The 72,089-nt window shown below is 41.4% G+C and overlaps 2 protein-coding genes across 5 annotated transcripts in view; both read right to left on the reverse strand.

The window, feature by feature from the left end:
* Nucleotides 1-3,095: 3,095 nt before the first annotated feature.
* On the reverse strand, nucleotides 3,096-28,178 carry LOC139175988 (ADP-ribosylhydrolase ARH1-like). Its single transcript, XM_070767460.1, has 8 exons — nucleotides 27,949-28,178; nucleotides 25,593-25,822; nucleotides 21,280-21,378; nucleotides 15,991-16,096; nucleotides 15,810-15,889; nucleotides 13,693-13,876; nucleotides 6,609-6,823; nucleotides 3,096-3,363 (listed from the first exon to the last, which is right to left on the reverse strand). Exons 1-8 carry the CDS (start codon nucleotides 27,957-27,959, stop codon nucleotides 3,200-3,202), a joined length of 1,089 nt encoding a protein of 362 aa, XP_070623561.1. The 5' UTR covers nucleotides 27,960-28,178; the 3' UTR covers nucleotides 3,096-3,199.
* Nucleotides 28,179-43,577: 15,399 nt separating this feature from the next.
* LAT (linker for activation of T cells) overlaps nucleotides 43,578-72,089 on the reverse strand; it is a 33,928-nt gene continuing 5,416 nt past the window's right edge. Inside the window, exons 1-13 of one of the 4 annotated variants that reach the window (XM_070728093.1) lie at nucleotides 67,647-67,855; nucleotides 67,476-67,503; nucleotides 64,263-64,315; nucleotides 61,525-61,567; nucleotides 57,981-58,033; nucleotides 57,398-57,424; nucleotides 57,097-57,145; nucleotides 53,949-53,975; nucleotides 53,715-53,773; nucleotides 51,661-51,714; nucleotides 47,867-47,920; nucleotides 44,847-44,961; nucleotides 43,578-43,838 (exon numbers count right to left, since the gene is read on the reverse strand). In XM_070728093.1, the coding sequence (XP_070584194.1) occupies nucleotides 44,873-44,961; nucleotides 47,867-47,920; nucleotides 51,661-51,714; nucleotides 53,715-53,773; nucleotides 53,949-53,975; nucleotides 57,097-57,145; nucleotides 57,398-57,424; nucleotides 57,981-58,033; nucleotides 61,525-61,567; nucleotides 64,263-64,315; nucleotides 67,476-67,503; nucleotides 67,647-67,755 (645 nt within the window). In that variant the 5' untranslated portion in view covers nucleotides 67,756-67,855 and the 3' untranslated portion in view covers nucleotides 43,578-43,838; nucleotides 44,847-44,872. Of the gene's footprint in view, nucleotides 43,839-44,846; nucleotides 44,965-47,866; nucleotides 47,921-51,660; nucleotides 51,715-53,714; nucleotides 53,774-53,948; nucleotides 53,976-57,096; nucleotides 57,146-57,397; nucleotides 57,425-57,980; nucleotides 58,034-61,524; nucleotides 61,568-64,262; nucleotides 64,316-67,475; nucleotides 67,504-67,646; nucleotides 67,856-72,089 lie in introns of those variants that run through there. The other 3 variants (XM_070728092.1, XM_070728095.1, XM_070728094.1) reach the window with 3 other exon arrangements.

Below are 72,089 nucleotides of genomic sequence, written 5' to 3' on the forward strand. Positions count from 1 at the left end.
GAATGAATGAATGAATGAATGATGCTGTGATCCAGAGTGCCACACCGGTAGGAACCCACAAATGCTTTTTTCAGCGATTATTTTCCTGTGCCTCGGGGTCAGAAGAAGCCCTCTAGCCCTCCCTCTTCTTAATGTCTTCCTCCAAAGCCCAGCTGAGAAGCTCCTTCTCAGGATACACCGGAAAAAAAGGCCAAAAATTGCATCAGTGGGTTCCTACCGGTGCGGCACTCTGGACCACGCCCATATGAACCCACCACTGCTGGCATGTGAAAATTGATGGAATAATTGATTTCCATTCCATATGGCAATAACCCACATTCCAGAAAACCTTCTTAGTTTCAATAGCAGTAAATGCTTAGTTTTATGCAGTAAATGCTAAGCAGAATTATGGCCCTTTATTTAGCACCTCTTCAAAATTAGAATGACTGCTGAATCCATTAGAATGACTGCCCAATCCATCCATTGCATCTTTGGCTACAGATCTAGATTGCAAAAGAGCTAACAGGGAGCACAGTTCATACAATAGAAGGGAGAGGACGAGAATATTTGGCATCTGTTGGTGTACTTTTTATGGTGCAAGTATTTGGCAACTTATAGCCATGTTCACTATGCCACTTCGTTCTCAGTTGAGTTGTATAGCAAAATGGCTTGGCAAGTAGGTTGAACAAAGGTGTATGGTGGGGGAGGGTTGGATATATTAAAAAGGATTTCAGTGGTCCAATTAAAACATAATTCTGGAGAAAACCACAACAGGCAAAATGAACAAGAGAGTCCCCAAACACAGCAGAGATAAACAATGGAATTGAAAAGGAGGCTGTATAAACACCAGGTTTAGAGTTCACTATTTCTTAACTGAGGCAGAGATTGAATATTTTAAAACTCTTGCATTTTATAGCTTTGTTTTATTTAAAAAATATAGGATGACCCAGTGAAACTGCTCTTATTTAGATTCAGGAACATAAAGCATTCTGGTTTTAAAGAGGAGAGGTGAACAATTTATTCCTTATAGATCTTCCATACTGCAGTCTTCCTGTTTCCTCTTTCAAGCAGCATTTTTGCAGCAACTGCCTTATCTCCTTTTTGTCGCATTTACTGCTACTTCAGCATTTTTCATGCCAGCCAATGCCCTGACTATTCCAGAGTCCAAGCAAAGTCAAAGTCCAGGGATAAGCTTTGACAAGTGAAATCTTGCCAATAAACATTGTTATGCAAGTTTACCCAATACAGGCTGGGTCAGGTGTCCTGTAGCCTGGGCTCAGTTTTGTAAGATTGGTCCTGCCACCTCTTTGGTTTAGCGAACAGCCTAGGGCAGCGATGGCAAACCTTTTTTTTCCTTAGGTACCACAAGTCTATACGGACGTGTGAAAGTGTGAATGCGCGTGCTCACGAATCCCAGCGACCAGTTAGGTCCCACAGAATGGGTCTTTTCCGGGTCCCGTCAACTAAACAATGTCGCTTGGCAGGACCCAGGGGAGTTGAAGTCCAAATATCTTCTAGTTGCCAAGATTGGGAAACACTGCAACAGAGTACAAATGCAGGAAGAATTGTGAGCCTTAACATGGGGCTACCTTTGAAAAGTGTTCGGAAACTTCAGATCGTGCAGAATGCAGCCGCGAGAGCCATCGTGGGGCTTCCCAGATTCGCCCACGTTTCTACAACACTCCATGGCCTGCATTGGCTGCCGATCAGTTTCCGGTCACAATTCAAAGTGTTGGTTATGACCTTTAAAGCCCTACGTGGCATTGGACCAGAGTACCTCCGGAACCGCCTGCTACCGCACGAATCCCAGTGATTGATAAGGTCCCAGAGAATTGGCCTTCTCCGGGTCCCATCGACTAAACAATGTCCTTTGGCGGGCCCCAGGGGAAGAGCCTTCTCTGTGGCGGCCCCGGCTCCCTGGAATCAACTTCCCCCGGAGATTAGAACTGCCCCCACCCTCCGTGTCTTTCATAAACTACTCAAGACCCACCTATACCGCCAGGCATGGGGGAGTTGAGACACCTTTCCTCCAGGCTCTTTATATTTTATGTTTGGTATGTATGTGTTGGTTGGTTTTTAAATATGATAGGGTTTTATATGCTTCTTTTTTAATATTAGATTTGTTTTGCTATAATATTGTTTTTTATTATTGTTGTGAGCCGGCCCGAGTCTTCGGAGAGGGGCAGCATACAAATCTAATAAATTATTATTATTATTATTATTATTATTATTATTATTATTATTATTATTATTATTATTAAAGTTATTTTTGACCTTCCCTGCTGACTTTTCCATTACTTTGCTTGTGGGAAGCTGAAGGGTTCTTATCTAGAAAAGTTAGTAAGTAGAGACATTTATAAGTAGAGGTGCCACTATATTTTTACCACAGTGGCTCAGATTAGCTATAAAACGTGTACAATAATAAAAAAGCTGCTATCAGAAATTCCATATATAATGCACAATCCTCTGTGAAATCACTATGCTCTGACTTGTTAAATGGATGATCGTTCAAGTCAAAGGAAATAGTTCACCTACAAAACAGGTCAAAGGAGTCAAAATGGACACCACAAACATATGGTTGGAACTCCACCCTCAAAGAGTGGGACTTCGATCACATGGTTCTGGTTCCATATTGAAGTAAGTTTAATCACTTCCTTGTGGACGCATCTATTTATTTATTTATTAGATTTGTATGCCGCCCCTCTCCGCAGACTCGGGGCGGCTAACAACAGTAAAAAGACAATATAAACAAATCTAATATTAAAAGTAATTTTAAAAACCCCAATTTAAAGAACCAATCATACATACAGACATACCATGCATAAATTTTATAAGCCTAGGGGGAAGGGAATATCTCAATTCCCCCATGCCTGACGACAGAGGTGGAGCTTACCAAAGGCAAGGAGGATGGGGGCAACTCTGATATCCGGGGGGAGTTGGTTCCAGAGGGTTGGGGCCGCCACAGAGAAGGCTCTTCCCCTGGGTCCCGCCAAATGGCATTGTTTAGTCGACAGGTCCTGATCTATACAGGAACTTATATTTTAAAGGACTCCTCTATATGGAATCTTAAGAATCTGGCATGGATCCCTCCTCTACCCCACAAAAGTGAGTCAGAATACAGCTATTCGATTTATTTTCAAAGCAGCAGGTTTCAATCTATTGAAAGTTTTCAGCTTATGTCCTCCCGGGAATTGAGAATATTAGTTATAGGAACGGCTTCTCAAACAGACCCCCGCTGCCAAGCCAGGCGATAGAGAGAGTCGGCTGCGGATACCATCCTGCCTCGATATTCCAGTTCCATGTGATTTCCAGGTGGGATGTCTTGGAGACCATATGTAAGTCCCCAGCAGCAAGCGGCGATCACCCCTGTGGAATCACTGTCCCCTGTAGGACAAAAGAAACATACAAAAAAAAAATTAAGATAGAAACATAGAAGATTGACAGCAGAAAAAGACCTCCTGGTCCATCTAGTCTGCCCTTATACTATTCCCTGTATTTTATTTTAGGATGAATCTATGTTTATTCCAGGCATGTTTAAATTCAGTGACTATGGATTTACCAACCACATGGATAATAATTAATAATAAGAATAATAATAATTTATTAGATTTGTATGCCGCCTCTCTCCGAGGACTTGTTCCAAGCATCTACTACTCTTTCAGTAAAACAATATTTTCTCACGTTGCTTCTGATCTTTCCCCCAACTAACCTCAGATTGTGCCCCCTTGTTCTTGTGTTCACTTTCCTATTAAAAACACTTCCCTCCTGGACCTTATTTAACCCTTTAACTTATTTAAATGTTTCGATCATGTCCCCCCCTTTCCCTTCTGTCCTCCAGACTATACAGATTGAGTTCATTAAGTCTTTCCTGATACATTTTATGCCTAAGACCTTTCACCATTTTATAGCCTTTTATAGTCTTTGGACCCATTCAATTTTATCAATATCTTTTTGTAGGTGAGGTCTCCAGAACTGAACACAGTGTTCCAAGTGTGGTCTCACCAGCACTCTATACAGCAGGATTTAAGTATTTAATTTAAGAAGTCGCCGTGAGCTTAAATGGACTCCAGGGGATGGTAGAGGATAGGAAGTCCATGGGGTCTTGTTAACCCTTTAACATATTTAAATGTTTCGATCATGTCCCCCCTTTTCCTTCTGTCCTCCAGACTATACAGATTGAGTTCATTAGGTCTTTCCTGATAAGTTTTATGCCTAAGACCTTCCACCATTCTTGTAGCCCGTCTTTGGACCTGTTCAGTTTTATTAATATCTTTTTGTAGGTGAGGTCTCCAGAACTGAACACAGTATTCCAAATGTGGTCTCACCAGCGCTCTATATAGCGGGATCACAATCTCCCTTAGATTAAGTGGCTGTGAGGGCTCCCCTGGATGCTTCCCCAGGAGCTTCTCAGATGCCATTTCAGAGAAAGATGTGCCAGCACCAGAGAGCTATGAGTCGAGTGAAACGGCTGAGCACAGGGAAACAACCTGATGAGCTGCCAGCTGAGTTAGAGACAGGAGAGGCACAGCTGCAGATGGGAAACCCAGAGGCTTTGGGTAGAGAGGGCACCCATCTGGTTGGTGGAGATGAAGAAGAACTACCTCCTCCTCTAGATCAGAAAATACATAGGACTGAGAGGAGGCAGGCACAAAGATGGTCAGCCAGATTACTCATGAAGAGGCAGCCTCACCTCTCTTGACAAACTGCACCAAGAAGCAGTTATTTAGCTCAGTCAGAGAAGTGTTCTTGCCTTGCTTTGTCTGCCTTAGGAATTTGCTTTTGCCTAGTGCAGGGGTAGGCAAAGTTAGCTCTTCTATGACTTGAGGACTTCAACTCCCAGAATTCCTGAGGTAATCACGCTAGCTCAGGAATTCTGGGAGTTGAAGTCCACATGTTATCGAAGAACCAACTCTGCCTACCCCTGGCCTAGTGCACTGGACATGTCTTTGTTGGTTATGACCTATAAAGCCCTTCATGGCATCGGACCAGAATATCTCCGGGACCGCCTTCTGCCGCACGAATCCCAGCGACCGGTTAGGTCCCACAGAGTTGGCCTTCTCCGGGTCCCGTCGACTAAACAATGTCATTTGCCGGGACCCAGGAGAAGAGCCTTCTCTGTGGCGGCCCCGACCCTCTGGAACCAGCTCCCCCCAGATATCAGAGTTGCCCCCACGCTCCTTGCCTTTCGCAAGCTCCTTAAAACCCACCTCTGTCGTCAGGCATGGGGGAATTGAAATTTTTTTCTCCCTTCCCCCTAGGCTTATAGAATTTATACATGGTATGCTTGTTGGTATGCTTGGTCTCTTAAATTGGGGTTTTTTAGATTACTTTTTAATATTAGATTTGTTACATTGTTTTCTTCATTGTTGTTAGCCGCCCCGAGTCTTCGGAGAGGGGCGGCATACAAATCTAAATAAACTAAACTAAACTAAACTAAACTTTGCCTTGAGGTCTAGTGTTGGCTTTTTGTGAATAGCCTGTGGAACGATTTAGAACTGAGCTGGTGCTGGCACAAGAGAATACTAATTCAGGCTTGGAACCTTTAATAAAGACTCCTAACCAGTAGTGGGCTGCTGCGTGGACGGTCCGAAATGCAGTCCTGGTTGGAAAAATGGAGATGTGTATGAATCTCTGCATCCCTGCACAGGTATGCCAGCGTGAGATTTGGCTTCTGCGCATGCACAGGAAGCAAAATCTCATGTGCAAAAGCTCACACGTGCAAAATTTTGCCGATTTTCTGCGCGCGTGGAAACAAAAAACCGCTGAAAATCAGTGAAATCTCTCGCGCCCAAGCGTCTTCCCATGAGATTTTGCTTCCTGCCCATCGTAGAAGCCAAATCTCGTGCCAACCTGCACGCACATTGATGTGTATACTCCCTTGCAGCTTGAGCAATATTCAGACTCAGGTGAGGAGGATGTTTTAGAGATAGTAAATTTGCCAGATTTAGCCACAGACAGCACGGTTAGTGGAGACCACAGAGGTAGTGATGTACAAATAGATTCAGGAAATCAAATGGGGGAGATAAAAGATGGAGAAATGTCCATTTCAGAAGGTTTCACAAATGCTTAGAGGAGAAGGGGAGGAGATATTAGAGGGATTAATTAATTACCTCACATCCGGGTGTGAAACGGAAGAGAAGCTGATTTCATCAATCTTGCCGTTCCAAGATGGGGGCGTCCACAGCAAGCTCCAGAGCGTAAGATAATCTTTGTGTGATTTATTTGCCTGCTTTTATGATTTCTGGCTAGCCCTGATTAGCCCATAAATTTTAGAATGACTTGTGGAATGCGTTGATAGTACTACCAAGCTAATCTACTTAATTGCTAAGGATAGAGAGGAGGAAGAAAAACACTGTGTGCAATGTTGGTGTATTTCAGAAGAGAACAAAGAAAAATAAAGAAGTTTTGTTTTATTATGAGATGCATTGAGCAATCATTTATTTCAATTATTATCTGCATGAGCCTGAAATCAGAACACACGTGGGACACCCGCGTGCCTGCGCCAGTCACCAGGAGTGCACTGTAGCGCTAGCGATAGGGAGCCCTTCACGGCTCCTAACATCTGTGGTGTGTGGTGTGTGTGTTAGCTAGCTCTAGGACCAAACATTTTAGAGGAGGTTGTCACTCACCACCATGGAACATGGACCGTCCACAGAGCTTCTCCCAGCTGCTTCCAGCGCCAAGGAGGGCGTCATAGGCAATCATGGGGGCATCGTGGCCACTCCGCCCAGCCCAGCCATCCAGGCTAAAGGTTTTGTAGATGACGTCCCGCTCAGCAGGACCGTAGGCAGGAGGAAATCGAACTGGGCCCCGACCATCGATGAGACCCCGTTCTTTGAGGTACCTAAATGTGAGATAATTAAGTTACGTTTATTTATTCAAATTATATGGCTGTCGAGCTCGCAAATAGGGATTATGGGAGGGTGGCCTAGGGACAAAAAACAAAGTAAACAAAAGGACAATAAAGCATGAACAGTAAATATAATCTGATCCAGGGGTTCTGGGGCGTGGCATGATGGGTATGGCAGGGGAAGGATACTGCAAAATCCCCATTCCTTCCCTACTCCTGGGACCAACCAGAGGTGGTATTTGCCAGTTCTCCAAACTACTTCTCCAGAACCTGTCAGAACCTGCTGAATTTCACCCCTAATCAAAAGTGTTTTTTTCTTTAAAAAATATTTTTTCCACCTTAAAATAAACATATATGACAATACATATACCTTCAACGAATAAGAATATTCATAGTCACTGCTCACAGTCACTCATGCCCTCATTACCTCGAGGCTCGACTACTGTAACGCTCTCTACATGGGGCTACCTTTGAAAAGTGTTCGGAAACTTCAGATCATGCAGAATGCAGCTGCGAGAGCAATCATGGGCTTCCCTAAGTATGCCCATGTTACTCCAACACTCCGCAGTCTGCATTGGTTGCCGATCAGTTTCTGGTCACAATTCAAAGTGTTGGTTATGACCTATAAAGCCCTTCATGGCATCGGACCAGAATATCTCCGGGACCGCCTTCTGCTGCACTAATCCCAGCAACCAGTTAGGTCCCACAGAGTTGGCCTTCTCTGGGTCCCGTCAACTAAACAATGTCGTTTGGCGGGACCCAGGGGAAGAGCCTTCTCTGTGGCGGCCCCAACCCTTAGGAACCATCTCCCCCCAGATATCAGAGTTGCCCCCACCCTCCTTGCCTTTCGTAAGCTTCTTAAAACCCACCTCTGTCGTCAGGCATGGGGGGATTGAGACTTTCCCTTCCCCCTAGGCTTATAAAATTTATGCATGGTATGTCTGCATGAATGATTGGTTTCTTAAATTGGGGTTTTTAAATTAACTTAAATATTAGATTTGTTTATATTGTCTTATTATTGCTGTTAGCCGCCCCGTGTCTATGGAGAGGGATACAAATCTGATAAATAAATAAATATGTTTGTAAAATCTTTTATATAAAAAAATTAAGTATCCCAAATCACATTTCACAAATCATTCAGTCTGTCAAAGAGAAAGAAAGAAAAAAGTGAAATATAATTTCAATAGCTAATTTTAATTTAATAAATGACAGACTAAGCAATTTTTCTTCACTTTTCAATTCTAATAATCATATTCTTAAATCTTAAATTCAATTTCCAACCTATTCTAGTTTAATTTTAGGTTACATATTTATCTAATCCTGCCTCCTTTTCTGGCTTTTTGTCAACTGGATTCTCTCAATCACATTTCTCATTTCTTTATCTCTTTCACATTAAATTTACATTATTTTATATATATTTTGTTTTCAATTCAAAAGTTATCTGGACTTTTTTTCCCTGGCGGAAGTCGCACCTCGACTGTAGAAAATTCCCTGACCTCTGCTACAGATTCTCCACACTTGTAGAAACTTCCCTGAGAAAGGAGAGACTTTGGAAATCAGCCCTTTTGCTCCCCTGAGTAGCCAGATGCTCTCGGACTGCTTCTTGAAGTAATCGGGTAAACCCCTGGCTGGGGTGAGGAAACCATGCAAGTTCGCTGTGGAAGAACCAGCCATTCAAAATGGACAATAAAGGGTGCCACTATATTTTACACACTAGTTTACCTTTCATGCTAAGGGACGTGCATAAGTGCGCCATTTATTTTATTATTTTATTTTATTTATTCAATTTTTATGCCGCCCTTCTCCTTAGACTGAAGGCGGCTTACAACATGTTAGCAATAGCACTTTTGAACAGAGCCAGCATATTGCCTCCAACATTCCAGGTCCTCATTTTACCCACCTCGGAAGGATGGAAGGCTGTCAAATTTGAGCCGGTGATGAGATTTGAACCACTGACCTACAGGTCTACAGTCAGCTTTAGTGGCCTGCAGTACTGAACTCTATCTGCTGCGCCACCTCGGCTATTTATTGAGCTCACCGTCCCTGTCCTACTATCCTATTGTCTTCTTTTATCATTATTTACTGTTTATGTTATGCGTATACAAACTACAATCCTGTACTTGTTCAAATAGATAGATAGATAGATAGATAGATAGATAGATAGATAGATAGATAGATAGATAGATAGATAGATAGATAGATATGATAGATAGATAGATAGATAGATAGATAGATAGATAGATAGATAGATAGATATGATAGATAGATAGATAGATAGATAGATAGGTATGATAGATAGATAGATAGATAGATAGATAGATAGATAGATAGATAGATAGATAGATAGATAGATAGATAGATAGGTATGATAGATAGATAGATAGATAGATAGATAGATAGATAGATAGATAGATAGATATGAGAGACAGACAGACAGACAGACAGACAGACAGACAGACAGACAGACAGACAGACAGACAAGTAAGTAAGGCTTCCTCTGGCTCACTTGCCTTTTGAAAAAGCACTTTTGGACAACCATGACCTGGACAACTGAGAATATCCATAGACATAATCTGATCCTCAAATCATTGTCAGGTGGACTCTTTTAACCTCTGGCCCAATATTTGGTGTGTGTGTATATGGGGGGAGAGAAAACAAGTGGAAGGTTAACAGGTTCAGAGACCTATGAAATTTGGGGGAGGAATATACCAGGCATTGTTTGGACAGAGAAGGCACAGTTCCTGGGTCCCACTTAATGACTTTGTTTCCTAGAAGGACACATACCACCCTGCTGGATCTCATGGGGCACACAGAGATAACTGCAGACGGGGTTTAGAAGGGATTTGTACTTGGTAACCATCACCTTGAATTGTTCCTGAAAGCTTATAGGAAGCCAGTGAAGCTTGTGATGTTAACTGGACTTACTTTGATGCATTAGTAATTTCCCTGCCACCACACTCTGGCCTAATAGCCATTCCTAGATGATCTTTATATCCTACCTTTATTATTTTTATAAATAACTCAAAGCAGTGAACACACAGTATTTTCCCTGTTTGGCTCAGGATAAAGATTAATGTGTCACTATTAGCACACTGGTGAACTTTGATCCTTTGCTGGTACAAGCATAGGAGTAGAAGGAACAAAAAAGTCCTGAGAAACTTTGCAAACTAGGATGCAATTTCTTCCTTTCTCCGTATCAGTTGGAATAGAAACATAGAAACATAGAAACATAGAAGGCTGACGGCAGAAAAAGACCTCATGGTCCATCTAGTCTGCCCTTATACTATTTCCTGTATTTTATCTTACAATGGATATATGTTTATCCCAGGCATGTTTAAATTCAGTTACTGTGGATTTACCAACCACGTCTGCTGGAAGTTTGTTCCAAGGATCTACTACTCTTTCAGTAAAATAATTTTTTCTCATGTTGCCTTTGATCTTTCCCCCAACTAACTTCAGATTGTGTCCCCTTGTTCTTGTGTTCACTTTCCTGTTAAAAACACTTCCCTCCTGAACCCTATTTAACCCTTTAACATATTTAAATGTTTCGATCATGTCCCCCCTTTTCCTTCTGTCTTCCAGACTATACAGATTGAGTTCATTAAGTCTTTCCTGATACGTTTTATACTTAAGACCTTCCACCATTCTTGTAGCCCGTCTTTGGACCCGTTCAATTTTGTCAATATCTTTTTGTAGGTGAGGTCTCCAGAACTGAACACAGTACTCCAAATGTGGTCTCACCAGCGCTCTATATAAGGGGATCACAATCTCCCTCTTCCTGGTTGTTATACCTCTAGCTATGCAGCCAAGCATCCTACTTGCCTTTCCTACCGCCCGACCACACTGCTCACCCATTTTGAGACTGTCAGAAATCACTACCCCTAAATCCTTCTCTTCTGAAGTTTTTGCTAACACAGAACTGCCAATGCAATACTCAGATTAAGGATTCCTTTTCCCCAAGTGCATTATTTTACATTTGGAAACATTAAACTGCAGTTTCTATTGCTTTGACCATTTATCTAATAACGCTAAATCATTTACCATATTACAGACCCCTCCAGGAATATCAACCCTATTGCACACTTTAGAGTCATCGGCAAATAGGCAAACCTTCCCTACCAAACCTTCCCCTATGTCACTCACAAACATATTAAAAAGAATAGGACCCAGAACAGACCCTTGTGGCACACCGCTTGTAACCTGACTCTGCTCAGAAAACTCGCCATTAACAATAACTCTCTGATGTCTATGCTTCAGCCAGCTTGAAATCCACTGAACTATCCAGGGATTAAGTCCAATCTTCACTAATTTATCTATCAGCTCTTTATGTGGAACCGTATCAAAGGCTTTGCTGAAGTCCAGATAGGCAATATCCACGGCACCACCTTGATCCAACACCTTTGTGACATAGTCAAAGAACTCAATGAGATTAGTCTGACACGATTTGCCTTCAGTAAAGCCATGCTGATTTGGGTCCAATAAGTTATTGTTTTTTAGATGCTGATTTATCCTCTTTTTGAGTAGAGTCTCCATCATTTTAACTACAACTGATGTCAAGCTAACTGGCCTGTAGTTACCAGCTTCTTCTCTACTGCCCTTCTTGTGGATAGGCACAACACTGGCCATTCTCCAATCCTCAGGAACATCTCCTGTTAACAGGGATTGGTTAAACAAATCAGTCAGGGGGGTAGCAATGACAGATCTGAGTTCTTTAAGAACTCTGGGGTGGATGCCATCTGGACCCATTGCCTTATTTATCTTTAATCTTTCAAGTTCTTCTAAGACATCGGCTTCTAAGATCACTGGAGCTGAATCCGTACAGCTGGAAGCAATGCTATATCCCTCTATAGTATTATTTTGTAAGGTGTCTTTTGAGAAAACTGAACAGAAGTAGCTATTGAAATGGTCAGCGATCTCCTTATTCCCATCAATGCATGTATTATTCCCGGTACTAAGCTTTGTGATGTTGCAGTTTTTCTTCTTCCTATCACTAATATATCTGAAGAAGGTTTTATCCCCCTTCTTTACAGATTTTGCTATTTCTTCCTCTTTTGAGGCTTTAGCAGCATATATTATCTGTTTCGCCTCCTTCTGTCTCATTTTATACACCTCTCTATCAGCTATACTTCCAGACTCTTTATACCTCCTATCGGCTGCCTTTTTTTCATTGACTATAGCCCTTACATCATTGCTAAACCAAAGCGGTTTCTTCTTCCTTTTACCTTTAGTTACTTGCTTTACATAAAGTCTTGTGGCTTTTAAGATGGCCTTTTTTAATACAGTCCACTGGGTGCTCGCTCCTGCCATATTATCCCTCCCCTTTAATTCATTATTTAAATATTCCCCCATTGCATTAAAATTTGTTTTTCTGAAATCCAATACTTTGGTTGCAGTATAGGATTGCTCACAATCAGTTTTTACATCAAACCACAAACATAGATGGTCACTGCAACCTAAATTTTCTCCCACCTTGACCTCTGAAACCCAATTCCCATTTGTAAAAACTAAATCTAGAATATTCTCCCCTCTAGTTGGTGTCTTAACTAGCTGTGCCAGAGCTGCTCCTGTAAAGGCCTCTACTATATTCTTACTTTTGCATGTAAGGGCACTGGGGATATTCCAGTCAACATCAGGCATGTTGAAATCACCCATAACCACAATATCTCCCTTTACTGCCATTTGGGTAATTTCATCCACCATCTTGTTGTCATATTCCTCAGATTGCCCTGGAGGCCTATAGATCACCCCAATTCTAATGACAGAACCGTCTTTATTTTGCATGCAAATCCAGAGGGTCTCCAGATCTTTACATGTATTTTGAATTAGTATTGTTTTTAGACTTTCTTTAACATAAATGGCTACTCCACCTCCCCTTCTCTCTATTCTATCCTTCCTATACAGTGTATATCCTGGTATGGATATTTCCCTAAGAGTTTCCGCAAACTGGGAAAGTGGATCCTCAAAAAATTGTTCTTCAAATTATATCTGTTGGTCAGTCTGTCCTGTCCTGCCATCCATCTCTCTCTCTCTCTCTCTCTCTCTCTCTCTCTCTCTATCTATCTATCTATCTATCTATCTATCTATCTATCTATCTAGTCTGCCGGGGTGTTTCAACAGCCCGTAATTACAGGGTAATTAGTCCAGGAAGACGCACACCACACAATAAAAGGAAAAACCAAAAGTTTTTATAAACAGAAAAACAGAAACAGATCCCTTTTTAAATGTCAAAGGGATTTTCTGATACACAAAAGGCACAGGTTAAATGCAATAGAATTGCTCACCCAATAATTGGGAAATTGAGTCCAATTCTAAAGTCCAGAGAGTCCACACACAATCTCAAACAGCACAAAAACTACGATCTTGATGAAACAATGAATCAGATAAACTGCCATGAGGTTAAAACACCAGGCTGCACTTTTATCTGTAGCACTAATTACAGCAGCCCCACCCAACCACAGGTGGCCTCATTTTCTCTTGTAGTAATCCTTCAGTTGTTGTCTCCTAAGCATCACTCTACGCATGCGTGGATGTGTCATTAATTCTTGTTCAGAATCCAGGGATGATACAGATGATTGATCTCCTCCTGGGCTGTCTGCCAAACTCCCCTCCTCCCTGTCACTCACGCCTCCTTGGTCAGAGGAGACTTCGTTGGCAGATTCCACTGGGAGCAAAACAGGCCTGCGGTATGTGGATGTCTCCCCCCACATCTATCTATCTATCTATCTATCTATCTATCTATCTATCTATCTATCTATCTATCTATCTATCTATCTATCACATTTTTGAATCACATGTCTCCTCTACTATGGCTTCCAGCTATAATCAAAAACCCTGCATTCCTTGTTCCCTCCCCAACTACTTACCATTCCCACTTCTCTTGGAAATAGGACCAAGCTGCTACATTGGCTTCAGTCTCAACCCCAGCAGCCTGGATGTATTCCAGGGCAAGGGGCAGAGTCTTCAGCAACCCAGATCCCCAGAGCTCAAGGGGCAGTCCCTGGACAGCATACGCAGTGAAGAGGGCTGAGGCCAGAGATCCCAAATAGCCTACACAGGGGAAGTAGAGAAAGGACGTGTTTTTTCTTTTGGATTGAATTACTGAAATTTACTCCAAGCTACCAAAATGTATAGTGTTGAAAAAGGAGCATGTTGAAGCCATCAGAATCTGCAAAGGTAAGTAGAACAGCAAGGGGGAGGTCAGCTGGGGTGCATAGTTTAGATTAGCTAGAAATCTTGCTTTCCAGCTAATCTGTATCACACAGCACAGCTGATCATCACACAGCTGATCGTCAGATATACAGGTTCGCCTGAACTGGTAGCAATTTTTACTACTGGTTTGGGGGAACTGATCCGAACTGGTAGCATTTCACCTCCAGATAAAAGCATGTGAATGAGATCCCTCTTGTTGGCTTTGACAATGGGTGTGTTGTGATGTTTCACAAACATTTCTAGCACTAAAAGAGTGAAGATAGAAAAGGAAACAATATAGCTAAGCTCATACCCAAAGGATTTTCATAGGACAAGAAATTTCATAGAAACTATACTATGTTTCTCTGCTGGTATGTTAATTAACAGCGAAAGTATAAACAGGGCATCTAAAATACAGTGATACCTCATCTTACAAACGCCTCGTCATACAAACTTTTCAAGATACAAACCCGGGGTTTAAGATTTTTTTGCCTCTTCTTACAAACTATTTTCACCTTACAAACCCACCGCCGCCGCTGGGATGACCTGCCTCTGGACTTCCGTTGCCAGCGAAGCACCCTTTTTTGCGCTGCTGGGATTCCCCTGAGGCGCCACTCCATGGGAAACCCCACCTCCGGACTTCCGTTGTCAGCGAAGCACTTGTTTTTGCGATGCTGGGATTCCCCTGGTGGGATTCCCCTGCAGCATCACAAAAACACAGAAGTCCAGAGGTGGGGTTTCCTATGGAGGGGAGCCTCAGGGGAATCCCAGCAGCGCAAAAACAGGCACTTTGGCTGGCAAAAGGGGTGAATTTTGGGCTTGCACGCATTAATCGCTTTTCCATTGATTCCTATGGGAAACATTGTTTCGTCTTACAAACTTTTCACCTTGCGAACCTTGTCCCGGAACCAATTAAGTTTGTAAGACAATGTATCACTGTATTACAATCTATGGAGTAAAATGCATATTGCCTAAAACAAAAAGACACATAATAAAACTGACTTTATAATTCTGGCCTGTGACTTAATAAAAACCAAATGATTGAAAGCTGAATTGATGTATAAAACTGAAGCATTTATTCCTGAGACCAAGTTTGCCTTGTTTTTATTGTGGCAAAACAGAGTTTCATTACTGCACAAGTGAAGAAGGATTTTTAATCTGTAAACGATGATTCACGTTGAAATTGTCTGGTTTTCCCAGGATTTTACATATTAGGAACAGGCTAAAATCATGTTTTTCCAATAATAATTTGGGGAAGAGTGGCATGGCCCTATTTATTTAAAAAATCCAATTCAGATTACATCAAGGAAGATAGATAGGAAAAGTACGGTATGTATTATACAGAATTTGTGACATAATCAACACAATACCAATCATTCATGTTTAGCATCTCCAAATCTCGGAAAAGAGAGGAGTAGAGGGTCGACTGAAGGGAAGCCTCCCCTGCGGTTTGCGCTCATTCCTCAGCCAGCCCGGATTTCCAAAAAGAAGAAAGAGAGAGAGAGAGAGACATAGATACAGAGAGAAGGGGGAGAGAAAATAGGATTTTGTGGTTCCTGGTTGTCTTCCCTAATTACTGGCTGGTGAGGTGTGACTGCCGGGAGGGGGGATCATGTCATTGGGAGTGAGTGATGTTGAGTTGGCCATGCCCAACCAAATTTTGTGGCTCCCAGTGTTTTTTTCTCTGTGGGAAATAGTTCCAGATGGTTCTTTGAATGTTTAAGGTTACAGATCTCTGTTTAAGCCTTGAGATCTGTCAGTCATGTAACAATGGCTCCATATATCCCCTTACCTGTGGGGTGGTGATGCGTCATTCTTCCACTTTCTATGCTGACTTGGATCAAGGCGTTGAGGTCAGAAGGCTGAGGATACCTGGAAGAAATATTGGTTGAGAATCAGGATGAACTTGCGTTGACCTTCGATCATTCTGCTATTGATACTTTACATGTATTTTTTCTTCCAACATGTATTACCTTAGCCCAATGCACATGGATCTCATAGCTGCACCACAACCGGTTGCGTTAGAGTTGAAAGGAATGTGATATCCACCTGGCTCTCCTGGACATAACTGAGATGTTCCTAGAAGCAGGTGGGGGAAAATAGCACACTTAGACTTTCTTTGTCCTGAGCATTGTATTCATTTAAAAAAATAATAATAAAGGGTTTGATCTAAAGTGGAAGATTTGTGTATGTAGAGATGGGATTCAAAAATTTTAGCAACCAATTATTTGCCTGGTTGCTGGCTGGGTGTGGCCATGGGGGCGTGGCCTACTCAGACACCTGCCCCATGGGGGGGGGTATTTTCACCCTCCCCAGGGTGTAGAGGCTTTCCTCAAGCTTCCAGCAGGGCAAAAACAGTCTCCCCCAGACTCTAGAGGCCAAAAACAGGCCTGTTTCCAGATACTTCTGTTAGGCCTGTTTTTTGCCCTCCCAAAGCCTCTACACAGCCCCTGCATTTACCTGGTATCCAAGATGTTCGCTCTGACCTCTAGGAGTGAACCTACCGACTCAACAGTCCCTTATTGCATGGTAAAATCACACTCTGTATTGATAAAAGCAACACCCGGCAAAAAGCATATTGAAGGGCAAGGAAATAGACTCAACTCCCCCCGGAGATTAGAACTGCCCCCACCCTTCTTGTCTTTCGTAAGCTACTCAAGACCACCTATACCGCCAGGCACGGGGAACTGAGACACCTTCCCCAGGCTTTTATACTGTATGTGTTGTTTGGTTTTAAATGATAAGGTTTATATGTCTTTTTCTCTTTTAATATTAGATTTGTTCCACTGTAACATTGTTTTTATTATTGTTGTGAGCCACCCTGAGTCTTCGGAGAGGGGCGGCATACAAATCTAATAAATAATAATAATAATAATAATAATAATAATAATAATTATTATTATTATTATTATTATTATTATTATTAAAAGGGAGTTATTCCTCTCTCTGGGGTGACGCATCAACAAAGTCTGGGGCAAGCGCTAGCTTGGCCTAATGGCATTCCTTAAATAACAGAGTCTATTTATCATTCAACAGAAGAAACCAGCTCACCAGAAATTCGGACAAACTTCATCCAGCAAAGAATGTCATTAGTGAAGCAGGAATCACATTTTTGAAGCCTTATTCAAGCACACACACAGTCTAAAACTGTGAAATACGAAATCCAGCATAGTGATCTCATTTGCTGTGTTGTATTGACATAATAATAATAATAATAATAATAATAATAATAATAATAATATCCCGCAGAGACCGCCACCCGATCCTCGGTGTTCTGCCCACTGACCCTCCCACATCTCCATCTCTAGAGCAAAATCAGCTTGCCCAAACTGGCTGAATACCATCTCTGACTGTCACCCATAACATGGCTGTTATAAATTGTGGCTCTGACTAAGCAGGGATAAAAGAAGTCTATTGTTCAGTTATAGTTTCTATTGTACATTTGCTGTATAACCTTAGGCTATCCCTCTCTATGCAAAGAAATTTAGAGCTAACGTTGTGGAAGAGGAAGGAGTAGGCTAGCTATTAAGGAAAGAAAGGAGGGATGGATTTTTAAGGCAGAAAAGAAGAGGAAAGTGTGAAAAATTCAAAATAAACCCACAAGTTCATGTTTAGGTTTAGGCTTAGGTTTATTGGATTTATATGCCGCCCCTCTCCGCAAACTCGGGGCGGCTCACAACAATAATAAAAAACAGTACAGTACATAATACCAAATCCAATGCCCACCCATCTAGTTACAATTTAAAATTAATAATCTCATAAAAACAGTACAGTGATCCCCCGATTATCGCGAGGGTTCCGTTCCAAGACCCCTCGCAATAATCGATAACTCGCGATGTAGCAGCATGGAAGTAAAAACACCATCTGCGCATGCGCGCCCCTTTTTCCATGGCCGCACATGCGCAGATGGTGAAGTTTGCGTGTGGGCGGCGGGGAAGACCCCTTCGGCCGCCCAACAGCTGATCTGCTCCGCAGCGCGGCAGCAGCGAGGAGCCGAAGATGGGGTTTCCCCGTTGCCCAGGCTGGTGGGTGGACCGAAGGAACCTTCCCTGGGTGCCGCCCGCCGCTCGAGAGCAAGAGGGGGAGAGATAGAGAAAGAGAGAGAAGGAAAGAAAGAGATGAGAGAGGGAGGAAGAGAGTGTGAGAAAGGAAGAAGCAAGATAGAGAAAGAGAGAGAGAAAGAAAGATGAGAAAGGAAGGGAGTGACGTCATCGGGTGGAAAAATCGCGATATAGCGATTCGCAATGATCGGGATCGCGAAACTCGGGGGATCACTGTATATATTAAAAAAACAGGCACACAGTCAATCAATCAACAAAACAACATGGGCAAGGGGGAGGTGTTTTAGTTCCCCCATGCCTGACGTAGAACCCTCTTTCTCAACTTTTAAGTTATCTGGACATCATTTCCAAGAATTCACTAACCAGACATTTTGTTGAATTCTAGGAGTTGAAGTCAAAATATCTTAAAGCTGCCAAGATTGAAAAACACTGGGGTAGAGAGAAATACTGATAAGTTTCAAGGTTCTGTTTTTCCATTTTACTACAATACATTCGCTGCGACACCTTAAGGTGTCACTCCCTCCCTCTCTGTGTAGAGAAATTGAGAGTTAATGTTGGGAGGGGGAAGGAATGAGCAGGCTATTGGGGGGGGGGAAGAGAAATGTATTTTTAAGGCAAAAAAAGAAGAGGAAAGTGTGATAAATTCAAAAGAAACCCATCTGAATGTTGTTTGCCACAAGATAACGTGGCAAACAACCCTTTTCAACCTTGGCAACTTTAAGATATCTGGCTTTAGTTCCAAGAATTCACTAACCAGACATGTTGTTGAATTCCAGGAGTTGAAGTCAAAACATCTTAAAATTTGCCAAGGTTGAGAAACACTGGGGTACAGAGAAATACTGAGAGGTTTCAAGACTCTGTTACTCTATTTTACTACAATTAAGAGCATCCTTGGATTTTGAACGTGCCTTTTTAAAAATTAGACTAACTCAAAGAACTGCTAGTCTTGTAACTGTAATGCAACAGCATCGGTATTAGTTTCCTACCTGTTTGTTTGTTTGTTTGTTTGTTTGCTTGCTTGCTTGCTTGCTTACTTACTTACTTACTTACTTACTTACTTACTTACTTACTTACTTACTTACTTACTTACTTACTTACTTACTTATTGGATTTGTATGCTGCCCCTCTCCGCAGACTTGGGGCTGCTAACAACAATGATAAAAACAGCATGAAGAAATCCAATTAATAAAACAACTAAAAACCCTTATAATAAAACCAAACATACACACAGACATACCATGTATAACTTGTAATGGCCTAGGGGGAAGGAATATCTCAACTCCCCCATGCCTGGCGGTATAAATCAGTCTTGAGTAGTTTACGAAAGACAGGGAGGGTGGGGGCAGTTTTGATCTCTGGGGGAAGTTGGTTCCAGAGGGCCGGGGCCACCACAGAGAAGGCTCTTCCCCTGGGGCCCGCCAAACGATATTTTTTAGTCGACGGGATCCGGAGAAGGCCAACTCTGTGGGACCTTATCGGTCGCTGGGATTCATGCGATAGCAGGCGGTTCCGGAGGTAATCTGGTCCCATGCCATGTAGGGCTTTAAAGGTCATGACCAACACTTTGAATTGTGACCGGAAACTGATCGGCAGCCAATGCAAGCCACGGAGTGTTGAGGAAACGTGGGCGAATCTTGGAAGCCCCACAATGGCTCTCGCAGCTGCGTTCTGCACGATCTGAAGTTTCCGAACACTTTTCAAAGGTAGCAACGGGACACCATTCCCGGTGCCACTGGAATAGGGCTGGGAGCACGTACGTGCTTGCACAGTGCGGGTTTCAGCTTCTGCGCATGTGTAGAAGCCAAGTCTTGCGCGAGGATGTGCAGTTTCTGGTAATTTTTGCTTTCGCGAATGCGCAGAAGCAAAAAAGCCAAAAACAGCAAAAATTGGGTACGTTACCCCTGCCACCTGCCCTGCCAATTTGCCTGACCACTGCCTGCCCTGCTGTGAGCGGTGCCTCCGCCGTGAGCAGTCCAAGTGCTCCCCTGCCTGCCGACTGCCTTAACATTCTCTCCGGTGCCAAAGATGGCATGCAGCGCGCGGAGGAGGCCAGGCAGCCCCGAGTTTCAGCCACGCAGCCTGTTCTGTTCTCTCCCTCGTCGCAGGCATCTCTCGACACGGTGATGGCACCCTGAGCGAGTCGTGGCCTTTGGGAGCACAGTGCTGCTGCTCCAAAGGCCACGACTTGCTCGGGGCGGCATTGCCGCACCAAGAGATGCCTGCAGCGAGGGAGAGAACAGAGCTGGAGCTCAGGCAGGCCGCTCTTGCTGTTGGCCCCAGCTGCTGCTCTAGGTGCCAGAGCGAGATTCGGCTGCTGCACATGTGCAACATCCAAAATCTTGCATGAACGCCCTTCTGGCAGCGAGATTTGGGCAAAAATTGCCGGTTTCTTTGTTTCCGCACATGCGTGGAAGCAAAAATTTGGTAATTTTTACCAGAATCATGCAAGTTGCGTGTGCATGCCTGGCGGCACTGGAGCTAGGCTACGTGCTCCATTTCCACCACTAGAACAGTGTCCCCACGGTTCCAGGGCCTGGCCCACCCCTGGGTACAGGTCACACTTGCGCACCGGTAGTAAAATGGGATTTGCGCACAGATGTCACATGCATCTGTGCATGTCTCCATGAGATTTTTCTTCTGTGCATGCACAGGAAACAAAATCTTGTAAGGGGATGCGCGCACACATGAGATTTTTACTTCCGTGAAAAAAATATATGAGATTTTGCTTCCTGTGCATGCACATAAGAAAAATCTTGCTGGGACGCATGCACGTGCATGCCGAACACCCAAAGTTGTGTGCACAGCATACAGGTAACAGCGGCACAGTAAACCCAGCCTGAACATAATGTATGCAATGTGAAAATAGTAAGTGTGGTCTGTCTGTCAGGATTGAACTTTCCAAGTTATGTGAAGTGAATCCTGTATTCCCCATTGAGTTTGCTTGCTGGGAGCCAGCTGGGAAAGTCATAATTGGCACCCACATGACCTTGGGATGCTGCAACCATCAAAAGCACATGCTGATTGCCAAGTGCTTGAATTTTGATCATGTGAGGACGCTGTAATGGCCATAAGTGTAAGGACCAGTCATAAGTCACTCTTTTCAATTGACCTTGCAACTTTGAAATAGTCATTAAAGGAATGGTTATAAATCAAGGATTATCTGTACTTAAAACCTGCAAAAATAAATACATGGTGTATTACCCAGAATACTGGTGGGTCCAGGTTTTCTTCCCTCCATATCTTTCATGGCCTCCACATAGCATCTTGCCAGCTCCTGGAACAAGGGCTCCCCAGTCTTCCCTAAGCAAAAAAGATGGGAAACACAAAATAAACATTTTTATTTTTAAATCTGAGACTCTGCCGAGGACTTCTTTTGATGCAGTTTATCACCAATAGAAGCTTATCCAAAATTCCTGTATTCCAAAATTCCAATGCCTGGAATTCACTACCGGACTCTGATGTTTCTTCCCCCAATTCCAAAATTTTCAACCTTACATTATCTACAATAGACCTCTCCCCTTTTCTAAGAGGTCTGTAAGGGGCGTGCATAAGTGCACCTCTGTGCCTACCGTTCCTGTCCTAATGTCTTTTTATCTTTTCTATCTCTACTTTATACTTATATTATGTTAAACATACTACAATAAAATACTATATTTGTATGACAAATAAATAAATAAATAAATAAATAAATAAATAAAGTAATAAATAAAGTAATTCCTTCTGAAGGATCCCTTTTCCTGTAATATTTATTATTATTATTATTATTATTATTATTATTATTATTATTATTATTTATTAGATTTGTATGCCGCCCCTCTCCGAAGACTCAGGGCGGCTCACAACAGTAATACAACAACAATATAACAGTGAGACAAATCTAATATTAAAAGAAAAAGATATCTAAAACCCCAACAATTTAAAACCATACAACACATGCATACCAAACATAAAATATAAAAGCCTGGGGAGTATGTCTCAGTTCCCCCATGCCTGGCGATATAGGTGGGTCTTGAGTAATTTGCAAAAGACAAGGAGGGTGGGGGCCGTTCTAATCTCCGGGGGGAGTTGATTCCAGAGGGCCGGGGCCGCCACAGAGAAGGCTCTTCCCCTGGGGCCCACCAAACGACATTGTTTGGTCAATGGGACCCGGAGAAGGCCAACTCTGTGGGACTTTATCGGCCGCTGGGATTCGTGTGGTAGAAGGCGGTTCCGGATGTATTCTGGTCCAATGCCATGTAGGGCTTTAAAGGTCATTACTTTTGTTAGCTATGCTAATTGGAGAAGTAAAACATGAAGGGCAACCAAATTTATCACCATCCAGTTGGTAAAGGTTGTTGAGAAAAACATTTGTGCTATCACTGCTTAAGAATAGGAGCCTTCATATCTCAGTCAGCACCATCTTGAATCACCCACCTCATCAAGAGCGTGAGTACCCTAAAATGAGGTGAGCTACCCAGAGACACAATTGACGAGAAAGGCACAAATGAATTAAGAACTAAAAAAAAAAATGAAATCATACTGTAATCCCCAAACCTAAACTCAGAAAGCTTGTACCACTAATTTCAAGCCACCATCCTAGGAATGTCCTCAGAGAAGGGCTGCATAAATAATAAATTATTATTATTATTATTATTATTATTATTATTATTAATAATAATAATAATTAGATTTGTATGCCGCCCCTCTCCGTAGACCCGGGGCGGCTCACAACAGTTATTAAAAACAATACATAATGACAAATCTAATAATTAGAATCTAAAATAACAATAGTACATTTAAAAAGTCTAAAAAGCAAGGAACCCCAATATAAAAAACATACATACAGTCATATCATGCACAAAAACTACATAGGCAGGGGGAGATGTCTTAGTTCCCCCACGCTTGACGACAGAGATGGGTTTTAAGGAGTTTACGAAAGGCAAGGAGGGTAGGGGCAGTTCTAATCTCTGGAGCTGATTCCAGAGGGTCGGAGCCGCCACAGAGAAGGCTCTTCCCCTGGGTCCTGCCAGACGACATTGTTTAGTCGACGGGACCCGGAGAAGACCAACTCTGTAGGACCTAACCGGCCGCTGGGATTCGTGTGGCAGAAGGCGGTCTCGCAGATATCCTGGTCCGGTGCCATGAAGGGCTAAATAAATGTCTATTTAGACTCTATGACTCTATATTCCAATTCATCTCAGGTAGCTGCTGTTCCTATTGACTTCATGTCCCTTTTGACTAATTGGTAACAGTACAGGTGTAATCTGCCACCATTAACTTCTGACTTCCAGTGATCTAGGTCGGTGGTCACCAACCTTTGCAGCTTGATAGTCCATGTTGGGGGTGGAAAGGGAAACTGAGCTGTGTGAGTGGCAGACTGACACACACATGCTCCCAGCTTGACCTGCATAAGTGGCAGTCCAGTGTGTCCACACATCACACACAACGTGATTACAAATCAAGCTGCATGCAAGCACTTGTGTGCCAGCCTATGTCCTAGTTGCAAATAGGCCTCAGCCCAGCAATAGGCTGCAGCCTGGGGATTGGAGACTCCAATTTTTCTCAGCAACTTTTAAGAAGGGTACCTGGAGAATTCTGGGAATTGAATTGAAGTCCACCTGTCAAAGTAGCTGAGGTTAAGAAACACTAACTAAGCTATAACCCTAGTATTTCCTATTATGAGTGAGCTGAGTGCTAACCAACTTGTATTCGGCTTAGTTTTTTCAACATCAGGCAAGAAATTAAAATGGTCGCCTGTTGCCACCGTTGGTTAAAAAGCAGAAGTTGCTACTATTGGATAAGTCCTGCATGGGCCTCTAAGATGGGAGACAGATACACCTTGAAATATTTTACCAAGAGTTCTTCCTTCCTTCCTTCCTTCCTTTCTCTTTCTTTTTTCTTTCTTTCTTTCTTGCTTTTTCTTTCTTTCTTTTCTCTTTCTTTCTTTCTTTCTTTCTGTCTTTCTGTCTTTCTTTTTCTTCCTTTCTGGCTTTCTTTCTTTCTTTCTTTCTTTCTGTCTTTCTGTCTTTCTGTCTTTCTTTTTCTTCCTTTCTTCCTTTCTGGCTTTCTTTCTTTCTTTCTTCATTAATTAATTAATTTGGATTTCTATGCCACCCTTCTCTGTAGACTCAAGGCGGCTTACAAAACAGGGATAAAATACAAATATAGCAATGAGAAAGCCAAGCACAAAATCTAATACTAAAACCCTAGGATTATTAAAAACTAGCAGCTACATTCCTTTTAACCATAATCATACACTCATATCACCAGCCAGAGCAGGATGCCAGCGCTCAACGGCCCCAGGCCTGGCGGCAGAATTGAGTTTTTAAAACCTTATGAAAGGCCAAGAGAGTGGGGGTGGTGCAAATCCCCGGAGGGTTGCTTCCAAAGAGCTGGGGCTGCCACAGAGAAGGCTCTTCCCTTAGGCCCCACCAGTCACCATTGCTAAGCTGACAGGACCTGGAGAAGGCCGACTACGTGGGACCTGACCAGCCGTTGGGATACGTGAGACATGAGACAGGTAGGGCTTCATAGGTCATAACCAACACTTTAAATATATCGTTTGGAAACCAATCGGTAACCAATGCAGCTCACAGAGTGATTATGAGATATGCGTATGCCTTGGAAGGCTCATAACATCTTGCATGGCTGCATTTTGCACTAACTGCAGTCTCCAAAAGTTCTTTAAAGGCAGTGCCATGTATAGGGCATTGCAATAATCGAACCTCGTTGTATAAACCCAAACTCCTATAAAACACCACAAGAGGACCAGAATACCTCCGGGACCGCCTGCTGCCACACAAATCCCAGAGACCAATTAGGTCCCACAGAGTTGGCCTTCTCCGGGTCCCATCGATGAAACAATGCCGTCTGGCGGGACCCAGGGGAAGAGCCTTCTCTGTGGCAGCCCCGGCCCTCTGGAATCAGCTCCCCCTGGAGATTAGAACTGCCCCCACCCTCCTTGCCTTTCGCAAACTTTTGAAAACTCATCTAGGTCACCAGGCATGGAGGAACTGATATATCTTTAGCTGCCTTTGACTTTATGGATGGTGTGTTTGGGTTGTATGACTGTTTTTAATAGGGTTTTTTTTAAAGACTCTTTTAACATTGGATTTGTATATGATGCTTTAGTTGTTGTGAGCCGCTCCGAGTCTTCATAAAGGGGCGGCATACAAATCTAATAAATTATTATTATCATTTTATTTATTATTTATTATTTATTATTTATTATTTATTATTTATTATTTATTATTTATTATTTATTATTTATTATTTATTATTTATTATTTATTATTTATTATTTATTATTTATTATTTATTATTTATTATTTATTATTTATTATTTATTATTTATTATTTATTATTTATTATTTATTATTATTTTTATTTTTATTATTATTATTTATTTTTATTATTTTTATTATTATTATTATTATTATTATTATTATTATTATTATTATTATTATTTGGTAGTGGGAGGAACAAAAATTTGCAAAATAAGATTACAAGGCTTCCCATCGCTTCCAACCACTCACCTGTGGCCAGGGCTTCAGCAGTCGCCAGGTGTAGCACAGTGTCATCACTGACTGGCCAATCAGGAAGAGCTACATGGATCTTGCCAAGTCCCCCCATTTCCTGGAGCTCTTGGTGGATCTGGGGCCCCGAAGTACAGTATTCCCAGCGCTGGTTGCGATATCCAAGGGCATCCCCAGCTCCAGAAAGCACCATGGCTGCACGATAGGCTTCTTGGGAGGGGGTACGGTAGCTACAGGAAAAAAATATATTACAAAATGCAGCACCCACAAACACACTGTAAAACCTTCCCATGCATGTGTTGAAAATATTGAAATATGTTTTAAAAATATTTATTTATTTATTTTATTCAATTTTTTTAATGCCGCCCTTCTTCTTAGGGCCGCTTACAACATGTTAGCAATGGCACTTTTTAACAGAGCCAGCTACACTCCTAAAAGCTGCAACTTGTATTAATTCACTAGAATCTATTTGCTGAGGTTGGATATCCCCATCCTGTTTCCCCAACTAAACTGGCCAATCCTTAGGAAAGTACACATTTCGTAGAATTAGTATTTTGAAACCAGCTTGTCATGATTGCACCAGGGTTAACCTGAAATTCGCATGCACGAAATAAAAATTATAATAATTTGCACAAATTAATATTTTGCAGGCACAAAATAAAAATAGTAATTTACATTAAAGGGCCTCTATGTTGTAATCTCAGTGGCACTTCACCAGGCTTACATTTTATTAGCAGTTACAGACCAGAGTAATAAAAATGGAAGAATTGCTATATACAAGGAAGCTGAGACATGATTAGATTAGATTTTAGATTTATTGGATTTATATGCCGCCCTTCTCCGCAGACTCAGGGCGGCTCACAACAATAGTAAAAAAGCGAAAGTGTGCTTTTTCTCTGAGGAATACGGTTAGTTAGTTCTTTACATACTCACATCTGGGACCAGAATTTCCATTGCTAAGCAAGGCAGTTGTTAAATAAATTGCACCCTATTTTACAAAAAATTTTTTTTGCCATGTTTGATTAATGATAGAGTTTATTATGTGAATCACATGGATTGATAAGCGAATTCCACTTTACCCATTGACTTGTTTGGGAGAAGCCAGCTGGAAAGGTTATGAAGTGATCACATGACCCAGCTGAAAAGGTTAACAAATGATCACATGACCCAGCTGGAAAGGTTACGAAGTGATCACATGACCAGGATGCTGCAATCTTTGTGAGTCCATATTAGTTGCCAAAAATCCAAATTTTTATCACGATTGTATAATTGTTGTGCAAGTTGTAAGTGCAAAGACAAGTTGCAGGCCATTTATTTCATTACTAAAGTAAATTTGAACAGTTGATAAACAAATAGATCGAGCGCTACCTGTAGTAACTTTCCAGTAAGAATCTAACTAGCTAATTTAATGGTTGATCTCTGAAAGTTGCATAAAAGCACCCTCCAAATCAAGATCTTGTAACAGCAAAACCTCATGATGGTTCTTCTGCCAAAGGGCACATCCACCAAACAACCAGAAGACAAGCTTAATTTAAGGAAGATTTTAGAATACATTTGAAACTTGGGAAGTTTGCAATTGCGATCCTATGGAAATTTACAGAAGAGAAAGCCCACTGAAGAGCGTGGAGTTAAAAAAGAACTCCACTCTACAGATGTTCAGAACCACTTTCAAAGGCTTAATATGGCTATTATTGAAATGCCGCTGTATTACATCTATTACGGTAGTAAGTTCCCTAAGCAAGAATGCTACCTATTGGAGAAAGTGACCACGTAGTGATATCGGTGTGGTCTGAGAGCCGCGATATTAGCAGCTTACTCCCTTTCTCCTAATACACCCGCGAAAGAACCGCGTTGCAAAAAAAAAAAAGGTAAGGAAACGGAAGCAGAAGAACCAGGTGAAAAGGAGGATCGGGGCGGCGAACGTGCCCAGCGGAGGTCTTCAAACCTGGCAACTTTTAAGATTTGTGGACTTCAATTCCCAGAAGTTGAAGTCCACAAGTCTTAAAGTTGCCAAGTTTGAAGACCTCTGTCTTAAAGTAACAGCCCTGCAGGTGACTAAGGAAAGCCATAGGAATCGAACACATTTTGCATGTTTAGAGGATTTTTTTATTGGTCAAGTGTGAATGGACACACAAGGAATTTGCTTCCAGCGCCTAATCTCTCAGTATACATACATAAGCAACAAATTATAAATCATGATCATAAAGAATAAAACACAATCATAATAAATCATAAGATACAACGCAGTGGTTGTTATGGGATACTAAACAAGCAATCAGCATAAATCAATGGTTATGAATTGATTATTGATTGTTAACAGGCGAAGTAGGGAGGGGGGTTGCGAGCAATCGCTTACGAGCTATCCATGATTGCGGAGGGGAGGGGGGCGGCCGCTCCGTCTTCGTCTGTCCGACGTTGAAAAGCCACTCGCCAGGCTGGTCCTACCCTCTCCCGTCGTCCAATTGGAGGACTTTAAACAGAAAGAGTCTACAAATCCGTCCCTGTCCCCCCCCTCCGCCGCAACCGACTTGGGCCTGCCCGTCCCCCCTCCCCGCCCTCTGACTGCACTTTGCTGAGATTTCATCTGGCTGCCCAAAAGGTTTCCCCCCCGTTTATAACTCCGTTGATTTTTGCACCATGTAAGATGGAGGTGCAGAGAAGAGGCTCGCTCGGTCGGTTTCCTAGCAGATCTCTAGGGATTTCTAGATTCCGCAGGCTGGTTGCAGAGGAAAGAGAGGCTGCTAGATCGGTGTTCCTCAAACTCAGCACCTTTAAAGTACAGGTAGCCCTGGACTTAACAACAGTTCATTTAGGAACCTTCAAAGTTATAATGGGAATGAAAAAAAATGACTTTTTTGGAACTCACTACCAAACTCTGTAGTAACATCTCCCAAACCCCCAAACCTTACCCTTAGGCCAGGGGTAGGCAAAGTTGGCTCTTCTATGACATGTGGACTTCAACTCCCAGAATTCCTGAGCTAGCATGATTGGCTCAGGAATTCTGGGAATTGAAGTCCACATTGCCATGGTTACGGACTCCTGCTTACATTACTGGGGAAAATGGTGCTGTAATTGTCCTTTGCCAAGTTTTTATTTACTGACAGAAGTATCCATCTCACATGTAACTTGCATCATGTGATGCAACCAACCGGCTACTCGGTGGTCATATCCATGTATAGTTCTTGGCAACAGTATATAAATTATTTGCCACTGCTGTCTTCTGAGGGTTTTTCTTCCCTCCTCTGCTGTCTCCTCTAGAACTACAGGTATTAAGATTTCCACCAGGTGACTTGCTTAGAATAGTTCTTGCAATTTTCTTGGTATATTTTTCAGTAGTGTGCCATTGCTCTCTTACTATGGTTGAGAGGGCGTAACTAGCCCAGTGCTTCTCAAATAGTGGAGCGAGGTCCCTGGGAGGCACGGAGCAATGCTGGGGGGGAGCACATGTGACCCCGAGGAACATGGATGGTCCCTCTTGGTGGATTCCTCCAAACGGGGAGTGTTTTCCCAGTTGCACGCTGCTCTCAGCCCAGAACAGAAGGTGACCAGGGAGACGGGGCAGCTGCATGGGTTCTTCTTATTCTCGGCGGGTGCCGCAGTAATCATGAACAGTGTGGAAAACCTCAGCTGGACAAGGCGGAGCATCCTCTACAGCTGGGCGAAAGGTTTGGCGCTCTAAAGCTTCCTTCCACACCAGGGGTAAGCAAAGTTGGCTCTTCTATGACATGTGGACTTCAACTCCCAGAATTCCTGAGTCAATCATGCTAGCTCAGGAATTCTGGGAGTTGAAGTCCACATGTCACAGAAGAACCAACTTTGCCTACCCCTGCCTTAGACTATCTACTGTTGACCTCACTCGATTCCTAAGAGGTCAGTAAGGGGTGTGCATAAGTGCACCAGCGTGCATTCCGTCCCCTGTCCCAATGTTTCTTTTATTTTTTACTAGCATCGAGTCTTCGGAGAGGGGCAGCATACAAATCTAGTAAATTATTATTATTATTATTATTATTATTATTATTATTATTATTAATATTAATATGAATATGAATATGAATATTATTATAGGTATAGCTAATGTTTCTTCTTATTTTTTTCTTGTTACTAGTATCATGCATATGAATATTATTATATCTTTACATACCTCCAACATATATTTGACAAAAATAAATAAATAAATAAACTTTGGGGGGGGAGAAAAAAGTGATTTATGACGATTTTTCACACTGGCAACTTTTTTTTAGTAAATGTTTTTTATATTTCTGCACCTTAAAACGTACATAAATGAAAGCACATATATCATCTTAATCATATCTAAGAGTACATAAGTGTATCTATATTTTTATATCTAAAAACATCTTACATAATAAATTCATAGTTTCAAAAACCGAGTTGTGTGTAAAAACAAAAGAAAGACTAAAGCAGTCTAAAGTAGTGATGGCGAACCTTTTTTTCCTCGAGTGCCAAAAGAGCGTGAGTACACGCTATCACGCATGTGCAAGTGCCCACACCCATAATTCAATGCCTGTGGAGGGTGAAAACAACTTCCCCCACTTTCTGCAGGCCCTCTGGAGGCCAGGATTGGCCTGTTTCCCAACTTCTGATGGGCCCAGTAGGCTTGTGTTTCACCCTCCCCAGGCTCCAAAGGCTTCCCTGGAGTCAGGGGAGAGTAAAAATGCCCTCCCCCATCCCCCCAGAGGCCCTCTGGAAGCCAAAAATGCCCTCCCAGAGCCTCCATTTGAGTCATAAATCAAAAGCCGGCACACACATGCATATTGGAGCTGAGCTAGGGCAACAGATCGCGTGCCGACAGATATTGCTCCGTGTGGCACCTGTGGCTCCCGTGCCATAGATTCACCATCACTGGTCTAGAAAAAAAGGAAAAATAGAAAAAAATCAGAGTAAAACATTAATTCAAATTACACATTTTTTTCAAACTTCTAATAACGATTTCTCAGATCTTAATTCCTTTAAATGTATGTTAAATAGTTTATCAAATGGCTGCCACCATTTCTCCTTTTTGTCATCTGGGTTGTCACTGGCAACTTTTTTGGCATTCCCATGGTTACATGCAGAGGCGGATGGCCATCACTGTTGCTACCAGTGCGCTGCACGTGCAGCTATAGTTCCCGTGCGTGCGTGTCACAGCATATTTTTGCTTCTGCGCATGCGCAGGAAGCGAACCCCCACTGAAATTTCACGAGGGAACCTGCGTGTGGGAGAGATTTCAGTGAATTTTTTGTTTCTGCGCACGTGCAGAATCAAAAAATCGCCGAAATTTCTCACATGCGTCCCCTCACAAGATTTTGCTTCTGCACATGTGCACAAAGTGAAAATACGCTGGGACGCATGTGCACGCACACAAGGGATCCAAAGCTGCACATGCAGCTCACCATCTGCTACCAGGGTGCCGTCCTCTACCATAGGATCTTTTAAAGTCTTTTAATAATAATTGGATCAAATTGTTTTACTATGTATTCTATGTCTGTTGTGAGCCGCCCCAAGTCTGCCGAGAGGGGCGGCATACAAATCCAATAACTAACTAACTAAATAAATAAACTATTGTATTACTTGGCAGAAAGGATATTAAACCTTAACCTTACTACACCCTTGTTTCTCAATCTTGGCAACTTTTAAGATGTCTGGACTTCAACTCCCAGACTTTTCTAGTCAACATGATGGCTAGGGAATTCTGGGAGCTGATCCACATGGCTTATACTTGCCAAGTTGACAAACATTGGACTAGACCAGTGATGGCGAACCCTTTTTGGATTGCACGCCAAAACGTTGTGTGTGCATGTGATAGCACGCATGCATGTGCCTACACCCATTTCCTCCTTCCCGTGCATGCCCCTGTGCATGCGCACAATCCCCCCTGCACCGGTGCATGTACACAGGCCTCACTGAAGCCTGGGATGGTAACAAAACAGCAAAAATTGACTTTCGGTTTGCCTGTTGTGCTGTGTTTGCACTCCAGAACCTTCAGGATTGGTGTGACCAATGGGCAAACCAGAAATCTGTTTTTCCAAATTTCTGGTTTGTCCGCTGGGCTGTTTTTTGCACTCCATGAACCCTCCAGAGGGCGAAATGGCGTTTCCCAAGGCCGAAAATCAGCTGCCTAATGCACACATGCGTGCTGGAGCTGACATGGGACAATGCCTCGAGATTTGACTACTGCAGTGCTTTCTACATGGGGCAACCTTTGAAGAGTGTTCGGAGACTTCAAATCGTCCAGAATGCAGCTGCGCGGGTGGTTATGGACCTTCCAAAGCATATCCATATTTCACCATCACTCCGCGGACTGCATTGGTTGCCAATTAGTTTCCGGACACAATTCAAAGTCTTGGTTATCACAGCCCTACATGGCATCGGACCAGATTACCTCCGAGACCGCCTTCTGCCGCATGAATCCCAGCACCGGTCAGGTCCCACAGAGTCGGCCTTCTCAGGGTCCCGTCAACCAGACAATGTCGTTTGGCAGGGCGTAGGGGAAGAGCCTTCTCTGTGGGGGGCCCGGCCCTCTGGAACCAGCTCCCCCTGAGATTCGCACTGCCTCCACCCTCCTCGCCTTCCGTAAAAGTTTAAAGACCCATTTATGCCACCAGGCTTGGGGCCATTAGATCTTAGCCCCCTGATCAACGAATGTTTATTATGTTTGGTTGAGTGAATGGTGATGATGTTTTAAATAAAATCATATTCGAGTTTTTAAGTCTTTTTAGTCATATAAATTGGATTTTTAGATGTATTGTTGTGTTGTTCAGATATGTCATTGGAGAGGGGGGCATACAAATCCAATCAAGAAAGAAAGAAAAAAAAGAAAGAAGGAAAGAAAGAAGGAAGGAAGGAAAGAAAGAAAGAAGGAAGGAAGGAAACAAATAAAGAAAGAAAGGAAAGAAGGAAAGAAAGGAAAGAAAGGAAAGAAAGAAAGAAAGAAAGAAAGAAAGAAAGAAAGAAAGAAAGAAAGAAAGAAAGAAAGAAAGAAAGCCATGTGTGCCATAGGTTTGCCATCAAGAGACTAGAGTCACCATAAGTAGATAAAACGTCCAGGGGGGGAAAATAAAGGCCAAACACTGTACTACTTCAAAGGAATGTTTCATTTTCACAGCTTTCATCTGCCTTTTTGTTGGTTGGATTTTTGATTTCTTCGGCATGCTTGTTATCAGCAGGGAAGGGGGGCATGGACATTTGGAATGGGGAAGCCAGCTGGTGTGTAAAACTTCCATGAGAATTGGAAGGGAGGTTTGTACAGTACTCATTAATTATGGTGAATGCTGTGTGGAATTGTTTATACTTTGTCAAGGTCAACCGTTCTTAGACTCCAGATAGGAAGAATATCTGAAGAGATTACCCATAACATCATACTGGGGTTAATTGGACTCTGAGAGCTGGGAACCCTGTGGGGAGGTATTTGGGGTGTGTAACCTTCGTGTATTTTAAATCAGATCTTGCTTTGTGTCAGTGTTCTAAACAGCATCTGAGAAATAAAACAAGTCCCAGTCCAATTCTCTCAATTAGAGGTTTATTTCTTAACAGAACCATGTTAGCTACGCCATTGTCATTCCGATTCTGAGTCCTTCCCGGAATCCCACCTAGGTTAAGGTTCATCTTACATCCCCCACGCCCACATGTTCATCACGAAAGCCAGTCTGTGTGCAGGGGCTTATCAACTTCCTCTCCTCTTCAGTTGAGGGAGAACAAACGGCGGCCTTGGCTTGGAGAAAGGAATCTTTGGTTGTGTCTAGTAACTTTCCCCTCTGACTACACACTACCCCTCCCATCCCCCCTTGTGTTGTGTCAGGCTGAACTCTCTAACTCCACATGAAGACTTCGGCCTCATTTCAAACTAGCAAAAAATACTCTTCTCTAATTCAATGGAGCTGGGGGTTTTCTTTCTCGAGTTTTGAATGGAGGCAAAACCTGACAGTCTGTTCACTTTATTCTTAACATAGAGGTCTACTGGAAATAATACATTAAATCATCATATGTTGTTTTGATTTAGTGTTGCATGTTGCCCACATCCAGCCATTGTGACTTGCAAACTGTAATTTATGGTTTAGCGCAGTGATGGCGAACCTATGGTACGGATGCCAGAGGTGGCACACGGAGCCATATATGCTGGCACGCTAACCATTGCCCTAGCTCAGCTCCAACATGCATTTGTGTGCCAGCCAGCTGATTTTTGGCTTGCATAGAGCTCTGGGGGGGGTGTTTTTGGCTTCCAGAGAGCCTCCGGGGGGGATGAGGGAAGGCGTTTTTACCCTCCCCTCAGCTTCAGGGAAGCCTTTGGAGCCTGGGGAGGGCGAAATATGAGCCTACTGGGCCCACCAGAAGTTGGGAAACAGGCCATTTCAGGTCTCCAGAGGGCCTCTAGCGGGTGGGGGGACCTGTTTTCACCCTCCCAAGGCATTGAATTATGAGTGTGGGCACTCGCGAATGTGCAATAGCGCACGTGCACACTCTTTCAGCACCTGAGGGAAAAAAGGTTCGCCATCACTGGTTTAGGGTATCATGCAAACCAGCCAGTAGTGAGTTATAAAATATGGTATGTGGTCACAAAAAGAATTGGCTGATTCCTAACTCCACCCATTTAGCCAGACTGTTTATTGAATCAGTTAAAATGGCATACTTCACTCAATGTTCCAACTTAAAAAGTTGCAAACTACACTTTGACACAGTGTGTTGACTTATTTGAGCTTAGAGTAAACACTGTTAAGATTTACATTAAGGGGGTTGGATACAATTTTTAGGCAATCTCTTCTGCCTTAGAACATAATTGTTTTTCAGCCTTTGATGCCAGCGTTGTTCATAATCTGTTGTCTTTATTTATTTATTTTATTTATTTATTTATTGTTAGAGTTGAAAGGGACCATGCAGGTCATCAAGTCCAACCCCCTGCCTGAGCAGGAATCCTAAAGCACCCCAGCCAAATGGCAGTCCAATCTCCTCTTGAAAGTGTCCAGTTGGGGAGTTCACAACCTCCGTAGGCAGGTTGTTCCACTGGTTGATCGCTCTGACCGTCAGGAAGTTCTTCCTTACTTCTAGGTTGAATCTCTCCTTGGTCAGCTTCCAGCCGTTGTTCCTCGTCTGGCCCTCTGGTGCTCTGGAGAATAGAGTGTCCCCTTCCTCTCTATGGCAACCCCTCATATACCTGTATACAGCTATCATGTCCTCTCTGCCCCTCCTTTTCTCTAGGCTTTAGAATGTTAGAGTTGTTTGTTTCCCATCCTAAGAATTCTGCCCTGAAATTTGAAGTATAATGGGAAAAAAGGCTTGTTCTCTGATAAGAGGTCATTTATCTCTTGCTATTGAGCAGCAGCACAGTTTCACCATTTGATGCCTTATAATGCTCTGGGCTGCAATTGCTGTATTGGACCAGCTAGTACCACAATAAAAAAGAATTGTAGCCCCAAACAGTTGAGATACACCCTCAGTATAATGCAAATGATGTTTTCTGCCTGATGAATTGTTGCATCAAGTGTTAAAAGGACAACTGGTGGTAATGCCCCATATTCACCCCCTCTTGACCACTATTCAGAGAAATCACCTGCTTTAAATACAGTCAACTTCTTTCTCCCATCACAGTTCAGACCCCTGATAATTATTATAAGGGTGCTACTTCAGTCACTTTACATATGGGTCTCCAAACATGGCAACTTTAAGAATTGTGGACTTCAACTCCCATTCATGGCTGGCTGAGGAATTCTAGGAGTTGAAGTACAACATCATCTTTCGGCTGTGGCGAGGAGGGCGTTTGCCCAGGTTCACCTGGTGCACCAGTTGCGGCCGTATTTGGACAGGGAGTCATTGCTCACAGTCACTCATGCCCTCATCACTTTGAGGTTCGATTACTGCAACGCTCTCTACATGGGGCTACCTTTGAAAAGTGTTTGGAAACTTCAGATCGTGCAGAACGCGGCCACGAGAGCCATTGTGGAGCTTCCCAGATTCGCCCACGTGTCTACAACACTCCGTGGCCTGCATTAGCTGCCGATCAATTTCCGGTCACAATTCAAAGTATTGGTTATGACCTTTAAAGCCCTACATGGCATTGGACCAGAGTACCTCCGGAACCGCCTGCTACCACATGAATCCTAGCGACCAATAAGGTCCCACAGTGTTGGCCTTCTCCAGGTCCCGTCGACTAAACAATATCGTCTGGCAGGCCCCAGGGGAAGAGCCTTCTCTGTGGCGGCCCCGGCCCTCTGGAATCAACTCCCCCCGGAGATTAGAACTGCTCCCACCCTCCTTGTCTTTCGTAAACTACTCAAGGCCCACCTATACCTCCAGGCATGGGGGATTTGAGACATCTTTTCCCCAGGCTCCTTATAATTTATGTTTGGTATGTATGTGTTGTCTGGTTTTAATATGATGGGTTTTAGTTATTTCTTTTAATATTAGATTTGTGTCACTATAATATTGTTTTTATCATTGTTGTGAGCCGCCCCGAGTCTTCGGAGAGGGGCGGCATACAAATCTAATAAATAATAATAATAATAATAATAATAATAATAATAATAATAATAAAGTACACAAGTCTTAAAAATTGCTAAATGGCCTCCCCCATACCCACTCTATATCAATGTTTCTCAATTTTAGTAACTTTAAGAACTCCTCGGCCAGCATGTTGGCATGCAAATTCATCTTATCCAATATTTATCTACATAATTTAACCATTAAAAAACATTAATATTGAAATATATTAAAATATCCTTCTGAAATACCGTAGTTTCCTTGTGAAGTTACACCACTGAAAAAATGATGTCCCAGTCCTTACACTTACAGTGTGTCTGTCCCAGCATCTCTAGGTTATTATGATCAAAATTCAGAAGCTTGGCAATCAGTTTTTACAAAGCTTAGAATATCTGGGGTCATGTGGTCACAATTTGTGACTTCCCAGCTGGTTTTCAACAAAGAAAGTCAATGTGGGAAACCAGATTCCCTTAACAACTGCAAGGATTCACTGTGATAAAAAAGGTAATAACATTGGGCATGTTATTACCTTTTATTTATCTGTTATTACTACAACAGATACAAGCTTAATATTAACCGCCCCAAACTTGACTGTAAAAAACACGACTTTAGTAATCGAGTTGTCGAAGCGTGGAATTCACTACCGGACTCTGTAGTATCTTCCCCTAACCCCCAACACTTTACCCTTAGACTATCCACGGTTGACCTCACCAAGTTCCTAAGAGGTCAGTAAGGGGCGTACATAAGTGCACCAGTGCCTACCATCCTCTGTCCTATTGTCTCCCCTACATCTCCTATATCTTCTCTTCTATACCTATATCCTTTTCTGCTATTCTCTCATAGTTATATTTTACTCCTTTATTTTCTCCTCTATTCCCCCTTTAAAACATTCTACCTGATTATATCCTCTATAACCCTCATTGTGTATTATTGTGTATTGGACAAAACAAACAAACAAATAAATAAAATGATTCCTTTAATAACCCCATAGCTTAGCAACAGAACTTCTAGTCCCAATTATGGTCATAAGTTAAGGATTAACTCTCCTGGATATGTGCAAGCATTGTGAGGCAGTTTTTGAAAAGCATGGCTGTGCACATTCTGAAGCCTAGTTTGGAGTCCAATCTGGATTTCTGTACAGCTAATGATTTGCTAGCTACTGAAATCCTGTCACGGAACTATAATGGCCCCAGGTTTCCCTTTAATGGAATGGAGACAGGGTTTGAATCCAGTCTAAGTATGAGACGGTGTAAAAATAGTTAGGGCAAGGGCTGTTGGGAAACAGCATTAGAACATTTTGTGGGAATCTGCCTGGCAAGCTCCCGAAGGTTTGCTCCAAGTTGTTTCAAACGCTTTTGACATTTGATCTAGTTTGTTCAGGACATTTGAATAGCCAAGGTATTGGAGGATGGGGAGAGTGGTGAAAATAAATGTTTTGAATTATATTAAGAGTAGTAGATCCTTGGAACAAACTTCCAGCAGACGTGGTAGATAAATCCACAGTAACTGAATTTAAACATGCCTGGGATAAACATATACCCATCCTAAGATAAAATACAGAAAATAGTATAAGGGCAGACTAGATGGACTATGAGGTCTTTTTCTGCCGTCAGACTTCTATGTTTCTATGTTTCTATTCTCAAAGTTTGTTGGATGCTATGGAGCAATTCTCAAGAATTAATACTGAGTCTAGAGATCTACTTGTTTTATTAGCTTTGTATGCCTCCCATCTCACTATCAAGTGACTCTTATTTAAAGGTGAGAGAAAATAGGAGTCACTTCTCCTGCATTCCGTCTTGAAAGGCCAAAGCTTGACGAATCAAATCAGTCAGTGCTTACTAAGGATTGGCAAAATCTACTGTTTCTCCTTTGGATTGTGCTGTGCTGGCTAATCTGGAGAGGCACTGGTGGGTTTCCATAAATAATGTATTGGTCACAAAACAGTTTGATTGGTTTAGTCCAGAGAAGGAACAGAACTTTCCAGAATCCACCGGAGTGTTCTGTTCTTTAAATACAGGCAATCCTTGATTTACAACCACAGTCGAGCCCAGAATTTTTGTTACTAAGTAAGAAGATTTTTAAGATGGAAGACCTTTCTTGCCACAATTATTAAGTCAACTACTGCAATTGTTTTAAGTTAGTAACAGGCAGTTGTTCAGGGAATTTGGCTTCCCCTTTGACATTGCTTATCAGAAGGTCGTAAAAGGGATTCACAAGACCTCATGGCCTCTGCAGTTGCCAAGCATCTGGATTTTTTTTTAATTTACTTTTAAAAATAGTCTTTATTAAATATATACATTAAAAAGAGAACATCATTAAATGCAAAGTATCTCAATAATGCAAGTTGAACAAGAAAGAGAAAATAAAAAGCATCTGGATTTTGATTACATGGCTGCAACAGTCATAAGCGTGAAAAACAGTCATAATAAGTGTTGTGTATACTCCTGTTCAGTTTGAGGATTTTGCAGATTCTGATTCGGATAGTGTTTATGGATTAGTGGCAGGTCCTGATTTACAGGCAGAGGAAGAAGGGGGAGATCAACCACTTGAGTTCAGACTCAAGTGAAGGAGAGACAGATATCAGATGGGTAAATCCTTCTTTCAGACGATTACAGAGACAAAGGGAACAAGTGTCAGAGAAGAAATATTAGGAGAGGAACGGGTTAATTAATTAAGTAATTAATGTTTTATGTGTTTTTAATTGCAGTTTTTATTACCCTGAGCTAATGCTGCCTAGCCATAAATTTTAAGATGAATGGAGGAATGCTTTGAGGGTGTTTATACTGCCTTAATTACTAAAGACTGAGATAAAAGTGACTGCATACCGATGACGTAGTTTGTAACAGTTTGAAAAATAAAGATGAAGTTTTGTTTTTATAAATTTCTGCATTCAGCAAGCCTTTATTCCAATTAACAGTGGCCTTAGCCGGTGACCAGAACAATAAGTTACTTTTTTCAGTGCCATTGAAACTTTGGTCACTAAACAAACTGTTTGTAAGTCAAGAACTATTTGTAGTTGGTTTTGCAAATCTCTTAATGCTCACCTTTTCCCCTCCAGATGAACAATACAAGAGCGTAAAAAGAATTCTCCCCATAGAGCTATCATTGGTCTCAGGGTAACAAAAATGCTAATCCAGGGTCTCAGGAATTGCTAATGGCCCCCTCCCCGTTTGTATTCTTGCTTTGCAATATCACTGAACTTTCATGATCCCTTACCACAAAATGGCAGTAACTGGTGATATTTATTTATTTGTTTCTATCTTTCTTTCTATCTTTGTTTATTGATTTGAATTGATTTGATTTGATTTGATTTGATTTGGTTTGGTTTGGTTTGGTTTGGTTTGGTTTGGTTTGATTTGATTTGATTTGATTGTATGCCGGCCCTCTCTGAGGACTCGGGATGGTTATCACTCCATAGACTGAGATTTACCCTTGGCCAAGATTTCATATCTGAAAGCAAAGTCTGATTGCTTTGCAGTAATGATTAATATAGTGCTTTTCTCTTTTACAGGGTACAAATACTGTATACCGTATTTTTTGGACTATAAGATGGACACACACACACACAAAGAGGCTGAAAATTTGGGTGCGTCTTATACTCTGAATGTAGCTTTTTCTAAGGCTTTATCCCACAGCCCTAATGAGATGCTAACAATCTTCCTGGCTTGCAGGCTTTTTTTTCATTGCTACACCCACCTAAGAATGTTTTTTCCAGCCCTAAGTCTTTGCAGGCTTTTTTTCATTGCTACTCGCTCCGAATAAGATTTTTTTTCAGCCCTAACTAGGGGATAAAAATAATGTGCTGAAGCTGATCAGACTAAGGATGCCAGCCAGATGAATACCTGATTATTTTTCTCCCCAAATCTAAGGTGCATTTTATACTTCAGTGCATGTTACATTCCGAAAAATAGGGTAATAGTTTTGGTCCTACCAAGAAATAATACTATACTATCTAGTCATTACAGGATTTGGGGAAAGAGTCTTTTAAAAATATAAAACACAGCATTCCTACTTCCCTGCATTCCTACTTCCCTCCCTCTCCTGGTTTCTAGCCCTCTGACCAAGAATATATATGCAAGCTCTGATGTACACTGATCAAAAAAATAAATAAAGGGAACACTTAAACAACACAATATAACTGCAAGTAAATCAAACTTCTGTGAAATCAAACTGTCCACTTAGGAAGCAACACTGATTGACGATCAATTTCACATGCTATTGTGCACATTCAACTTTGTACAGAACAAAGAATTCAATGAGAATATTTCATTCATTCAGATCTAGGATGTGTTGAGTGTTCCCTTCATTTTTTTTAACAGGATATAATATAACTAACCTCCACTTACAACCATTTATTTAGTGACCATTTGAAGACCATTACAGAGTAAAGTGGCATGACTGTTTCTCACATTTTTAACCACTGCGGCATCCCCATGGTCACCTGATAAAATTCAGATGCTTGGCAATTGATTTATGTGTATGATGGTACATATAAATGGACATATGCATGATGTCCCTATACCATGCAATTACCTTTTGACAAGTAAAGTCAATGGGAAAGCCAGATTCACTTAATAACCATATTACTAACTTAACAATTGTAGCGATTCACTTAACAACTCCGTCAAGAAAGGTTGTAAAATGGGGCAAAACTCATAAAAACTGTCTGGTTTAATAGCAGAAATTTTGGGCTCAGTTGTGGCCATACAATGAGGACTTTCTATATCAGTTATGGCAAACCTATGGCATGCATGCCACAGGTGGTACGCGGAGCCATTATTATTATTATTATTATTATTATTATTATTATTATTATTATTATTTAGATTTGTATGCCACCCCTCTCCGTAGACTCGGGGCAGCTCACAACCGTAACAGTACAATATATAACAAATCTAATAATTAAAAAATCACTAAAAACCCCTTATTAAAAAGAAACATACACACAAACATACCATGCATAAATTGTATAGGCTTGGGGGAGATGTCTCAGTTCCCCCATGCCTGGCGGCAGAGGTGGGTTTTAAGGAGTTTACGAAAGGCAAGGAGGGTGGGGGCAGTTCTAATCTCCGGGGGGAGCTGGTTCCAGAGGGTCGAGGCTGCCACAGAGAAGGCTCTTCCCCTGGGTCCCGCCAGACGACATTGTTTAGTCGACGGGACCCGGAGAAGGACAACTCTATGGGACCTTATCGGTCGCTGGGATTCATGCGGCAGAAGGCGGTCTCGGAGATATTACATAAGATGTTGCCTTATTTCATTTTCAGCACCTATGCGAGTGCTAGCCAACTGATTTTTGGGCGTTTTCGCTCTCTCCCACACTTCAGCAAAGGATGCTGAACCCTGCGGACAGCGAAAAACAGCACAATGGCCATCCAGAAGTTCAGAAATGAACTTCTAGTTGCCCTGTTTTTCACTCTCCCCAGGGCTCAGGAAAGCCTCCTGAAGCCTGGAGATGGCAAAAAACGGACTTACCAGAAGTCCGAGGGGGGCAGTGGTTGTATGTATGCATGGGTGAATAGGGTTCTGCGCATGTGCATGGGGAGGGCATTGCATTATGAGTGTGGATATGCAGGTGTGTGCTATTGCGTGCGCACATACTCTTTTGGCACCCAAGCCAAAAAAGGTTCGCCATCATTGTCCCATATAGTTTTGGCAAGTAGGTGACATAACACTGTGAGTACTGGAGTTTTCCACATCAACCTGTGAGAATGGAGAGGAACATGTTTTGCATTTTCGTTCCACAGTTCTTCCCAGTTCTTCCCCGATCTCTTTTCAGTATGTGGTTGCCTGATCATCTTCAACACCGCCAACTGGTTTGGAGATGAGGACAATAAACTGCTAAAGGTCCACATATGGAAAATATGCGTTTCAATTGAATGTCATCTCCAGCTGCAATTTCCTAAGAAAGGCTAGTTTCTCAACTGGCCAAGAAACATAAAGTGAATGAATGAGACAGTCATTAAACCCTCCATGGAGTCCTAGAAGTAAGGAACAAAGTAGAGAGGTCTCTTGGGCTGTTTTCCTACAACAACTGTCATTGAGAGGAGAACCACTGCCTGTTTTTATACTGCACAGTTCATACTAACCCAGAAGTGGGGAACAATCGCCCCTTTTATGATTTGTGGACTTCAACTCCCAGAATTCTTGAACCAGTATGGCTGACCCAGGAATTCTGGGAGTTGAAGTCTACAAGTCATAAAGGGGGCATCGCTCCCAACCCTGCTCTAACTCTCTTCGTTAGCCAAAAAAGCCAGGGAATTAAGGGGAAGGAGGAAAAATAGATGCCAAGGTCATGAAGGAGAAAAGAGGGGGAAACGACAAGAGTGCTGGAATGGAAGGAAGAGCGGAGACACAATTTGAGGGAGCAAGAGAAGAGAAACTGCTAAATATGGAACTCCTAAGAATATATATGGGAGTTATATTTGTTATATATATTTGTATGCCGCCCCGAGTTCGCGGAGAGGGGCGGCATACAAATCTAAATAATAAATAAAAATAAATAAATAAGTTCCCAATGGACCACTTCACAAGACCTCATCAGCCTAGGGAGCATTAAAGAATAATAAGTGATGGTGACACACAAAATAGGTGATTGATTTACTTACTGGATTAATACAGTATAATTGTTGCATTTACATAATATACTAAGTCAAAGATATTGATATTATCATGTTGTCCTCGTCTCTCAAAAGGCATTCTTTTTTTCCTTAGTTTCATCTTGTGCTTTATGCAAATCCTAGAACAAATTACTGTATTTTTAGAGTATAAGATGCACTTCCCCTTGCCCCATTTTGGCCTCCCAAAGCCCTGCCCCCATGTCCCATTTTTGTGAAAAACCGGCCTGTCTTTCATAAAAATGGGATAGGCAGAGGGTTTGGGACTCCTACAGAATGTTCTTGGGGGCTGGGGGAAGGAAAAAAACACCCCAATTTTTGTGAAAAACAGGCAAAAAAGATCCTCTTTTTTTGCAAAAATGGGGAGTGTTCTTGCCTTCATCCCAGCCCCTAGGAGCATTCTGCAGGCCTATCGAATCCTCTGTGCACCGCATTTTTGCAAAAAAATCGTTGCAAAAAACTGGGCCCAGTCCACAGGAGTACTCTGCAGGTCCCCTAAACCCTTTGTGCACCCCCTTTTATTGCAAAAATAAAAAAGGATGGAAAATGGGCCATTGTTTGCAAAAACGGGAATATTTTTGTCTTGCCCCAGCCTCCAGGCAAAGGTATTCTACAGGCACCCTCTGCACCCCCCATTTTTGCAAAAAAAAAATGGTTGAAAAATGGGCTGGGATTTTTTTTTTTTTTTTGCAAAAATGGGGCGTTTTTGCCTTCCTCTACCCACCAAGAATACTCTGCAGGCTTCCCAAACCCTCTGTGTGCCCCATTTTTCACATGTCTGGCCAGAGAATTCTGAGAGTTGAAGTCCACAAGTCTTAAAGTTGCCAGGTTTGGGGACCTCCGTAATAGACTAATCAAGACTTCTCTTCATTCCCTGGATCAATTATCATTCAAATAGAAATGATTGTGAAATTCTTGGTTCTTTATTAGTCAACCAAACTTAAAAGCAAAATTGTGTTGCTTTGGGAAAAGTTCATTGAAATACTGCTACTGATAATTGGGAGAAATTCTCAGGATGTGTCGTCCAAAGTGCAAGGAAGAAAAAACAGGATATGACAAAATTGGAAGTTGTTCAGGAGGAGAGGTCCTGCGTGGTGATCCATCCTTCTCAAAAATGAATAGATCCACCAATGCAAAACTGATCCTTTGAAATCCTCCTTTCAACCTAGGGAAAAGTAAAAAAAGGAAATTATACTTTAGACTGGATACAGCAGGATTTGCAGCCTTTTCAGCAACAGACACTGTCACGGGTTTTAAAAGCATGGCCAAATTTTAGAAATTACAGACATTTTTAGTTTTTTTTAAAAAAAAATAATAATACAGAACTCAACATGCATAACCTAGTAGTATCACAAGCATCTCCATTGAGCAGTTTATTCATATTCAGTATTACAGTACTTCCCTCACTATTACAAATATAGTAAAAGAAAAGTATTAATTAATTATTAAATTTATATACAGTAGTCCCTCGCTATACCGCGCTTCACCTACTGCGGCTTCACTTCATTGCGGGTTTTCAAGAAATATTAATGAGAAAAATCATTCGCGGATCTTCGCTGGTTCGCGGGTTTCTGAGGAAGTCGATCGGCAGATTTAAACAGCCGGCCGAACTCGATCGGCAGGTTTTTCAAAAAAATATATCTAAAATTGTAAATACTGTATTTAAATACTGTCTCTAAAATAGATACTGTGTGGGAAGGGTTTATAAACACTTAAAACAATGAATTACAGTATAAATACTTAAATAAGTACTATCAGTCGATAAATTCCCCATCGCGGATTTCACCTATCGCGGCCAGGTCTGGAACGTAACACCAGCGATAGGTGAGGGACTACTGTACTGCCCAGTTTGCTATCTGGGGCAACTCTAGGCTGCCTAGTTTTAAAAATAATACTCTTGCGCAGCTCAACTTCCGTTAATTATTCAGACACATCTACAATATTTTCTTAGTGACTTCCAAGATATTTTTGTGATAACCACAATAGAAACATAGAAACATAGAAGTCTGACGGCAGAAAAAGACCTCATGGTCCATCTAGTCTGCCCTTATACTATTTTCTGTATTTTATCTTAGGATGGATATCTGGGGTGGCATTTACCAAGTGATTAGCTTTTTCAAGATCAGCCAAACGATGTTGCCACAACAAAATCAATGCTGGGATTAATACAAACCATTATCTGCTACCACAGTTCAAGTCTTATTTATTCCAATCCCCTTCCCGGGATCCAAAACAGACATTCTCATAGTCTGGAATATCATCTTCACTTTCTCGATCACTAGTGTCAACTGCTGGAACATGAGAAACAATGAAGTGTGTTAAAAGTGTGTACATGTCTACGCACATAATTTTAATGCTAGTCAGAAATGAAACGGTATCCTCATTTAATAACTGTTGGGATCCCTTTTACAGATGGCTAGAAAAAAAAGAGAATATTACGCTATAATATTGAAATGATTGATACAAACTTGACCAGACACAAATCCGGTATATAGCTCTCTTGTATTCCCTTAATAGTAATAAGAGATCCTAGATATATATAGATAGAATACTTATTTTTATTTTCAAAATCTCTATATTTTGATTAATTCAACGCTTGCACTTACCTATCTACATGACTAACCTGAACCAAGGTAATGAGCTAACAAATTAGAAATCAGTTCTCATTTTCAACACAGCTTCACCGTACACTCGCCCACCCCTTTACCTTTTCTCTCTCTTTTATTCTCTTTGCTTTTTTCCTTTTTTTTTCTTTTTTTTTCTCTATCTTCCCCTCCCTCCTCTTTCACTCTTTCCCTACTTACTCTTCTACTTCCCTCTCTATAAGTTTATATGTCTATAAACTGTTACATATTATACTATACTAAGATTTATCTGTTATTTGTTTTGATTATTCTTTTTATGTTTTGTATATTTGTAAATAAAAATTTAAAAAAAATTTAAAAAGAAAAAAAAATTAATAGCTCTTAGGGGATAACTGGTTAATGAGAGACTAAACCAGAAGTCAATAACTCTTGACTCAAGACCTTTCAGATCATTTGCTTCTACCTATCACGGTGACTTATGACTTTCTCCTTACTCTTGCAAACAACAACAAAAAACCATTTATATAAAGTCTGATGGTCATAGAATTGTCTCTAGCATAGAAGGCTCTGAGAAAACTCTATTATAGCCATGGAAGTATAGCCATCCCTAAAATAAAAACCAGCTGCAATGTAACTCAAAAAAGGATGGACAAATAAGGATGGACTATTATTTTCCTTCTCTAGTGCCCATAGCTGTTTTGAAGGAGCTTGGAGGAGAAGGCTCATGGAATACTGTACATTTGCCTGGATAAGGATAGGACACCCTCTCCAACCCACCATTCAGTATGGCATGCAATTTATTTATTTATCTATTCATTTATTTATTGGATTTATATGCTGCCCCTCTCCGAGGACTCGGGACGGCTTACAACATATAAAAACAATACAGCATCATAATCCAATTAATATTAAAACAGTTAATCTGAAACTCCAACAATATTAAAATCAGTCATTACCATTCACACAACAAGCATACACTACATTTGTTTGTCAGGGGGCTAGAGTCTAATGGCCCCAAGCCTGGCAGCATAAATGAATCTTGAGACTCTTGCGGAAAGCGAGGAGGGTGTAGGCGGTGCGAATCTCTGGGGGGAGCTGATTCCAGAGAGCCACAAACCCCACAGAGAAGGCTCTTCCCCTAGAGCAGTGTTTCCCAACCTTGGCAACTTGAACATATCTGGACTTCAATTCCCAGAATTCCCCAGCCAGCATTCGCTGGCTGGGGAATTCTGGGAGTTGAAGTCCAAATATGTTCAAGTTGCCAAGGTTGGGAAACACTGCCCTAGACTCCGCCAAGCGACATTGCCTAGTTGACGGGACCTGGAGAAGGCCAACTCTGGGACCTCACCGGTCTCTGGGACTCATGCAGCAGGAGGCGGTCCCACAAGTAATCTGGCCCAATGCCATGTAGGGCTCTATAGGTCATAACCAACACTTGAATTGTATCTGGAATCCAGTGCAGTCTGCAGAGTGCTGAAGAAACATGGACATATCTGGGAAGGCCCATGACTGCTCATACAGCTGCGCTTGCATGATTTGAAGTTTCCAAACACTCTTCAAAGGTAGAGAGCATTGCAGTAGTCGAACCTCGAGGTGATAAGGGCATGAGTGACTGTGAGTAAAGACTCCCTGTCCAAATTTGGAGCTAAAAGGACTGGCTTTTTACTGATAGGCCAAAGGAATTGAATGCACTGCTGAGAATAAGGACTTATTTCTTGCCCATCCCAAGCCCTCTGGAACTGCCCCCCTCCTCACCTTCTACAAGAGCCTTAAGACCTATCTATGACGCCAGGCATGGGATAACTACTGTATCCCGCCCTTTGACCACTGAAAGTTATGTGTGGTTATGATTGTGTAGTATCGATTGTTTTTAAGGTAATGGGTTTTAGTTACAGTTTTTAATTATTAGAATTATATCTGTATTGTTCCATCGTGCAGAATGCAGCTGCGAGAGCAATCATGGGCTTTCCCAAATATGCCCATGTTACACCAACACCGCACAGTCTGCATTGGTTGCTGATCAGTTTTCGATCACAATTCAAAGTGTGGGTTATGACCTATAAAGCCCTTCATGGCACCGGACCAGATTATCTCAGGGACCGCCTTCTGCTGCACGAATCCCAGTGACCAGTTAGGTCCCACAGAGTAGGCCTTCTCCGGGTCCCATCAACTAAACAATGTCATTTGGCGGGACCCAGGGGAAGAGCCTTCTCTGTGGTGGCCCTGGCCCTCTGGAACCAACGCCCCCACCCTCCTCGCCTTTCATAAACTTCTTAAAACCCACCTTTGCCGTCAGGCATGGGGAACTGAGATATTCTTTCCCCCTAGACCTTTACAATTTATGCATGGTATGTTTGTTTGTATGTATGTTTTGTTTTATAAAAAGGGTTTTTTAGTTGTTTTAGTATTGGATTGTTACATGCTGTTTTTTTTATCACTGTTGTTAGCTGCCCTGAGTCTATGGAGAGGGGCCGCATACAAATCCAATAAATAAATAAATAAATAAATAAATAAATAATAAATTGTTGTTGTGAGCCACCCGAGTCTTCGGAGAGGGGCAGCATACAAGTCTAATAAATTATTATTAATTATTATTATTATTACTCACCAAAACAAGGATCTAGTATGCTTGGTTTCGGCTCTAGTATGTTCACATATTCATCTTTGCAGGAGAAAGGAAAAATAAAAAAGGGTGACATTAAATCCCATATCAATGTTAATAGAGGACAACAGCCTTCCCCAGTGTAGGTCCTAACCAGCATGATTTGCTTAAAAAACTAGAATAAATCTTGTAGGCAAAATAGCTATGGCCCATTTGATAATACTTTGCTTTCTTTTCCCTTTTAGTAGCTGGTCCTGCCTTACCTATGTGATTAGTCAGAAAGGCTTGGGTGGGAAACCAAAATAAAACAGAATCAGTCAGAAGGCACATAAATATACTTTTCCACCATTGTCTGGGATAATACATACAGATTGAACCAAGGTTTATTTCAATTGTGGGTTATTTAATAAACCACTACTGGCTAGGTTCAGCCAACATAATAATAAATCCAGAGTTCAGCGCTTAGACGTTATGGTTATTATATTTCAAAAGACCTGGGAGGTAGATGGCAGGGCAAAAATTAGGAACTACTTTTCCTTTGAAATTCACTGTATCTCTATTTAAATTGATATTTCTATGAGATTTTTTTGAGATTCACCATAATATTATTTCAAAATGTACATTTTATACACTGCTCCAAAAAATAAAGGGAGCACTTAAACAACACAATATAACTCCAAGTAAATCAAATTTCTGTGAAATCAAACTGTCCACTTAGGAAGCAACACTGATTGACAATCATTTTCAAATCCTGTTGTACACATTCAACTTTGTACAGAACAAAGTATTCAATGAGAATATTTCATTAATTCAGATCTAGGATGTGTTATCTGAGTGTCCCCTTTATTTTTTTGAGCATATATACCATATTTTTCGGTGTATAAGACACACCGATGTATAAGACGCACCTAGATTTTGGAGGAGGAACAAGGAAAAAAGCATTCTGAACCAAATGATGCAGTATTATATTGTTCAATAAAATAACCAGTGTAGCAGAATGCTTTTTACAACCATGTATACTTTTTAAAACTATCTACACTTTTTACAAACTTGACAGCTTCAAGACTTGTGGACTTCAATTGCCAGAATTCCTCCACCAGTCATGCTAGCTCAGAAATGGGAGTTGAAGTCCACAAGATTAGATTAGATTAGATTTATTGGATTTATATGCCGCCCCTCTCCGCAAACTCGGGGCGGCTCACAACAAGGTAAAAACAATACATAATAACAAATCCAATACCCACCAATCCAATTACAATTTTTAAACTAAAAAATTCATAAAAAACAACCCCAGAATATTAAAAACACGCATACAGTCAATCTAACTTCAAGCCTTAAACTTGCCAGGTTTGAAGATCCTTGCACTCCTAACCTCTAACTCAGGTGTCTTCAAACTTGATAGCTTTAAGACTTGTGGACTTCAACTCTCAGAATTCCTCCACCAGTCATGCTAGCTCAGAAATGGGAATTGAAGTCCACAAGCCTTAAACTTACCAGGTTTGAAGATCCTTGTACTCCTAACTAGTGATGGACGAACCCAACGGTGTTCGGGTTCGGCAAGTTCGGACGAACTTCACGCAAAGTTCAGCCGAACCCGAACGGTCCATGATGTCAAAGCTCCGCCCCCGGAATCCCATCGTTTTTTATTTTTATGGATTTTTAATTTTTATTTATTTTTATTTTTACGAAAAAGGACGCCGCAGCGGCGCCACAAGCAAAGAGAGGTCCTTTCACGTAAAAATTTAAAAAAATAAATTTTACCTGAAAGGACCTCCCTTTGCTTGCGGTGCCGCTGCGGTGTCCTTTTTTGTAAAAATAAAAATAAATAAAAATAAAAAATCCATAAAAATAAAAAACGATGGGATTCCGGGGGCGGAGCTTTGACGTCATGTATACCAGTAGGTTGCTAAGCATGCCAAAGTGATTACTTCCTGGATTCCATCCTCCCTCCATTATTCTAGTGCTGCTCCCGGAATCCAGGAAGTGATCACCTTGGCGTGCTTAGCAACCTACCGGTATACGTGATGTCAAAGCTCCACCCCCGGAATCCCTTTGTGGGATTCCCCAGCTCCTTTTGTGCCTCCTTCACAGCCTCCCGACCGACTGACAGCTCCCCGGTGTTTGCCTTCCTCCGCCACCACCAGTGACCAGCTCCTCCTCCTCTTCTCAGCAGATGACAGCCGGGCGGTGGCGCTTCGCGGTGCTCGACACAAATGCCGAACCGAAGCACAATTTTTTTTTAAAAAAAGGGGGGTTCGGGTTCGGCATGCCGAACACCGCAAAATTCGGTACTGGACCCAAATTGTGCAGGTTCGGTTCGGCCAACACTACTCCTAACCTCTAACTTGGGGGTCTTCCAACTTGCAGCTTTAGGACTTGTGGACTTCAACTCCAAGAATTCCTCCATCAGTCATACCAGACTCAGCTCTCCTCCTGGTTCTCTCCCCCCCCCCATACCCACCCACCCCACGGTTCAGATTCACACCCCCTTCTGCTCTAGCTGGACTTAGAGCTGACATCGCTTTGCAACTGCATGACATCTCCAGGCTCTGAAGAAATAGCAGCTGTGAGTGGGAAGCCAAGCCCAGCTGAGGAAAATCTGATGAAGATTATGCACCTGGGATGGGCTGTAGTGTGAGTTCGGCTGGGGGCGGCTAGCTTTCCACCAGGTTCTTTTCTTTTAAAGAGAGAGAGAGAGAAAAGGGTGGGCAAATAACCAGCTTATCTAGAGCAGTGTTTCCCAACCTTGGCCACTTGAAGTCCAGATATCTTCAAGTGGCCAAGGTTGGAAAACACTGATCTAGAGAAAGAAATGTATATCTCCTATCAATTGCAGTGTAATTCTGTCTTTCTTTCTGCCTTTCTGTCTTTGCATTGCAATTGATGGGAGATACATATTTCTTTCTCTAGAGAAGCTTGTTATTCGCCCACCCCCCTTTTTTCTCTCTCTCTTTAAAAGAAAAAAACCAGGTGGAAAGCTAGACATCCCCATCTCAACTCACACCCAGTCGATATCTTCCTCAGAGCTTCCTTACATTGCAAGTAGAGCAATGGAAAAAACCCTGCAAAGATTTAGGGCTTGGAAAACATTTTTCTTTGCAGAGGGTAACAGTGAAAGAGCTGAAAGAAACTTACTCAGAGCAAATTAGAGTAATGAAACAAACCCTGCAAAGACTAAGGGCTTGAAAACATTCTTCACAGAGAGTAACAATGAAAGAGCTCGGGTACATTAATAGCACCTGGTTAGGGCTGGAAAGAAATATCTGGAGCAAATGAATGAAAAAAAACCCCTACAAAGACATGTTTTGGAATACATTCTTGGCAGAGATTAACAATGGAGGAGCTTGCAAGCTGTAAAAGCTGGGAACATTGTTAGCGCCTGGTTAGGGCTAGAAAGAAACTTACTCAGAGCAAGTTAAAGTAATGAAAAAAAAACCTGCAAAGACTTAGGGCTTGGAAAACATTCCTCACAGAGAGAAACAATGAAAGAAGCTGCAAGGTAAGAACTGGGAAGATCATTAGCAGCTAGTTGTGGGGGTTGGAGGAGAGAAAGCTACATTCAGTGTATAAGACGCACCCTAATTATCAGACTATTTAGGGGAGGGAAAAGGTGCATCTAATACACCCCAAAATACGGTAGATGAATTCTTGCAAATGTAACGTGTCTTATTTTCTTTGCTGTTTTTAATTTTTAAAGTAAGAGAGTTTTTCTCTACAGTGGTATCCCACCAATTGGGATGATATTCATATATATATTCTTGCTAGTCCTGCCCCTCCTATCAATCTACAGTTCCACTTACTGGGTGAATTCCGTTGAGACTCATACACATTTTCATATTGGTCTATTATGGATTCTAGAGAAAAAAAATAGATGAAGGAAAACATGTTTAAAAGGGATAAACCAATGCATAATACTCAGGATTGCTGACAATTAAATTAAGATAATGAATTAATATAGTAATTACAAAGCAAATTATTTTTTTTTTCAGAACATCGAAGTTTTAAAAACAGCTGTGCCGTCTGTGCCCAAACTCATGACATTTTTTGCAGCAATTGTAAAGCAAATCCATTTATCCAATGTTGGAAATGGGAAGTAAATGTTGGAAACCAGCAAAAAAAACCCCATCAAAATCAGCCTTGTGACGATAGCGCACTGCAAAAGACTGTAGAGATGAGCTGGGTGCCAAGCATCCAAAATACAATGAGATGACTATGGGAAATGCATGTGACTACAGCATCATATAAGATAGTATGAACATAAGCGTATTTGGGTAGGCTGTTTTCTTCAACTTCCTTTTTCTTCTAAGGGTTCCCTTCCTTTTTTTCTTCCCTTAGTTCTTCTTGCTGAGTTTGGAGGTTCCTCTCTTTCCAATTCCAATTTGCCATGCAAATTAAGAAACTATGTGAGAGCAGCATGAGAAACCCAAAGGCAAAGAGAGGCAACTTAATCCAATAATACCGTGTTTCCCCGAAAGTAAGACAATGTCTTACTTTCTTTTTATCCCCAAAAGCCCCACTATGTCTTACTTTCGGGGTATGTCTTATATTGGAGCTTCCCTAGCGGTGACAGCGTGAGCTTTTGGGGCCCCGGTGGGAGGGCACCGGCCACTGTTGCTTCTAAGCGGCGCCGTTGTTGTCCTCACGGCGCAAAGCCACGCAGTCCTGAATCGCTCCCTTTTCCAGACAGCAAAGTCTGCTGCCTAGGAAAGCAGCGCATTTGAAAAACGCTTTCCCTGGCAGCCGGCTTGCTGGCCGCTTTCCCAGGCTTTCCGCAGGAACGGGTGGTGGGGCGCCACGAAGGGCGGCACTTGCGCAAAGCCACACAGTCCTGGATCGCTTGCTTCCCCGGCCAGCAAGCCGGCTGCCTAGGAAAGCAGCGCCGGGAAAGCAAGCGATCCGGGACTGTGTGGCTTTGCGCCGTGAGGACAACAACGGCGCCGTGGTGGCTTTCAAGCACCGCCCTTCGTGGCGCCCCACCACCCGTTCCTGCAGACGCGGTGACGTATGCGCCATCCCGGAGATTACGGGACTTCGCCGAAATCCGCGCTGCGAAGAACTTGGGGGACTTTAAACCGAGGGGGATTACAAACGATCGGCTTTGTTGGAGGGGGTTTTTTTTCCACGGAAGGCCAAGCTTGGAGGAAGCAACCGAGGGAAGGGGCCTCGCTGGCATCAAAGGTACTGAAGAGGTGGGGACAACCTGAAAGACGGAGGGAGGGTAATAGTAGGAGCTACGATGAGTAGAGTAGACGTGGGCAGGAGGCGGCGCGCAGCTACATGTTTCCCCGAAAGTAAGACATATGTCTTACTTTCGGGGTACGGCTTATATTAGACGACCCCCCTGAAACCCCCGATACGTCTTACAATCGGGGGTGTCTTACTATCAGGGAAACACGGTACTAAAGAAAGTATGACAAGGGAGGGACGGGACAAAAGAATCTTCCTAGTTGAAAGAGAGGGACAATTCGGATTATTGTGAAATACAGAAAACAGGTACAATTGGTTCAAAAATAGAACATGATATGGTAATAGAATGAATGTTAACTGGAGTAATTAAACAGCATTGTCTAAAGATGTAAATAACAATGTAAATAAATGTAGATATGAAAAATTAATATACATAGAATTGTTTAAAAATATGTTATTATACTAATAGAGAGATATAAATGCAAACTATGTAAGGCAATACGGAAAGCTGTAAAATATTTTTAAATGGTATCTATTATGTGTGTTGTTATGTTTTGATTTGTCTTACTTTTGTATTTGTGGTTGTTTGTTATGTTGTTTTTTTAATGAGAAAATTGTTTAATAAAAACTATTTAAAAAAAATAAATCCTCCTAATTGCCAACTTACCAGACGAGCCATGATCTTTGTTCTTCTGTTCTGTGATTGGAACATCAGGCAATACCTCTCTGTAAAACCCAGTAAGACCAGAATGAACAAGTGAATCAATATTACTATTTCTTGCCCACAACTGTTTTCATTAGCACTTATAAATTGGGGTTGGTCTCTATTTCTACTGCTCATTCTTTCTTTTTTGTATTATCTTTCTTAAATTGCTAAGAAATAATTATTAAATTGCTTTACCTGCTGTGAATGAACTGGCAAGGAATGCTATAAATGGGGGGAAAAATCCAGAAAACAAAATTCTCAAGTATTCATGGATTTGATTCATTTAATTCATGGATGCCAAGTGTATCGGTGGTTATTGAAATGGATGTCCAAGTGCCGCCTCTATGTTGGTTGAGGCAGGCAGGATTCTCTTGGGTAACATTTGTTGGGGGTCAAGGGAAAGGGAGGGTTTTGCCTTTTCTTTCTGCTCAAAATCCCCATGGACAATTGGTGGACCACTGTGTGACACAGAATGCTGGACTCGATGGGCTTCGGCCCAATTCAGCAAGGCTCTTCTCATGCTCTTAAGTATGGAACCAAGAAATTCTATAAATTTCTAGTTCATACATTCTAACTCATCCCACATATCTACAATCCACAATTTTTAATACAACTTCTACATTATATTCTTACATTAAACAGCATTTTAGCTTCTGTGTTGTAAAACATATAAACTATTCAGATGCAGGCAAAGAAAACAATTGTGTATTAAATTTCTGAATAACACTCACACACACAAGTACACAAATAGGAAGAATTGGGTGGGTGGGGGGAAATCATATAGTAGGTTTCACACAAAGTATGTGTCATTTCTTCACTCAGATGCTTAAAACGTAGAATGGTCAGGGAGAGCATTTCAAAGAAGGAGAACCATCACAATACAAGTACAGTACTATACAAGTAGTCCTCAACTGAGTCACAACTGAGCCAACATTTCTGTTATGAAGTGGGACAGTTTTTAAGTGAGTTTTACCCCATTTTACGATCTTCCTTGCCACAGTTGTTAAGTGAATCACTACAGTTACATTAGCAACATAGAAACATAGAAGACTGACGACAGAAAAAGACCTCATGATCCATCTAGTCTGCCCTTATACTATTTTCTGTATTTTATCTTAGGATGAATATATGTTTATCCCAGGCATGTTTAAATTCAGTTACGTCTGCTGGAAGTTTGTTCCAAGGATCTACTACTCTTTCAGTAAAATAATATTTTCTCATGTTGCTTTTGATCTTTCCCCCAACTAACTTCAGATTGTGTGCCCTTGTTCTTGTGTTCACTTTCCTATTAAAAACACTTCCCTCCTGGACCTTATTTAACCCTTTAACATATTTAAATGTTTCAATCATAGAAACATAGAAAACTGACGGCAGAAAAAGACCTCATGGTCCATCTAGTCTGCCCTTATACTATTTCCTGTGTTTTATCTTAGGATGGATATATGTTTATCCCAGGCATGTTTAAATTCAGTTACTGTGGATTTACCAGCCACGTCTGCTGGAAGTTTGTTCCAAGGATCTACTACTCTTTCAGTGAAATAATATTTCCTCACGTTGCTTTTGATCTTTTCCCCAACTAACTTCAGATTGTGTCCCCTTGTTCTTGTGTTCACTTTCCTATTAAAAACACTTCCCTCCAGAACCTTATTTAACCCTTTAACATATTTAAATGTTTCGATCATGTCCCCCCTTTCCCTTCTGTCCTCCAGACTATACAGATTGAGTTAATTAAGTCTTTCCTGATACGTTTTATGCTTAAGACCTTCCACCATTCTTGTAGCCCGTCTTTGGACCCGTTCAATTTTGTCAATATCTTTTTGTTGGTGAGGTCTCCAGAACTGAACACACTATTCCAAATGTGGTCTCATCAGCACTCTATATAGCGGGATCATAATCTCCCTCTTCCTGCTTGTTATACCTCTAGCTATGCAGCCAAGCATCCTACTTGCTTTCCCTACCGCCTGACTGCATGGTGGTTAAGTGAATCTGGCTTCCCATTGACTTTGCTTAACAGCACATGACAAAAGCTGATCAAATGACCCCAATGCATTGCAACCATCATAAATAGGAGTCGGTTGCAAAGCATCTGAATTTTGACCACATGATCATGTGGGATGCTACAACTGTCATGAGTGTGAAAAACAATCGTTGTCACTTTTTTCAGTGCTGATGTAACGCTCACTAAATCAACTGTTGCAAAGTTGGGGGCTGTCTATAGCTGTACAGTGGAACCCCGACATAAGAGCTGCTCTACTTAAGAGCAACTCGAGATAAGAGCTGGGAGGGGAGAGATATTTTTGTTCTACTTACAAGCCCAAATTCGAGATACAAGCGCCAAGGAGCTGTCTCCTGAAGCCAAACGCTAACTTCCGCGTTCGGCTTCAGGAGACAGCTGCGAAGCGGCGCGCGTGTTTTAAAAGGTTGCAGCCGGCCTGGGGGGCTCGGGGGGGTGCTTGCAGCTTTCTTTCTTGCTCTTTTTCTTTCTCTCTTTTACCTTCCCTTCCTCTATTTCTTCTTTTCTTTCTCCTTCCCACCTTCTTCCCTCCCTCCCTCCCTTCACTCATTCCTCTCTTACTCTCCCCTTTCATAAGTTTCCTTGCTTCCTTCCTCTGTTCCTGTCCCTTCCCCCTTTCTTTCTTTCTTTCTTGCTTTCTTTCTTGCTCTTTTTCTTTCTCTCTTTTACCTTCCCTTCCTCTATTTCTTCTTTTCTTTCTCCTTCCCACCTTCTTCCCTCCCTCCCTCCCTTCACTCATTCCTCTCTTACTCTCCCCTTTCATAAGTTTCCTTGCTTCCTTCCTCTGTTCCTGTCCCTTCCCTCTTTCCTTCCTTCCTTCCCACCCTCCGTCCATTCATTCACCCATTCCTCTCTTGATCGCTTAAAGCCGGTCCCTGGTGCAAAAAGGGTTGGGGACCTCTGTCCTACAGGATTGGGTGGCAGAGAAGTTGAACATATGTAAATTTAAAAGTTTAAGAAAGTTTACAAGTTAAGTGAAAGAAACTTCATTATTCATTTATATGTACATGTACATTTCTTCATTAAAAACATGTCTTTCTGCATAATTTAGACTAACTTTGTGAGTTTTTTGAGGGCTGGAACCAATTAAAATTATTTACATTAATTCCTATGGGGAAAAGTCGTTCGAGATAAGAGCTGCTCGACTTAAGAGCCCAGGTCCGGAACGAATTAAACTCGTATCTCGAGGTACCACTGTAGTTACATTCCCTGGCTGTTCTCTGCACAAACTGGAAATGATAGAAGACTAAATGATTTGGAGCCTAAAAGTAGCATTTTATTGACTGAAACAAGCTTTCCCCCCGACTCCTTCCCTTCCCAAAGACTTACATGTATCCAGTATTATAATTTTCATCATCATCAGTGGGGCAAGGTATTTCTGGGAAGACAAAGTCCAAAAAAGATAAAGATGCTCCTTTTTATATATATAACTGAGATCTACTCTTAGTTCTCACTTTGATACTACAACTCCACGGAATCTATGAAGAAGCTCCAAGAATACAGAGAAGGGCCTTGCACAAGTCCAGACCAAAAAGATTCAAGAAAAATGAGGCATGATGCATGATCTAGGCAAAGATTATAGGAGAAAAAGCGGAAGAGAAAAAGAATACCATATTATGCTGCTACTTACCTTCATTTTCATAACTGGGAACACTTTCTGAAAAGAGACAACGTTTGTAAAGGAGATTAGGTAGTCAGAATGCCCTATAGCAGATTTTCAAAGGTACTGTACATTGTGACCTATATCCTTGCTCTGTTTCACAATTGTTTTTCAAAAGGCTGTCTATTCCAACAGAGTTTATGGTCCTAGAGCAGCTACAACATGGGTAGTATCCCATTTTCTTCTACTCATATACATACTTGACTGTAAAACATACAACTTTAGTAATCGAGTTGTCGAAGCGTGGAACTTATTACCGGACTCTGTAGTATCATCCCCTAACCCCCAACATTTTTCCCTTAGACTATCCACGGTTGACCTCTCCAGATTCCTAAGAGGTCAGTAAGAGGTCACTAGAGTGCCTTCCGTCCCCTGTCCTATAGTCTCCCCTATATCTCGTATTTCTTCTCTACTATATCCTCTATAACCTTCATTGTGTATTATTGTGTATTGGACAAAATAAATAAATAAATAAAAATAATATAAATAAACATAAGGAAGTCAATGCTATTGTGTAAATGCATACATAAATATACGAATTTTTACAACTTACCATTATCCTCAATTTTGATGAATGCAGGTTCAAATCTATATTCAGAGTCTGTTCTGCAAACCAGAAGAGAAAGAAAGTCATTAATACATGTGAGCATACCTACATCATCATCAGTCATCATCATTATTGTCACGCATATATAAGTTTACAATAAAAGTATAGACATGCATACACGAGACAATTGAGTAGATGGGGACTTTAGGACAGGGACGGTAGGCCTGTTAATGCACTTATGCATGTCCCTTACAGATCTCTTAGGAAGGGGTGAGGTCAATAGTAGAAAGTCTTAGGTTAAAGTTTTGGGGATTTGGGGAAGAAACCAGTCTGGTAGTGTATTCCAGCATTGACCACTCTGTTGCTGAAACCATATTTTCTGCAATTGAGTTTGGAGCGGTTTACCTGAAGTTTGTTTCTATTGTGTGCTCGTGTATTGTTGTGGTTGAAGCTGAAGTAGTCTTTAATGGGTAGGACATTTTAACAGATAATTATAAGCACTTAGGTCAGGCCTAGGTCAGGCCTAAAGCAGCATAGTTCTAAATTGTCTAAGTCCAAAGTTTCAAGTCTGGTGGCATAAGTTATTCTGTTGTGAACAGAGAGTGGAGAACTCTTCTCGTGAAATATCTCAGGACATTTTCAATTGTATTAATATCCAAAATGTAGTGTGGATTCCAGACAGAAGAGATGTATTTAAAAATTGGTCTAGCAAATGTTTTGTATGCTGTAGTTAAAAGTACAATATTATCAGAGAAAAAGTTGCGCAAGATTAGGTTAACAACTCTTAATGCTTTTTTGGCAATGTTGTTACAGTGGTCTCTGGCACTTAGATCATTAGAAATGAGTATGCCAAGATAATTAACAGAATGAGGGTCATCTATAAGTCCGTGTACATCCAGTTTGTATTTTTTCTGATTTTTTCCCCCAATTTCTAAGACAGCATTTCTTGTTTGAGATTTCAAGTTGCCATCTTGTTTAACCATTCTGACACATAGTCAAGGACTTTTTAGAGGGTAGCAGCATTTGTTGGTGGTATTTTACATCATACATATACACTGCTCAAAAAAATAAAGGAAACACTTAAACAACACAATATAACTCCAAGTAAATGAAACTTCTTTGAAATCAAACTGTCCGCTTAGGAAGCACCCTGATTGACAATCAATTTAACCTGCTGTTGTGCACATTCACTTTGTACAGAACAAAGTATTCAATGAGAATATTTCATTCATTCAGATCTAGGATGTGTTATTTGAGTGTTCCCTTTATTTTTTTGAGCAGTATATTTTACATTTTAAATTTGACATTATACATCATACAGCCTAAAGAACATGATCTAACACAGGAATGGAGCACTCTTCATTTTCTTAACTTTTTATTTTTAGCAATTTCATCTGCCAAGAATTTCTTATTAAATAAAAAAGTGGCTGTGATATCAGTAGAGGGATGTAAAGAGAAAATGTGTGGGGTTTTTGCTATTAACTGTGAAGAAAGTTATTTAAAACTCTTAAAACTATTGTACATCTACCATAATTCTTTTTTTTTAAAGAAGAAAGTTCCTCACAGTTCCATAATGCAGGGGTTTGCGATTCAAATTCAAAGCAGAATCTTTGATGACAAGAAAAGGTATTGGGACATGTGCATTCTGGATTCCCATTCCTGATCTAGCCTCTTCAATTTCAACATAAAGCTTGTATGAATTTCCCATCTACTTCCCCAAGAATTCCCACCTACAAACCCTTGCACCAGTACACCCAACTTGATACAAGGAGCCCACCAACATTTCCTAATAGGACCCTCTTTCATTATTCTGGCAAGGAAACCAGGTAGGTCTAGGGAAGAGATGGCAAACCCTTTTTGGTTCGTGTGCCAAAAGGGAATGCATGGGTGTGCTAGCATGCATGCACATTCCCACATCCCTTCCCTCCCCCACACACACGCGTACCCCCTGCGCTACTCCTCCACGCATGCGCACAAGCCTTTCTGAAACCTGGCAGGCAGTGGTGGGTTCATACTGGTGTGGTCCGGAGAGCTGTACCAGTATAAACCAATTGATTTTTGGAGATTTTATTTCTTCCATTTCCATTTCAGAAGGAGCCCTCCCACGTCTTAATGCTGACCTTTAACCTTTGTCCGAAACACAGCTGTGGGCTTCCTCCACACAGAGGCACCAAAAAAAAAATCACCAAAAATCAGTGAGTTTAGCTGTTAGGTTAAAAAAATGTCCAAACAAACAAACCGGAAGTATGTTTTTCCAAACTTCCTGTTTGTCCATTGGAGGATTTTTTTTGGCCTCCAGAGTTTCCGGGAAGCTCCCCTGAAGTGCCCAGAGGAGGAAACGGCTTTCCCAAAGGCCAAAAATCAGCTGGCCAGCGGGCGCATGCATGCTGGAGCGGAAACATAGAAAAGTCTTGCGTACCCTCCCATATGGCTCTGCGTGCCACACGTGCCATAGGTTCGCCATGGACAACTCACCACAGCCAACTCATGAAGGCCATCTTGCCACAGCCATCTCATTGAGGACTATTCATCACTTCACAATCCGTGTGTGATAACTCAACATGATGTTATCCTTCACTTTTTCTTCTACATTATTTCCATCCTTGTCAATTGAAATAATGTCAATTTATCCCATGAGGAATCGTGCCATGGCAAGATGCCCTGCTGGCGAATTGGCTGCAGCAAGTGGTCCCATGGCAAGTTTATTTATTTACCGGTATTTATTTATTGGATTTGTATGCCGCCCCTCTGCACAGACTCGGGGCGGCTAACAACAGCAATAAAACAGCATATAATAACAATCCAATACTAAAACAGTTAAAAACCCTTGTTATAAAACCAAACATACATGCAGACATACCATGCATAAAATTGTAAAGGCCTAGGGGGAAAGAGTATCTCAATTCCCCCATGCCTGGCAGCAGAGGTGGGTTTTAAGCAGCTTACAAAAGGCAAGGAGGGTGGGGGCAATTCTAATCTCTGGGGGGAGTTGGTTCCAGAGGGCCAGGGCCGCCACAGAGAAGGCTCTTCCTCTGGGTCCTGCCAAACGACACTGTTTAGTTGACGGGACTCGGAGAAGACCCATTCTGTGGGACCTAACTGGTCGCTGGGATTCGTGTCTGCAAAAAGATGGATGCAGCAAGTTCTGCCATGGCAAGATAGGCATGGTGTGTTGGTCTATTCTGCCCCAGGAAGTCTTAAGCCTATATTACTTTTTACCCATGGAAAAGCAACTAGGGAGGGAATAAGAAATAGCAGACAAAGTAAAAAAAAGCATTTGCTAAAGCAAATCCAAGGGACTTGCATTAGATAAAAATGCACCCACATTAAAAACTGAATCGAATTGCAGCTCAGAAGCAGGACAGCTTCTACAATGCAGCTAAGTGGAGCTAAGTACTTTAGGAGAGCATGCAGCAAGTGAGTAAAGACACAAAGCTGTACCTTTTAGTGTTTTGCTGTTGTGGCCATTTACCTCCCAGCATCCTTCATCTTAGGCAGATGTTTTATAACACCAATAACATAGAGAACAGTGGGAAAGAAAGCAGCTCACCTCTGAGAATCTAGCTGGTATTGGATGTCAGACCAAGGTGGTGCTACAAAACGAGGCAGGAGAGAAGGGGAAAAAGAAACAATCTCAGATAAGACGGGGCAGAATCTAGGTTCCTTTTTTTAATCTTCTGTGGCTCAAAGCAACAACCGGCATAAGGGAATAGCTGGCTAGCCAAGTTTAAACCATATTTTTAAAAGCTACACATACAAAGGATAGTGTGTTGTTGGGTGTCACCATATGTTCATTCAAATTTGCTGTAACTCCCCAATTGTTTTCTTCTGGTTGAAAGTAGGAGTTAAACTGAAACAAGGGCGCTTTCAAATTTTAAGAACATGGGCTTATTTACAAAATGTTACCAAGAATTCAGTTTTTTTCTTCAATATATTAACTCACACTATTTCATCTTTCTGTCCTTAATATATATATTTTTAACAAAAGAGAAAAAACAGTAATATTTAGCTGCATACACTGATAAAGAGCAATAGAAATATTTTTATTTGGACCATTATTGGTTTAGGGCAGTGTTTTTCAATTATTTTCTTTTGTTCAACCACCACTCCCATTTTGCGTGCTCCCAACTCTCCGCTGGGACGATTGTTTGCAATATTCAGCGTGTTTTTGCTGAAAACAGCGGCTTATCAGCATGAAGAGCCGGGGTGGCACAGCAGGTAGAGTGCTGTACTGCAGGCCACTGAAGCTGACTGTAGATCTGAAGGTCAGCGGTTCAAATCTCATCACCGACTCAAGGTTGATTCTGCCTTCCATCCTTCCAAGGTGGGTAAAATGAGGACCCGGATTGTGGGGGCAATATGCTGGCTCTGTTAAAAAGTGCTATTGCTAACATGTTGTAAGCCGCCCTGAGTCTAAGGAGAAGGGCAGCATAAAAATTGAATAAATAAATAAATAAAATGATTGGGCTTCATGCTGTTCGCTGCCAACATTTTTAGACACAGTAAACATACCAGTCTTTCTTCGTCTCCCACCGTAGTCACAGAGAAGCCAAGTGCTACATATGCTTGCTATTATTTCCTCATCTTAGCTTTCGGGAATCTTATGTTTGTCACATTATCTCTGTCTCTCTTCTCGTATCTTTTCATCCCTCTTAAATATTTTTCCACGGTGTCTCTTAAGGGCTTGTTATATGCACTTCATATCTCTTACTTTGTGCTGTGTGCTATTGTTTGTGCAAAAACCCCTATTCCATGCGGCAAAAAAAGCATGTTCCCCGGGATCATGCGCCCTCCTCCCGGTATTGTTCCCCCTCGGGGGGGGGGGGGAACCCCACTATTTGAGAAATACTGGTTTAGGGCAAGGAAATATGATCTAAGGCTGGAATGAGCCAGAACACTAATGGTAAACATAATAATTAACCATTTGCTGCCTTCCGAAGCTGAAAATGGCCTCAGTTAGCCATCCCATTCTGTATGACACAATTCACCCAAGGGTAGGGCTGGCCACAAGATCCAAACATAAAGCTACACTTTGAACACATTACAAATCTAACTTCATCTTAGATCTGAGCCAGTATTTTCTTTTTTAAAGAAAAATATTTCCTGTGATAAGCACAAACAGGTTTGTATAAATCAGTGATGGCGAACCTATGGCATGGGTGCCACAGGTGGCATGCGGAGCCATACCTGCTGGCACGCAAACCATTGCCCTAGCTCCTAACCATTGCCCTAGGGCGAGTACAAGTGCACTAGAGTGCCTTCCGTCCCCTGTCCTATTGCTCTCCTATATCTCCTATACCTTTCTTCTATTCCTGTATCTCTTCTTCTATTCTTTCATTGATATGTTCTATTACTATACCTTCTTTTCTATTATTTCTTAGATATATTTTACTATGAGCATCTCCTCTATAACCTTCATCATGTATTTCATCGTGTATATAGATATATACCCACTAAAACCCTCATTGTGTATTGGACAAAATAAATAAATAAATAAAATAAATATAAATAAAATGTGCCGGCCTTCTGATTTTCGGCTCACACAGAGGCTCTGGGAGGGTGTTTTTGGTTCCCACAGTGCCTCCGGGAGGATTGGGGAAGGTGCTTTTACCTTCCCCTGGCTCCAGGGAAGCATTTGGAGCCTGGGGAGGGTGAAACATGAGCCTACTGGGCCAACCAGAAAACAGGCCATTTCTGGCTTCCAGAGGGCCTCTAGTGGGCAGGGGAATCTGTTTTCTCCCTCCTCAGGCATTGAATTATGGACGTGGGCCCTCACACATGTGCGATAGCATGTGTGCACGCTCTTTTGGCACCCAAGCAAAAAAGGTTCGCCATCGCTGGTATAAATACACATAACCCCGGGGTGCTAAAAGAAAAAGCTCATGAACAGATGAACCGCATAATGTAATATTAAAATGTTGGCTTGAACATCTGAGGAACGGATTGTCCGAATTAAAACCAGGTTCAAACACCTTCAAATACTTTACTACATCAGTAAGTTACAGCCTTCAGCATCAAATGCCACTTTCGTGACACTGGTGGCATCTTACATTGAAAACTATTAATGGAAGGCATCACGGCTTGAGAATGGTAACGCTGAGAGATTAAACTCTCAAATAATAATAAAGCTGAGAGTTTAGCAGCAGGGCTACTGAATCCTGAGATGGAGGATCCACTTCCCCAAATTTTAAACCATAAATCTCAAAAAAAAAGGCAATGAAGAGGTAACGTTGGAAACTCACTTAAACTGGTCAGCTTTGAAATATGGCAAAATTGAGGCCTACTTACAAGGAGGACGCCTCAACAGTCTGAAAGTCTGGGAATGAGCATTAGTGGAAGGCCTGTGAGAATAACAAAACATTCAGAGTCTATTTTCTAAAGAACATAAATCAGAAAGATGCATTTATCATTTTTCAACTACCTTACTCAGCAGTCATCGTGAGAATCTTTTTACAGCTGTTCTAGACTGTGTCGAGTGATTTGCTCATCATTCCATGGCATCTATGTGAACCTTTGCAAACCTGACACCAAAGCTGGCAATGCTGCTGCTTCTGCTTGCAAAAGCTTTAAAATAGAAGCACTTCCCACAAATATCCAGGGGAACCAAAGAATAAACCTGGCTTCTTCTACATGCAGAGCTCCCGCACTATTTCACTGAGCTACAGCTGCCACTCTTAATCTATATGTCATGCTAAGCCAAGTATGGTGTGATTTTCCTTTCTTTTTGCTTTATCCAATTATCAATTTGTACGATTACAGTTTCCCACAGTAACTGAGCAGTTAGCATAAAAATAATATACAAAAAATAAAGAGATACCCAATACCAACAATCATATTCACTTTGTGAATCCAACCACTGCAATTTATAAATGTTTGTTTGTTTGTTTGTTTGTTTGTTTGTTTGTTTGTTTGTTTATCTGTCTGTCTATTTATTTATTTATTTATTGATTGATTGATTGGTTGGTTGGTTGGTTGGTTGGTTGATTGATTGATTGATTGATTGATTGTTAGAGTTGAAAGGGACCATGAAGGCCATCGAGTTCAACCCCCTGCCCAAGCAGGAACCCTATAGTATCCCAGTCAAGTGGCAGTTCAATCTTCTCTTAATTAAATTAAAATTAAAAATCTTGATTAATAGCTGGATGTTGTGTGAACCTAGTCAATGTGAGATGTAATCAAGTCATGCTTCACTTTGATATGTGAATCCAGCCTCTCTCTGCCTAAATTAGAAAAATATTTCCACTGGTAGTCTTATGCTGCTAAACTAAGCAAGTTGGAAATATAATTTCATTAAATTTATATTTTAATCTTCCTATTTAACATTGCTGTCTATTTTCCTCTATGATTGTCAAAAACTCTTCTTCATGACACATTTAAGTTTGTTCATTAAGGACTTGCAAATTCTGAGAACTTTTTTTTAAAATTACAAGCTATAAAGAAAACCCGCATTGAATGTCCTTGAAAGAATGTTGAATTATAACTGCCTTGTTCTTTTTTTTATCAGGACACAGCAACTCAAATCAGTCCTGGAACAAAACACCACTGCTGAAAGCAATATTGTAAAAATACCAGTACTGTACTTTGGTTTGAAACAGGAATTGGAGCCATATTTTGCAACTACCTGTGATAAGAATTACAGGAGACCCGTTGTAAGCCAAAATATAGCCACAAGATATTTCACATAATTCTGATTCATTCCAAGTACTGTACTGTGCAATGAGGGAGGAAAAAACACTCAGGGATCAAATGTATTCATATTGCAATACACTTTGAATCAAGCTATATATTCATAGCAGCAGCTCATCCAAAAGAATAGGTTCAAAGACTGTTCCTGACTGTTGTATCACTTTAAGGGCAATGGACAAATACAAATCAGAATGTCCCCTTCTGATGTATTTCTGTATAATAAATACCTTTAACCAGTCATTTACTCATGCATCTCCATTGAGATGCTACCAAACGGTACAGCTTAAACTGTCAGATTATGACACGAGTCACTCACAATTAAGCCATACTTGCTTAATATGAATTCCTGAATAAGTACTGAGTGAGTTCGCATAACACACTAAACAATAAACCATGGATTACAATTATAATGACAGGGTCCAAACAAGGTGCTAAGTGAAATTAAACAAATCGCATGATAGCTGAGCCAATTTATAACAATTGATGGCCTTTTAAAAAACAGCCTTAATAGTTGCTTCTCAGAACAGTCATAATAAAGTACTTTTCTGGAATCTTTCCAGAACTGCATTCAACTTTGACATAGGTTTTCTTCACTGCTGCTGCTTCCTTTGTTATGTTACATTATTGCTGAAATGCTTTAGATGTTGTGTGTTTGGTAATATATTTTGCTTTTGTCATTGGCACTGCTTTGTATGGATTTTATAACCTTTATAATTTTCCCTATCAGAGGAAACACTGTCAATAATCCAGCTTGATAAAATGGCTGCATATTGGCCAAGCCTGTGTCTGTTTATTTATTCTGTAAGGGATTTCAAGATAAGAATTAAACAGGTTCAACCCAAGCTGTAAACTCTTGAAATTTGGAACACTCACAAGGGCATCTCAATACACCTTCAAACCTTTTTAGTTGTGGAAGTGCTGAAGTAAAAATAAAAGACACGCTGTGGTTTTCAGCTTTCTTGTTTATCATCTGCTACCTCACCACTATTTTAAATTGGAAGATGGCAAGGTTGAATGAAATACTCAAGGAATGTGCAGCATTAAACAGCTATGGCCTCTCTTTAGATTCTTTGATTGCTACCTGTTTCAGGGTGACCCCATAACATTTGGAGTGTGTATTTAATGGGGGCAGTGCACACAAAAGTAGAATAATACTTACTATAGCTTACAAAACTTTCACCAGACCCATCCTAAAATACAGCTCATCTGTTTGGAACCCTTACCGCATCTCAGTCATTAACACCCTCAAAAATGTCCAGATACTTCACCAGAAGAGCTCTTCACTCCTCTACCCGAAACAGAATACCCTACGAAACTAGACTTACAATACTGGGTCTAGAAAGCTTAGAACTATGACGCCTTAAACATGATCTAAGTATTGCCCACAAGATCATATGCTGCAATGTCCTGCCTGTCAAAGACTACTTCAGCTTCAAGCACAACAACACAAGAGCACACAACAGATTCAAGCTTAATATTATCCGCTCCAAACTTGATTCTAAAAAATACGACTTTAGTAATCGAGTTGTCGAAGCGTGGAACTCATTACCGGACTCCCTAACTCCCAACACTTTACCCTTAGACTATCCACGGTTGACCTCTCCAGATTCCTAACAGGGGCGTACATAAGCGCATTATTGTGTATTGGACTGACTAACCAACCAACCAACCAACCAACCAACCAACCAAACAAACAAACAAACAAACAAACAAAGTTGTTCCTAAGACCACATTTTACTTCTACTTTCTAAATCTGCCCGAATTCTGGTTTCCCATTCTTTATTTTGCCCCAAGATAAGACAGTAATGGACTCACTTGTATTGGTAGTCATCAATAGCAGGTGCTGTTCAGAAAAAGAAACAGATACACCAATAAGATTAGGAAATCCCTACAATTTGTCTTGAGATGAAAGACATAAAGGATTTAAGAACTGGGGGCTATTCCCCCAAAATAACCTTTTTAGGAACAGGGAGGGCAAGACTTAACTGTCTATATCAGGGTCACGACAATCGGTACACAGTACCAATAGAACCACCAGGATTGGGACTGCAAGTGCCAACATCCAGAAGAAATCACCCGTTTGGAAGATATCCATGCCACCTGCAAACTGACGGTAGAGATTGGAGACTTGGGATGGCAGCAGAATCCAGAGTGAAATATAGCATTGAGCAGGCTAGTGGAACATATCAACAGCCCTGTGAAAAATAACCAAATTAGGGGTAAGATATAAAGCAAAATATAAACATTTTTCTCTCTTATATCCTTCTGTGGCATTCAATCTGTGTAACATTTCTTATTCTAAATTAAGTTTGGGGAGCATTTGGAATTTTTAACACTAAGGAGAAACACAAAACAAAAGGAATTTTAAAAAGGAAGGGTGCCTAAGGATACAGCGTAGATTATCTGAAGTAGTCCGTCCATCCTTCCTTCCTTGCTTCCCTCCCCTTTATTATTTTAATAACTCAATGTGGTGAGCACACAGAATATTACTTTTAACAATAGCCATGTGAGTTAGTTGGGTTGAGAGAGGGATTAGCCCAAAATCACCCAGTCTGCTTTCATGCCTAAATCAAGACTGAAATTCATTATTTTCTGATTTCTAATCTGGTGCCCTAACAACTAGATGAAACTGGCTTGGTCAGGTGAATGGCAATTCTAAAACGGTGGACATTTGTTAGAAAAATCAGAAGCCACATTCACGAGTAGAAAGTCCACAAGCAGCCAATTAGAGTGGAGGAGAGGACATGTGCTTCAAAGCTGACGTGGCTTTCATATTCTTGCTTTATGATTGTTGGAGAAATGAAAAAATGAGGAAGATGTTGGGAAGCTGAATAAGATGGACTGAATTCACATGATTTAATCAGATTAGAAAAATTCCTAGTTATGTCATTTGTACATCATAGCATTTTGTTTAGTTTCCGTTGTAGAGAAGGGCTTACCATGTGGGATAAACTTGGTTTGTTTTGAGATTGGATTTGGGCTGGTGACCAGGCTCAGAGATTTACTATTCCAGATTTTCGGAGTTATGCTGCAGCCCATCTTCAGGGAACTTCTCTCTACTGGAATATGAGCTTTGGACTGTTCTGGTAATGTTCCAAAACACAGAGAGAAATTCCCTGAAGATGGGCTCTAGCATGAACCCAAAAGCTCAGAAGACAAAATATCTGGTCCTAATGAGCTACACAAATTCGATCTCACATCCTTATCCTGGGATATATATTCATATTGGTTTCATTCATTGGCTTTTTTGGTTAATTTATGATTCAATGTATTGTTGTAATGCAGAAATTGTTAAATCCAGTGCAAATTAATTGTAAGATGGGCATTTTTTAAAAAAAATCCAGGCTATGTTCCTAACATATTTAGGAACATTCAGGCTTCAGCAGATGAGATACTGATGCAAAATTAATGGGATCATATGAAGAGAAAGGGACGAAAAGGGGGGTGGGGGAGATGATGCTTCTTTGGGGAATTATTTTTTAAAAGGTTATGTTAAGAACTTTAGGACTTATTCTATTTATTTTCACACTTTTCTCAAAATGCGGAAAACTCTCTGGCCAATTTTAAACAAAAAGTAAACTGGAATTTTTACATAAATGATAATTGGAGTAAATCAAGTCTTCCTTTTCACATTTTAATGAGTAAGAAGTAAGCAAGGTCCACATAACATGTCTGCCACTTCTTAAACCAAATGGATCTTTTCTTAAAACTGAATTGCTGTTACTGTGGAGAAGATGCAGCTGATTTGAGATTTAAAGCTTTTTTTTTTTGCTTTTGAATCTGTGTAGCCTTTTATTTATTTATTTTATTTATTACTTGGATTTGTATGCCGCCCCTCTCCGAAGACTCGGGGCGGCTCACAACATGTAGAAACAAATCATAAGTAATCAAACAATTTAAAATTTTAAAGATTTAAAAAACCCCATATACTAACAGACACACACACAAGCATACCATATATAAATTAAACGTGCCCAGGGGGAGATGTTTCAATTCCCCCATGCCTGACGGCAAAGGTGGGTTTTAAGAAGTTTACGGAAGGCAGGAAGAGTAGGGGCAGTTCTAATTTCCGGGGGGAGTTGGTTCCAGAGGGCCGGTGCCGCCACAGAGAAGGCTCTTCCCCTGGGGCCCGCCAACCGACATTGCTTAGTTGACGGGACCCGGAGAAGGCCCACTCTGTGGGACCTAATTGGTCGCTGGGATTCGTGCGGCAGGAGGCGGTCTCGGAGATATTCTGGTCCAGTGCCATGAAGGGCTTTAAAGGTCATAACCAACACTTTGAATTGTGACCGGAAACTGATCGGCAGCCAATGCAGCCTTATTACATATCAGTTCCAAACTCCTGTCCATAAGCAAATGCCAGCAGACGCATCAATTGAGGGGAGAAAGAAATAATTTTCAAAGCACTGGGATAAATTATTTTTTTCCCATGTTTCTTAGGCAGATACTTGCTTAAGTTCCTTCCAAGGAACAGTCTTAGGGAAGTATTTCTAAGCACATGATCTTCTTCAGAACAGCTAAAAGCTAAAACCACAGCAGCCTTTGGGCCGACCATGACTTTTGAGGGTTAAGCTGGGGAAAATGCACTTTATAATAATCAATTGAAGCAACATTTTGATATGGCTACGATTAAGCAAAATTAAAAACAATGAGTCTGATTTATTGCTATATATTTGGTACAGGTTCACTTTCGACTAGTCATTTAATGTCCATTCAAAAGTATGACAGACACACACCCCTCTCCCCAAAAGACTTACGATCCGGTTTCAAAGTTCTGACATCAAACACCCCTCCCCCTCCATTTATGACTTGTTGCAGTGTCCTGTGATTGCAATTTATAGCACTTTTGCCAGAAACTGGCATTTACTTACGGTTTCCAGCAAAAAACTGTTTCACAGTAACCATTGAGTTTACTGAACAACCATGGCGTTTGCTTAACAATCGCCACAAGAAAAGTAGTAAAAATGGGTCCAGTCATGTAATCAACTTTACAACCATCAAAAATTATGACCATAATTATCAGGGTTCAATTAAGATCACAGGTCAAGGACTACCCTTAATTTCTGCCATTTGCACATTTGACAGGCAAAACTTTGGGAGAGGCTCTGTGGACTGCATCCCAAAGACGCTGATGGCTGTTTGAAATTGTGAGGTGTCAGGCTGCAAAGTGCAAATGTGCCTTTGAGCACATGTAATGTTGCTCTGCAGCATCTTCGCAGGAGGAAGTCGGCATTGGGAAGGAGTGGGAGTGGCTGCCTTTAGAAGGTAATACTTCACAATCACTGAAAGATCATAGAGCTCCCCACAACATCTACAGCAGATAGGGAGACCACATAACCAGGTGCAACGAAAGGGGAGAGTGAGTGAGGCAGTGGTTTTCCAACTGAAACATAGCCAACCACACAATATTGTAAAAAGAGTTATTTTTCTGCAACAAAATGTATCTCTAGAGGAATAGTTGGCACAGATCAGGAGATGCTGTTTTGAAAATAAGAGTATATTTAAAATGGAAGAGAGCCCCATGACGGAATAATTGCAAAAACAAATTTTGAATGCAGTTCTCAATATGAAATGACAGGTATTGGGGTCCACATTTGCATTCTAGCTAATAACCACAATTAACAGTATGAAACGTTGCCACATTAAGGAATTGTCTTCCAGGGAAATTTGCTAAGGAATAATTATTTTCACCTCCAGATCCAATTCTCCCTCTAGGCCAGCTCTGGGAGGGCATTTCTGGCTTCCAGAGAGCCTCCGGGGGGACGGGAAAGGGCGTTTTTACCTTCTCCAGCTCCAGGGAAACATTTGGAGCCTGGGGAGGGTGAAACACGAACCTACTGGGCCCACCAAAAGTTGGGAAACAGGCCCTTTCCGGCCTCCAGAGGGCCTCCGGGGAGTGGGGAAAGTTGTTTTCACCCTCCCCAGGCATTGAATTGTGGGTGTGGGCACTCACGCATGTGTGATACCACACGGTAGTGCTCTTTCCGCACCCGAGAAAAAAAAAGGTTCACCATCACTGCTCTAGGCCATTAGATATAGTCATTTTGGTGTGTAGCGAAGTAGTTCTCAGTCTCCAATTCATCAGGCTGGGAAGCTATCTAAATAATCTCATAGTTTCCACAGACATTTCATGGAAGGAGGCAAAGCACATAATTATCACTAAAAAAGCAAAAATCCTCAAAAAAAGGTCTTTATAAATGAGCTACTGCAACTATGTCAAAGGACTAGGGATTTTCATGGAATTTTTTGCCGGCAAGAATTTTTCTCCATTCTTTCACCACAACTTTACAATTATACTTCATTACCATCATTTACCCAGGAGTTGAATGTGTGTGTGCGCGCGCGTGCACAAACATGAAGGCGTGCATGCATTTTCTTTCCTCCACCAGTAGAAAAGCATTCTCTCCACTTTCCTTTGTAACCATTTTC

This window comes from Erythrolamprus reginae, chromosome Z (genome assembly GCF_031021105.1).
Source record: "Erythrolamprus reginae isolate rEryReg1 chromosome Z, rEryReg1.hap1, whole genome shotgun sequence".
Taxonomy (NCBI): Eukaryota; Metazoa; Chordata; class Lepidosauria; order Squamata; family Dipsadidae; genus Erythrolamprus; species Erythrolamprus reginae.

Excerpts from the sequence above, each read along its gene's own strand:
- LOC139175988 (XM_070767460.1), bottom strand. Across the intron at positions 16,097-21,279 it reads TGGACCCACCAGTATTCTGG|GAACATCTCAGTTATGTCCA; the intron begins GTAATACACCAT and ends ACCTGCTTCTAG. Across the intron at positions 13,877-15,809 it reads GACGCATCACCACCCCACAG|GCTATTTGGGATCTCTGGCC; the intron begins GTAAGGGGATAT and ends TCCCCTGTGTAG.